The following is a 72,089-nucleotide window of genomic DNA, read 5'->3' as shown; positions in this document are numbered from 1 at the left end:
CCAAAGTTCTTTTCACTGTTTTTACTTCATAAATAATTTGAGTTTCAGAGTCTAGGCTATTTTTTGAATGAAGAACTGGGACATAAAGATATGCAGGCTTGGGCAAAAGTAGGTTTACAGTTGTGAATAAGCAAAACATAGAGTTTATTCCTATATTATTATTTATTAATTATTGTATTATTTTCCATATGAACAACTGTAAATCTACTTTTGCCTCAGCCTCTATGTATATTTGCTGGAGAGCATTTATATTTAGGTTCACAAAATACATACGAAATATATCCTTGTATTTAAAATTGCATTATCTAACCTCAACCTCTACTAAAAATAAAAATAAACATTGTTGTTTTGGAGGGTTTTTGGTGTTTTTTTGAGAAGATAAAACTATCAGGGCATCTCTACAAAACAAACAAACCATATTCTACTATATTCCTGAACATATGGAGATTAGACACCTCATTAATTAAATTTTCAATGAACTGACCTTACTGGATCATTGACAGGAGGGAAAATGAAAGTATCAACAAGAATGGAAGTATACCAGTGCACAAGATAATTTTTTAAGTATAAAATACAATACAATACCTGTAAGATCAGCCAAGGAAAATATGTGCATTGACACATGAAGTGGTTCATAGTTTCCTGATTGCCTCTCCATTCACCTCTCTCCTCTCATACTTCACATTCTAAAATGATTTTTATGCAGTTATTTAAGACATCTAGCAGTCTTTCTGGACATGTGTGAGTTAACTCCTTAAAATAAATATATCTTCTACATATATAGGATATCCCTAAAAAATGTATACACATACTTTGAATAATTATAAAGGCAGTATTTATTAAAATACATTTCATTTTCATAACTAAGCTAACAGCTGTTAAATGGTGTATACATTTTTGGGGGGACACCCTGTATATACATGCATCCTATTGGTTCTGTTTCTCTGAAGAACCCTGACTAATATAATGTATTTAGAATTTGCTTACACATTTGACCATTCACTTCAATAGCAATCAAGAGCCCTGGCTGGGTAGCTCCATTGATTGGAGTGTTGTCCTGATATGCCCAGGTTGCAGGTTTGATCCCCATAGGAAGTGTGCAGAAGACAGCTGATTAAATATTTTGCTCTCACACCAATGTTTCTCTCTCTCTCTCTCTCTCTCTCTCTCTCTCTCTCTCTCTCTCCTCCACTTCGGCTCTCTCTAAAAATCTATTAAAATATTTTTTTAAATATAATAACAAAAGGACCCATAGGAATATTTTCAGTACAAATTAAATATATGGGTCCCCCCCCAAAAAATATGCATAAACAATTCAGCTTTCCTTCACACAGGTAGTCAATCATATTTCATGTATATTAAAGAAATTGGTTATTATGTTAGAGAGAAAAAATATAAAGTGTTAAAATCCATTTCAAATAAATATGAGGTGCTGTTATTTTCTTTGGAAGAAATTAAAATAAGCAGGACATTTTCTTAGCTTCAAGTTAGTTAAAGATTAATAAGAACATTCTAATCCAAACTACAACTTAAATATAGTGTCTAAAAATAATTATAAATACAGATGAGGGGCCTGGGGGAAATACATCAATGCACTCTTCATTCCAATGAAAAGTATGTTTTCACAATTTAGTTTACCTATTCTTTCATTTTGTTAATGAACTCAAATATGTCAATAGAGATAATTAAATTTTCTATCACAGTAATAGCACTGTTGCAGATTCTTTGTATAACAGGGTCAAAAGAGACACTTGATAAGGAAAATAAAGGATTGAAAATGTTCTAAATAGCTTTGCTTATAAGGAAATAAACAAACTATATAAATAAAAAGGTGACAATAGCTTGTGAAGGACATCGCTAGGACAATTCAAAGTACATTATTTGTTTGGGAGAAAAAAACAGTCTTTTAGAATTTTTAAAGTCCATGTTAAGAGACTTGAAAAAAAACACAATAATATCTGCAAAATGTTTGAAGTTCTGGTAATATTATTTTTGGTGTTCCATAAATTCTTCCTACTTTCTACTCTATCATAACTTATTTCATGCTCCAATTAATCCCTCCTGATAGCGGGCCACATGGTAATTATTATTTTTCCATATTATATTTTTAAAAAACCCACATTTTTGACCCTGCTTTTCTCACCATGCATCCTTTATTTGCTTCTCTTTACAGCAAAACTCCTTTTAAAGGAGGTCAGTGAACATTCTCTCCAGTCTTCTCTGATCGTCTCTTGAACCCACCCGACTTGCTCTCATCTCCACCAGTCAACGGAAATCACTTCACCTTTCCTTGACTAAATTAGATCATCACTTCTGAGGCCTCCATTGACATGCACTCAACAGCATTTACTCCAACCTTCTTCAATGCATTTTTCTTCCTTCTCTTGCTGGATACCAAACCCTCCCTCAACTTTCCAGATGCCTTACTGATAGAACCTGTAAGTCTCTTTTATTGGCCCCTCCCCTTTCTTTATTCAACTAAAAAAAAAAAATTATGACACTTGTTAAAAAAACGATAAGGCAGACTTTATTTAAGGGGGAAGTATCACAGGAATAGAGGGCCCAACAATGCAACAATGGAATCTTGCAGTGGGAGAGAGAGATTGAGTTCAACTCTGAGGACGACATGGGCAAGTAGGAATTTATAGCCAAAGAGCAGGGTGAGGTCAGTGCTTGAGGAAAATTAAGAAGAAGCGACAAGGCTTGGCTGCGAGAGGGAATTCTGGCTAAACCAATATAACATGATTTTTGCTGAAGGGCCCTCCCCCTAACCCCATCCCCACCCCAGTAATCAGGCATCACCTGGGGGTTATTGGAAGGTGAGAAAATCAATTACATATTGAGGGTAATCAGAAATCAGATAACAAGGATGGGGAATTCTGGCTAAACCTACTTAGTAGGATTCTTGCTAAAACTGGACACTGTAGAGACAAACATAGAAGCTTACAAGTCAGAGCCTAATTAAAATGTTCAGGGGAGATTAAGTAGAGTTTGGCCAAAGAGGGAATCTTTGTCACTTCTGCATACACTTGATGATCCCACCTATCCCCTGGCTTTACAATAATTCTTCCAATAATTCTCAAGTTTAAATATCCATTTCTCTTCTGAACTCCAGCCCCATGTCTGCAACCCTAATACCTTTAAGGATTGATAGGTATCTCAACATTAACAAGGGGAAAACTAAACCTATGATCTTCCCCCAAACCTGCTTTAAACATTTACAATGTCATTGCTCTCGGCAAATGCTAAGAGACCTCCCTTATTCTTCTCCTCTCACATTCCATATCTCATGTGCCTCAAGAATTACTTTTGCTCATCCTTGAGAACATAACTAAACCCTGACTAATTCCCACCCCATCCAGGTCATCATGTCTCACCTGAATTACTGCAGTAGCCTTCAAAGAGGTCTTCTTGCTTTCCCCTTCAGTCTTCCAGTTGATTCTCAACAGTGGAGTAAAGTGAGGTGTTAGAAATAAAAATAAACAAGATAAATTTATTTTCAACCATAGTGTCAAGAGAAAATTCCCACAGAACAGAACTGAATGAGCTCACTTGAATCTGATGACTTGAGAAATTGCCAAGTCTAGCTCAGAGCCCCACATATCATATGCCATCAGTATTTCTTGGACTCTGGTACAGCCTGGAGATAACTTGAAGAAAACCTAGAACAAAGGTTTTTGTTTGTTTTGTTTTTTAAATGCTCACCCAATAAAAATTGATTTTAGAGAGAGAGGAAGGGAGAGCGAAAGAGGGAAACATTGACTGGTTACCTTCTGTATCTGACCTGACTAGGGATTGACCTAAGTATATGCCCTGACAAGAATCTAACCCACAACTTTTTTGTGTACAGGATGACACTCCAACCAATTGAAACACATGGCCAGGGATAGAACAAAGGTTTTTAAATATATATTTTTTTATGGATTTCAAAGAGGAAGGGAGAAGGAGAAAGAGATAGAAACATCAATGATGAGAGAGAATCATTGATCGGCTGCCTCCTGCATGTTCCATATTGGGGATCGAGCCAGCAACCCGGACATGTGCCCTTGACTGGAATCGAAACCTGGGATCTTTCAGTCCACAGGCTGATGCTCTATTTACTGAGCCAAACTAGCTAGGGCAAAGGTTTTTAAATCAGGGAAGTAAATACAAAATTATCAAGTTACTCTTGCAAAGGAAAAGAAATCTTTCTCTAGGTCTAAACAAAGCTTTACTTTCTTAAAAAACAGGAATTACAATCTCATGTCCACTAAACAGACCCAGTCTTTCTTCTTTACAGTAGAAAGTGAATGATATAACCTAAAAAGGTACTTTGTTTGACAATCCCAAATTAACATATTACCTGTTACTGGGCTTTAAAAGTCCAATCAAGCTGTTGCTTTTCAGCATGTAACCAAGCTTTAAACTAACGTCTAGTATTTTCTCAGTAGGTCTAATGTGAAAGCCCTTAAATACAACAAGCTTCTCCACATTCCTGCTGGCTTTTAATGCTGCATCTCACTAGTAAATTAGTTCCAGTAGCATAATCCTTTTAGCTCTTGGCCCTTTCACTTCTTACAAGTCTTGAACATATAAGGCTTTATTTAAGTAGTGCGGGAAGCCATCCACTGCCAATACGATCCTGAGAGTGCACCAAGGAACTCAGAAGGTGGATGGCCCTTGAGCACTAGCAGGGCTGATGCCAAGCACCATTGTTCTGTTGAGATAGCAGTAGCTTGAAGCAGTTTCCTGACCTAATAGCTTCAAAGTAAATGTTTACTGGACCTTACTGATCTTTACTGATTTTTATTGACCTTAGAGATGGTCTGTCTGCTACCTGTTTGCCTTGCTAGGATGAGGGCAAGATGTGTATCTAAAACTAAATAAAAAGCTGATAAGGTCAGGTTTCAGTGTGCCTCTCCAAGAGAGAGGTCTCCACCTGGCCTCCCATGCCTTCTAAATTCATATTTCTTGTATAGTATTTTCATTTGTGTGTCGGCCCCTCCTTCAGATCCTGAACCCTAGCCATGCAGGTTGCAGCAAAGTAGTTATTCGTATTCATTGAATTTATATTGGCCTAATTTAGAAACCATAGCCCTCAACCTAACACTTGAAGTCATAGTGTTGTCATAGTGCATGTACCCTGTTCTGAGAACCACCGTATGTATAGAACAACATTTATAAATATATTAAAAATTGACTGTGGCTTTATGGTCTAAATTTTCCAGTTATGCTTAATATGAAAATATTAGGACTTGTTGTGAAAAACTGTGGTTCTTCAACTTTAGTGTGCACAGAATTATCTAGTTCACTTGCTCAAAGAGATGGCTAGGCCTCAATCAGAGAGATTTTGATTTAGTAGGCTTGGGGTGGAGTCCATGATTTTGCATTGCTAAAAAGTTTTTAGGCAAAGCTGATGTCGATAATCTGGCAAATACACTTGTAAAAATATTACTTTTAAATCTTTGATTCTGTGTTAGAGGTTTGATAAGATGGACACGTGGTAGCTCTGAGACTCAGTTTCCTTTTCCTTAGGCACTAAAAGCATAATTATGTCAAGACACTATTTTGAGAATTATAATACAATGATTCGGCAAGGATTCTGACACAATTGATAATTAGCAAACATGAACTGCCACTCTTCCCTTTTCTAAAGTTCACAGTTACATAAAAGCCAGCTAAATCTTGTAATACCCTCAGAAACAATATTTTGAACATAGCTGGTTAACTGTTCTCTGTGGGGGAATGGGAAGAGAGAAATCTTTAGTCAATGGTGAGGCGGACACTGGCCTGACGGGGATCATAACTTTTCTGACTGTAGGAATGAGCAACCTATGTCAATGTAATCCTGTTCCTTAACAGCTGACATTAGAGCACGTCCAAAACAAAACACAAGCAAATAAAATAAAACAATGAGATGGTGAGCATGCTACAAAAGTTACTATTATCTACTGCCAAGGCCAGAGAGACTGATAAAAAAATAACTTAAACAGAAAAGGTTTGCTGGGAATATAGTAACTGGTAGAGAGAGACACGTAGTGATAACTTTGGCAAGTGGCTGAAGGACCACCTTAACTGAGAGGTTTAAGTGTGCCCAGCCTTAGAGGGCAGTGCTCCAGTTTTGTGGGTATTGCCTCCAGGATCTTCACCAGGTTTTATAGTAAAACTTAGAGAAAATCCACTCATGTGGTGAGCGTGATGAGGGGAAAAGTTAACAGTTTGAAAAGTGCCCAGGGGAAAAGTAAAAAATTTGAAATATACCCAGAGTGATCTCCATAACAAAAGACTGCTGTCTAAAGGAAATTACTTAAACAGATCTTTATCTGACCTTGGGGAGTATTATTAGATAAGCACAGTTGCCTCTAAGCCAGTGGTTCTCAACATTCCTAATGCCTCGACCCTTTAATACAGTTCCTCATGTTGTGGTGACCCCCAACCATAAAATTATTTTCGTTGCTACTTCATAACTGTAATTTTGCTACTGTTATGAATCGTAATGTAAATATCTGATATGCAGGATGTATTTTCATTGTTACAAATTGAACATAATTAAAGCATAGTGATTAATCACAAAAACAATATGTAATTATATATGTGTTTTCCGATGGTGTTAGGCGACCCCTGTGAAAGGGTCCTTCGACTCCCAAAGGGGTCGTGACCCACAGGTTGAGAACCGCTGCTCTAAGCTTTCTGTCTTATATAGCTGAGGAAAAAAATAAAAAGTCTAAGAAACACTTCTGAAAGACCAGCATGCAGGCCCTAGAAAAAAAACAAGATTTAATGATAATATTAGAGAATGCTTTCTCTGCCCAATGCCTCCTGTACCACACTAAATAAGTTCCAGTATAATAATAGAGCAGATTGTAGCTAAGAGAGCAAACAAAGACTTTATTTAAGGAGTTATTAGGAAAATACAAAACTCAAGGACAGCAGAAATGGAAAAAACACTAGGAAAGCAGAGATAATGAAAGACCCTAACACCTACAGCTACATAATGAGGACACAGAGGGATGCTAGGTAGACAGGGACAGGGACCATGGTGGGTGGGAGGCGGGGGGTGAGGAGGGCAGAAGTAAAACTGGGACCCCAGCAAGGTGAATTTACTAAGGCACCCCAACTGGTGGGCTGGGAAGGAAGAGTGCATGGGGGAGACCTGAGCTGTCAAATGTATGAACATTACTAAGACGGGCAGCTTGCAGATAACCAATCACATGGTAGTAAGTCGTATAAACCAATCCCAAGGTTGTTGCTAAGGCAAAATTCTTTGAAAGGACCAATCAGGAGCTAACAAGCATATACACAAAAACACTTCCTCTTCTCCCCCTCTCCCTTGCATGCTAGGTTCTTGGGTTGATGGCAGGAGATGTGCTCCCTGTCACTCACTTGGCTTAGGGCCATGTGGGCCTCCACACATGGACTATTAGACTTTCATTAGCTTGGATACTGAACTGCTCCCGACTGTAACATGGAAAGGAAACTCCTGACGCTGGCCTGCTCCTGGGACCCCAGCTACACCTTTCCCAGGACAGGCTTCTCTCAAAAAACATTGCCTTTGCTAACCATTTTTGTCTGTGGCTCCATTCTTTGGTTTTGTGAGACAATGAACTCGGACTCCAACCTCACATTTTGGTTTCAATAATATTGAAAGGTTAGCTAGCTAGTTTAATTAGGCAGGTTTAGAAAGTTTTAGGAATGAAAGGGGTCTATAAGAAAGGAATACATAATGAAGACTTAAGGTGCCAGGGTGTTTATCTTACTTGTACAGAGAATAAAGAAATGGAATATTATCTGGCCCATGCAATTAAAGACAGCCATAAACCAAAAGGTACCTCAGGCCTGAGCAACTACAGTGACCATTAGTTAGGCCAAAAGGACCCCTGACCCGAGTAGCTGGGAGGGCCATAAGATAAGACTTTCTCTGCCAGCACAACTGGGAGAGGAATAAGGTAAATCTACAGGGACTCCAACCAACAAGATAAGGGGGAGTGAAGGTGAGGGACACCACATGAGCTTTGAGCTTTGAAAACGAATTCTATGTAGCAGAATGACCAATAAGAAGGGGTTGGGTTCAGACAAAGAACTGCAGCCTATTTAATGCCTCAAGACAAAGAAGCAGTGGTCACCCTTCTCAGGGGCCCCTCTGCCAGTCCAGGAGGGACAGAGTCTCAGGCTTAGAATTTAGAATTAGGTTTTAGAGGCAGTGTCTGCTTACAATAAAGTTTCTGTGCTTTTCACCTACCATCTTTCGTCCATGGCTTCATTTTTCAAAATCATAAAGATAAGACTCTGGGAATTCAGAAAGTTCCAGTTCAATTTTATATTTCAATATATATAAAGTCTTGCAGTGAAGACTTATCTAACTTGGTTTCCATTATCTGATGAATCACATATGGTTTTCAAAAAATATATATAATGCATGATAAAAGATAAGAGAAAAATGTAGTATAAAGAGAAAAAGCAAACATCAGAACCACTCAAGTATGACACAGATTTTGGAAATATCAAACAGATAATTTAAATAACTGTGATTAATGTGATAAAGGCTTTCGTAAAAAAGTAGAAAACATGCAGGTATACATGGGTAATATAAGAGCGAGAAAGAAACTCTAAGGTAGAATCAAAAGAACATGCAAAAAAACCACACTACCCTACTGTTATAGAAATAAATGCCTTTTCTAGAATCACTAGAGGCCCGGTGCACAAAATTTGTGCGGGGGCGGGGGGTGGGGGCGGGGGGCGGGGAAGGTCCCTCAGCCCAGCCTGCACCCTCTTCAATCTGGGACCCCTCAGGGGTTGTCCACCTGCCAGTTTAGGCCTGATCCCACAGGGATTGGCGGGACCAGGCTTAAACCGGCAGTCAGACATCTCTCTCACAATCTGGGACTGCTGGCTTCTAACTGCTCGCCTGGCTGCCTGCCTGATTGCTTCTAACCACTCTGCATGCCAGTCTGATAGCCCCCTAACCACTCCCCTGCCAGCCTGATTGATGCCTAACTGCTCCCCTGCTGGAATGATTGTCCCCACTGCACTCCCCTGCCAGTCCGATCACCTCCAACTGCCCTCCCCTGCGGGGCTGAGGGGACTGGGGAACTGAGGCTGGATGAGGCAGAGCTGAGGGAACTGGGTGCCACCATCTTGTGGCTGTGGGCACTGCCATCTTGTGAGGGCATGATGGTCAATTAGCATATCCCCTCTTTATTAGATAGCATTAGTAGACTGAAGACAACTAAGGGATAGATCAGTGAATTTAAAGATATATCAAAGATAATTACCAAAAGGAAAATACTAATAAAGTAGTGAAATAGAATATTCAATAACCAAGGGACTATTATTAAACACATATATGTATAATAAGAAAACCAAAAGAGGAAATTGAAAAAGAAATATGAGAAGAAATAATGTCTCAAGAATTGCTCCAAATTAATGAGAGACACTAAGCCACAGATACAGGATGTTTGAAGAACACTAAGCAAAGTAAATACCACCCTCTACCATCCCCTCCAAAAAAATCCAGTTAGGCATATCATATTTAAACTTCAGAAAACCATAAAAAAGAGAAATTTATAAATAAACTAAAAAGCTTGGGGGGTGGAGGCAAGCAGATGAAACCTTACTTATAGAGAAACAAGGATAAGTACTAATCAGACTTTTTAACAGAAACCACACATGCAAGGAAAGAGTAAAGTAAAATATTTAAAGTGTTGAAAATAAAAGCCCACCAATCTAGAATTCTGTACCTAACAAAATTATCCTCCAAGAGTGATGGAGAAAGGATTTTTGCCGGGGTCCAGCTCCAGCGGGCCAGGGGTTCCCAAAGGTGTGGACGGAGTCGGCAAAGAATGATTTACACTGAGACAGCCTTTAGGTGATCAGCATAGCTCTCTTTAGTCTCTGTGGATCTTCCTGTACCTGGCTGAGGCCACAGAGAAAGATCCAGAGGCAAGCTGAGCCTTTATTTTATAGTCAGAGGTAAAAAAGGTAGTGGTTACCATAGTTACACTGTTCTTGTTAGTTTCACTTGTTTTGGCAGCACTTCCTACACCTCCCTCAGCCCATTAGCTTCCCAGATAAGATCTAGGGAGCATTATAATGTCAAGCCTAATTATGCTAAGAGGACTGTGCCCTCAAAGCTGAGATTTGTTTGTGACTTTGCCAACAGGTCAGTCCTAGGCTTAACCCTATAGCTGCACCCCACAGATTTTCTCAGCCAAACAAAAACTGAGAAAAATTATTACTTGCAGTCTTTCCTTACCAGAAATGTGTCTCTGAGGGTCTTATGAGAGAGGGAATACAATATAGGTCAGAAACGTTGATGCATATAAAGAGAGAATGTGCATCAGAAAAGTAATAAATGAAAGTAAAATAAAATATTAATTTTTTATTCTTAGATTTCTGGATACATAACTGTTAATTCAAAATAATAATAGAAATATGTGTAATTGAAACAAATGACAGCAATGTTATAAGGGAATGGAAAGAAGAATGTGAATAATCAGTTATAAATTACCTGCACAAGTCATGAAGTAGCATAGTGTTACTTAAAAGTAGACTTAGATTAGTTGTAAAAGTATATTGCAAAATCTAGGGGAGTCACTAATGAAAAAGAAGTAATCTTGATATGCTAAGTGAGAAGAGAAAAATGGGTTCATGTAAAAAGCTTATAAAACCAAAGAAGACACACACACACAAAAAAAAAAGGGAAGAAAAAAATATCAAAGAAGTATAATGAATAGAAAAGAGTTAAAACTATGGCAGATAATAATTCAATTAGATTAATAATCCTATATAATAAAAGGCTAATATGCAAATCAACCAAACTGCAGAACAAATGGTCACTATGATGAACACTGACCACCAGGGGGCATACATTCAATGCAGGAGCTGCCCCCTGGTGGTCAATGCGCTCCTACAGGGGGAGCATGGCTCAGCCAGAAGCCAGGTTCACGGCTGGAGAGCCCAGCTGTTATAGCGGGAGCCTCTCCCATGAGGAGCGGGCTTAAGCCATCAGTCAGACATCCCCCAAGGGCTCTCGAACTGCTAGAGGGTACAGGCTGGGCTGAGGGATGCCCCTCCCCCTCAAGTTCACAAGTTTCATGCACTGGCCCTCTAGTTATTACTTTAAATGAGAATGTTCTAAATATATCAATTAAGTGATTGAGATTGTTACTTGAATATAAAAATGTCTTAATTATACATTGGCTGCAAGAAGCATATTTTCAATATAAAAAAATCACAGAAATATTGACAGTAAAGAGATGGAGATATATGTACCATGGTAACACTACTCAAAAGAAAGTGAGAGTAATTACATGAATCATAGGAAAGCTGATTTCAGAATGAGGAAAATAATCAGAGAGAGAAAAAAGAGCATTATACAATGATAAAGGGGTCAATTCTCCATAAAGACATCTAATCCTTAACTTGTATGTGCTTAGCAGCAGAATATTAAAATATATGGGGGGGGGGGGAAATATGATAGCATTGCAAAACAACAAACAAATCCACTGCTGTACTTGAGCATTTCAAAACTCCTCTAGCAGTAAATGTAGATAAAGCCAGCAGAAAATTAGGAAGGATATAGTTAAATTGAATAGCAACACCAATCAAAGAAATCTAATTGACATTTATAAAATACTTCAATAATAGCAGAATACACATTTTGGCAAACTCACATGGAACATTCAGAAAGACAGTACCAATATTGGACCATTAAACGTATCTTAACAAATTTAACAGAAATTTTAAAAGGTATATCCTCAGACCACGTTGGAATTTAATTAGAAAAATGGCTAGAAAATTCTAAACTATTTAGAGATTAAATACACACTTCAAAATAACACATAGGTCAAAGAAGAATTTGTCAAAATAAGTTAAAATAAACACTTTGCAATAAATAAAAATAGAGTTCAAGAAATCGTAAAGGTTTCTGTGGAAGCAGTGCTTACAAGGAAATCTATAACATTGTTTATGGTTTTCTGAAGTTTACATGATATGCCTAACTATGGATCTATAACCAAAAGATATCATCTTCTATCTCAGAAAATGAGAGAAAAAGCATAATGCAAGCCCAAAGCAAACAGAAGAAAAGAAATATTACATCTGCAATACTTTCAACAATAAAGATAAGTTTTAAACTAAAGAAGTAGAGCAGAAATCAATAAAACCATAAACAGGAAATAGAAAATCACCCAAACCGAAAACTGTTTTCCTGTGTGATACTGGCAATTTACATTGAATTCCTGAGTTTGAGTTTTTATGTCTGTGAAATGGGAACAATAATATCTACATTTAGGTTGTATAGAATAAAAGATCAAATACAAAATACATGTGGCATGTAGTAGGAGCAAATTAGATGCTTGGTATTAACATTTTAAAGGCTGTTTTATACTAGATACTGATATCAATAATAGATATGGATGGAGGTACATTCCCAGAGTACTCAATTCAATCTATACTAATAAAAAGGTAATATGCTAATTAAACTGGATAAACCAGACATCTTCCAGATGTCCTTCCAGAAAAAGCCGCAGCAGCTGTAAGGGCCAAGGAGGGCCCATGGCCAGCAGTGCCAGCAGCAGTGGGGTGATGGGGGTGGCGCCTTTCCCTGATCAGCCCCGTTGCCTTCCTCAGAGGGAGGCCAGACTGGGGCGAGGGTCTGCACCCCATGGGGAAGAGGCCAAAGCCATCAGTAGGACATCCCCTGAGGGCTCCCAGACTGTGAGAGAGGGCAGGCCGGGCTGAGGGACACCCCCCCCACCACCACCCGCCACCCAGTGCATCAGTGGAGCCCAGCAGCCAGGCAGGCAGGCGAGCAATTAGAAACATCAGGCAGGCAGGCAGAGTGGTTAGGGGCAATCCGGCAGGCAAGTGAGTGGTTAGAAGCCAGCAGTCCCAGATTGTGAGAGGGTGCATGCCAGGCTGAGGAACACCCCCCTCCCCTGCACAAATTTCATGCACCAGGCCTCTAGTAAAATATTAAAAAGGGAGAGGTTAAATATTTATCATATTTTATAAGAAACTAGTGGCCAGGTGCATGGAATTCGTGCACATTAAAAGGGAATTAGAGCCCTGGTTGGTTTGGCTCACTGGATGGAGCGTTGGCCTGGGGACTGAAGGGTCCCAGGTTCGATTCCGGTCAGGGGCATGTTCCTTGGTTGCGGGCACATCCCCAGTGGAGGGTGTGCAGGAGGCAGCTGATCGATGCTTCTCTCTCATCGATGTTTCTAACTCTCTAATCCTTTCCCATCCTCTTTGTAAAAAATCAATAAAATATATATTTTTTTAAAAAAAGGGAATTAGAGGAAATATTTTAATATTGCTATTTGCCCTTTCTTTATAATGGAAGTGTCAGAGATGAAAGAAAATAAGTAAAATGTATATTAAAATCTCCCTCTTGTCAGAGTCTGGGGTGTGACATGGGACCTAGAGTCAAGTCCCCACCCACCACCTGCACATGCTTTGAAAATGCAGGAGATTCATACCTGGCTGGCCCCACTCCCATTGGTTGAGACCCAGACCCAGCTGGTCCCACTCCCATCAAGGCCCTCCGGGCAGGGGGTGCAGCTCAGGTTCCCCATCAAACCCTACCGGGATTGGGGCAGCCTCAGGTCTCCTGTCCCGGTGCCAGGGCAAGGGGCACGACCTGAGGTCCTGCATCAAACCCTGCAGGGTGGGGGGTGAAGCCTGAGGTCCCTGCTGTTTGGTCCTGACATTACAGCGTCCTGGCTAATTTGCATATTCCTCTATTATACAGATAGATACATTAAACACTTACCACCGTAAGACATCATATCACTTTAGATCTGAGAATGTTAAAAAGTTTAACTTATAACCTGTCTCTTTGTTGAAAACCTGACAATGGAAAATTTGTACTTAAAAAAATTATTTACTTGGTCGATTTCTCTTCTATAGCTACTTTATGAAAGAATCTCACAGATAAATCACTTTGATTTTATACATAAAAATATGAAAGTGACCAGGTGACAGCTGTGCATATTAATGTCTTTATATTAAGCTTAGTGATACAAATTGGGTTTTTTTGTTTGTTTGTTTGTTTGTTGTTGTTTTTTAATAGAAACAGTGAAGATTCAGCATTTCTTGATTTTTCTCTATAAGCTGTCCCCAGAGATTCAGGGTTTTAAAACAGTAAGAAGCCTTCTGATAATGTGACTGATATGAAGCACTCAGATCCAGAGAGTGAACGGAAATGTTTAATGTCCCTGCATTGCGAGCAGAGGAGAGCCAGACAGATCCAATTATGGAATTTACAATTCAATAACTAACTTCCCCTCCCTAACCCAGTAATCTCATCAGCTCTGACTCTTCTTAAAGAAACAGAGAAATATTTCTCCTCATATTATACCATGTGTTGTTATAAATTAAAGAAACGGTAGCATTAAATATAAGATACTGGCTTATGAGATATATGTAGACTCATTTAAAATTAACTATTTAATGCCAATGTAATTTCTTTCTCTGTGAGACTAATATTCACCATTTTAATGATTTTATTCATGATAATTTTAAAAATCATTGCAGGGAGTAATGCATTACTACTAGAACAGCTTAATAAGGAAGGATTCCAACTATACAGGGAGATGATTTCTGTGGGCTTAGATTTCAGGATTCTTGGGGAAGCATCTTGACTCTCAAATCCTTTCTCCCAAGTACTTGTAAGATCAATGCAGCTCCTTTAGCAGGAGTTAAATCTAATAATAATAATAATAATAATAATAATAATAATAATAATATCCTTAGAAGCTGAAAAACATTAAAATCATTTTCAAATTGAAGTAAAAATTAATATTTAACATTTTCTCCATAGAAAATCAAAGACTATGAACCATAAGAAAGGAGATAACTACATATTATTTTAGAGGAAAAAGAGACTAAAGGGCACAAAAAGCAAATTTGGGAGTTTGGAAAATGATATTTTTTAAAATATGATTTTATTCATTTCAGAGAAGAAGAGAGCAACAGAAACATCAATGATGAGAGAGAATCATTGACTGGCTGCTTCTTGCATGCCCCACACTGGGGATCGAGCCTGCAACCCAGGGTATGTGCCCAGACCTGACCAGGAATTGAACCATGACCACCTGGTTCATAGGTCAATGCTCAACCATTGAGCCATGCCAGCCAGGCCAAATTTTTTTTTTTGTATGTTATTTTATGTTATGTTATGTTCAAGAACCAAAGCCAGTTCTTGAATGTTATTGATTTTATTACTTAAGTACTCATATATTTAGACAGTTTTGTTTTTATTTTCTGAAAAACTAGCAGTAAATTTGTGACTAACGTGAAGTTTTCCAATCTGGCATTTATAGAGACAAGGGAGAAAATGGAGTCACAATGAAAACATAGAAAGTTACCAAAACCATGCAAACTACAGAATATAGCTGTGAACTGCACTTGTTGGAGAGAGGACATATGGTGGGACTGCATAAAGGAGACGAGAGGTTATTTATGCCAACCTAATCAAGCAGATAAACAGCTGGAGCCTATCAGAGCAAACGTTTCTACATAGTCAACAAAGCTTTGGGGTATGGTGACAGTGTCAGTACAAATTTCACCTTTAAAAAAATATAGAAGAGTCCCTGGCCAGGGTGGATCAGTGGGTAGAGCATTGGCCTGTGGACTGAGGGGTCCCTGGTTTGATTCCGGTCAGGAGCACACATGTCCCTGGCCCTGTTCCGGCCCAAGCAGGAGGCAGCCAATGGATGTGTCTCCCTCGCATCGATGTTTCTCTTTCTCTGTCTCTCTCCCTCCCTCCCACTCTCTCTAAAAATCAATGGAAACATATCTTCAGGTGAGGATTAACAAATATATACCTGGTATATCAGTATAGTCTTTCTTGATATAGTGCTAGCCTTGAAGTAGAGACAAATTTTAATTCAGATTCCATACAAATAAAAGTAACTATTTCCCCCGGGGCAATAATGTCTACTTCTCATAGAAGTTTTGTAAGGACAAATATATAAAAATAGTATCCTCTTTTGAAAAGTGACTGATGAAATTCAAAATATCATTCTTTTACGCATTTTTTTTTCTTTTACGCATCATTTTTAGGGATGGTTCCCTTGGTTTAAATTTCATTTTGGTTGACTACTCTCCAGGTGAGACTGATTCAACCTTTTTCTCTAAATAATGGGACCTTAGAACTCTTAAATGACCCCAAATTTCTATAATGGTTCCTAAAAAAAAAGTAGTTAAACTTCATTCAAGTTAGATACATCACTTATTTGGTAACTGATTTTGTTTCTGGTGTCACTGCTTTAGACTTGAACATTGTCTGGAACAAGCAGGCAGATTTTCTAAGAAATCTGAAGTCAGTAACTGATTTCCTGGTATTAGAGTCATAGAAAGGATAACAGAGCCACTTTGCCAAAGGTATGCCTGCGTGACTTTGTTATTTATGAGTCACTGGCACTGCTGGAAAACAAGCAGCTGCGTCAGTATCTTCCTGGATATTAAAGTCACTTTTATTGATGCTTCTGAACTTGATGTATCATCTCATAGGGGCACTGCACACAGAGCTCTTGTAAATATACAATTTATTACCAAGGAGCCTAATTAATGAAAACGCTGCCTGTAAGAAAAGCTACAGTTGTCTCTCTGGAAAACATTCAAATTCCATTTCCAATTAGGTGTTAGGGTGAGGTTTCCCTGGGTTTTGCCGTTTCTCTTTTAAAACCTCAGCCAGATGATTATTGGTCTTTCTTCTACAAAGAGACAGCTGTAAATGTGAACAAGCAGTGTAGACTTGGAATATCATGCATGGATTATTGAACTGCACATCCACTCTCTCTGCCAAATAAAGTTTATTTATTTTATAAGTTGAGAATAATAAGTGAAATGTCATCTTTAAGGAACTGACTCATAATTTGGAGTTAATTTGATCCTTAGTCTATTAGGAAAAGTTCAGCATGCTAAGTAAAAAAAGAAGTACCTTATGCTGTTATTAATCACTCAAAAACTCTTTTCTGCTACAACGTGGACAGTTTGAACTATTACTGGCTCTTACCTCAAATTTGGAAAAAACACACACTATGTTGCAGAAGACCAAAGAAATACCAAGCATGCTTCCTAGAGAAAGGGAGGGGCCCCGTTTACTAACACTAGTGGGCTCAGGGAATAATTTCCAAATCAGAGTGAAGAAACATGCAGAGAGCCTGTCTATATATATCCCCGCTGGGGTCTTTGTCTTGCAGATATGCCCCCTGCCCCTTTGTGGCCCTGCAGGAAGGCCCTCAGGTGTCAGGCCACGTCTGTCCTGAACCAGCATAACAACCCTCCCCCACCCAGGGCAGTGCCTTGTTCACAGTTTTTATGGCCTGACACGCCTTGCAAGACCAGCTTCCTCCTCAATTGAAGGCAGTTTAATTTATCACAAAAGTTACCTATTATTTTTGATAAAGTCGATGTATATTTTCTAGAAAGAAAATGCCCAATTAAGTCCAATATTCTATTTCAAACTATGACATAAATCTTTCTTCCTATAACAGGTCGTTTTCTTTTGAGCTGGTTCAGATTGCAAGATGACTGAAATGCTGTAATTTTTTTTCCCCAAAATGAAATTAACATAATATGTAATTTAATTTTGAGAGACAAAGTGATGCATTATATGAATATAATATAGAGTGAACATGACTTATAGTGTAAACATGGCTTTTTAAGTTAACATTTTCTCCTGTCTTTGCTGAAGAATAAACAAAAGCAACAACAAAAATATAAAGAAACTAACAGAAAAACATGGTCAACATTCATTTTAGTGAAATTGGAAGACAGATATGACCCATACACTCCAAATGCATGTAAATATCTTCATGGTTGAGCTGCACACAGGCTGTGTAGGAGGAAATGGAAGGGCCAAGCAGCAAGCAGAACATGTCAGAAATCCCCAACAAAAACTCAGATCCTGCAGGTGAGCATCTTATCTTGATGTGGAAAACCCAACCACTTGCTCTGACCCTCCTCCGGTGGGATTAAGAGAAACGTAAACAACATGGCTATCTAAAGACACCCAAATACTAATCAGAAAGAATATATACACCCCTATGTTCATAGCAGCACAATTCACCATAGGTAAGATCTGGAAACAGCCCAGGTGCCCATCAGTAGTTGAGTGGATTAAAAAACTGTGGTACATTTACATCATGGAATACTATGCAGCAGTGAAAAAGAATGATCTCTTACCCTTGAGACAGCATGGAGGGACCTGGAGAGTATTATGCTAAGCAAAATAAGCCAGTCAGAGAAAGACAAGCATTGCATGATCTTACTCATATGTGAAATCTAAAGAATAAAATTAACTGATGAACAAATTAGAGACATAGAAACATGGAACAGACTGATGAACCTCAGAGGGAAGGTGGGGGTGAGTGGGAAAAGATCAACCAAAGAACTTGGATGCATATATGCATAACCCATGGGCACAGACAATAGTAGGGTGAAGACTTGGGGCGGGGGGCAGGGAGGGCCAGAAGGGGTCAATGGGGGAAAATGGGACATATGTAATACTTTCAACAACAAAGATAAATTTTTAAAAAAAGAATCATCCACATGAGTCAGAAAAAACAGAGGAGAGCCATCTAGATACTTTCCCAGTCCAACCCAGGGAACTTCTTCAAGCCAGGAAACTTCCATTTATTATGACTTTTAATACAAAGGAATGGAAGTTTGGGGGAGTATTTTTAGTTGGCAAAGTGATTTAAGAGACTGCAGATATTTAGTTGGGAGGGGGCACTGATGCGGATTCCCTGCAATTAATGGTATAAATTCATAAAGAATACAACCTGGTGTCCCACATATTTTCAAATCTCTTGCCAGGCATTCACATAGTAAAATGGTTTCTTATCATTTCTGAGCCTAGAACCTCTATCTGATTGCCATGTTTTCACTACATGCTTATAAAAGAAAGTTCATATTACCTGGTACACTGTGTACTAGAATTATTTTGTGATTCAACAGAAATGTTTAATTTGTTTTTGCAACTTTATCAGGAGCGTCTCACAACTTCAATGTCACATCAACCATGCCAACTCCACGGGAGGTGTCTGGGTTACTGACGCAACACATTTCTGTCAATCCACTGATTATACTTGGTACATAATTATGACAACTTAATTATGACTTCTCATACAGGCCTATCGGTGTATTTACATAGTGAAACACATTTTTTTAAAAGTTCCTTTCTGTTATCTTCCCCTCAGGTTGAAGTTATAACATTGAATTAAATTATTTTTGAAATTATGTAGATATAAAAGTATAGAGCGTACCACAGTAGAATGTAGGAGAGCATTACAATTTCTTTTATAATAAAAAAGAAGCATTGCGTCTAAAAGATTGAGAATCCATTGGTTAGGCTTATATGCATGCATACAAGTCCTTTGGTTGATCTCTCCCCCTTGCCCCAACCCTTCCCTACTTTCCCTCTGAGGTTTGACCGTTTGATCAATGCTTCTCTGTCTCTGGATCTGTTTTTGTTCATCAGTTTATGTTGTTCATTATATACCACAAATAAGTGAGATCATGTGATACCAATGGACACAGACACCAAGGGGATGAGGGCATGAGTGGGGGTGGGGGTGGGGAGGGAAATGGGTGAAAGGACACATATGTAATAACTTAATAAAGAGAGAAAAAATAAAAGGATTGAGAACGACAGAAGTATCAAATTGACAAAAAATAAATAAATGTTTAATAATACACTTACTTTGCAAGGCTCTAGGGAAACAAGCACTTTAATATATTGCAGGTGGGTGTGCAGATTGGTATGATTCTTAGGACAGAACATATCTATAGATATTTGAAAATATCTGTAACAGTTACTAATGGAAATACCATTTCATACCTGAGGATTCACTTGAAAAATGTAATGGCATACATAAAAAGGTTTTTGTCTAAGATTGTTCAGTGTACTATTGTTTGTATTAACAAAAGACTGAAAACTACTATGTAATCAGTGCTTGCTTGCTGTTTATATAAACTAATTTGCATTCATATAATAAAATGCTCTGCATGTGTTAAATGCAATAGGAGGATATTTCTGTTCTGATATGGAGAGGTGTCCAAAGTACTTTACTGAATAAAGTATGCAGAATATATGTGAGAGTATATGTTCTATTATGTAATAGAATTAAAACTAAAAACATATGCTTGCATCTTATTGCATATGCCTGAAAAGTAATCTCTGGAAGAAAAGAGGAAAGTAAAATCAGTGATCACCATGTGAATTGCGGTGGGAAAGTTATTTATGTTAGGAAAATGGGCGGCTGTACATAGGGACCAGAGGGTGACCTCTACTTTGTTTCAATTTTATTTATGCAACCAGTTGGCAATATTAATAGTAAAATGAATTTAAAATGTAATTAAAATTTCTGCCTATACATTACATTTTAAATCTTTGGAATATAATGGGTTTCCTGGACCTTTTCACAGAAAAATTTACATGTAGCTATTAATAAGAGGAAAATCCATTAGCACAGGAATAACAGATTGTGAATAAAGAGCTGAACATTTACCGATCTCTGTGGCTAAATGCATACTGGGCAATGTTGTGTACTTAATCCCTGTCTCATTATTAAAGTGCCAAAAATGGCCACACAAAAACAGTGAAATCATATAGCAAGACTAGAAAGAGAAATCATAGAAAGGTTGTTTATTTATGTTCTTTAAAGAAACATCGCCAGCATAATAAAGAAATAAATCCAAACTTTCACAGTAGGATGAGGTTTAAGGAAGCTGTCTTTAAAAGGCTGACCATTCCTGCTATCATCTAAGCAACAAACAAAAATAGCCCTTCTGCACCTCAGTGACCTTTTTCTTGCCTGGTTTTAGCAAACACAGAGGAAGCTTTCATAGAAGGTCTTTATTCTACTTTTAGCTCATTGCTTATAATGAGTTTTCTGTGTGTTATATCCCACCATAAATAACCAATATTACCGGAGAAATTTTACTTGGATTTACACTTGAAAAACATTAGGACACATAAGTTACTTTTGAACATTATTTTCATATAGAGTTAGCACTAAAATTTCCACATAAGAGGGGATTGAAGAATCCAGTAGGTCTGAGAAAGAGTGGATAGGTAGGAGTTGCTTTTGAAGCAGTGGTTACTTAGTAAACACAGTTTTTATTTAGATTATTTATTTGGGATGATTAAGAAGGGGCAGATAAATTCATGGCACTCACAAACCAAGAGAGTTACTTAAGGAAAGTACTAGAATACATTAATAAAAGCATGTGTTAATAACAAGATACCATTGCAAATAAAGGTAAATATAAAATTTAGCAGCTACCAAGCATCCATTAGGTAGTGTCTTTTATGCACATGTCTGTATAATCTTAATTCTCTTTATACTATATAGCTGAAATAATAACCAGCCTGGAAAATAACATTTGTTTTTTCTATTTTTTATTTTAATATTTTAAGTTATCTTTTATTAAATAAGAGGATACCTGAGTTTTATCAACAAAAATGCAATGAAAACAGCACGCATTTTTAATTTAAAGCCCTATTCTGTCATCTTTTTTTATCAACTACTAGAAGCCCGGTGCACGAAAATTCATGCACTCAGGGGGGGTGGTCCCTCAGCCTGGCCTGTGCCCTCTTGCAGACCAGGAGCCCTCAGGGGATGTTTAACTGAGGGTTTAGCCCTGCTATCAGAGCAGGGGTAGGGTGGAGAGGGGCAGGCCTAAGCCACAGTCTGGCCTCCCTTTGCAGGCGGCGACCCGCGGGCCAATCAGGGGAATGGCACTGGCCAGCGAGTGGCCGGCCCCGCCACCTGATTGCCCCTCTGCCACCGCCAGTCGCCACTGTCCCCCGATCGCCATTCCCTCCCTCCACCTGCTGGCAACCACCTTCTCTGGCCTGGTGCTGCCCACTCGCCAGCCTCACCCCCTGCAGACCAGTCATTCCCTTGTTCAGTTGATTTACATATTAGGCTTGCATGACTCAAGAATAATCTTTAAGTTTATTTTCTTCATCAAACATTTTATTTTTCCTACTGATGTATAAAATATTCCATTTTAAAAATATTTCCAAAACAAAGCAATCTGTTGTGTCTACCTGTATGCCCACTGCATCCATATGCCTGTCTGTCTCCCCTCTGGCTTTGATGAAGCTACTATGTTTCAGGGATCCGTCTTAAAAGGATCTTGTTTTATTATGCTGCTTTGGTATGAGAAAGGAGTGTTATATGAACGTTCTCTTGCCTTCCAGGAAGCAAGGGAGAGAACGAAAGAACAAATGTCTTTAGCGAGTCCATGACTTTCAAACTTGGACCACATTAATTGAATCCTAAATAGAACCCAGTTTTATATTAGTATTCGAAGAAAATATGTTATGAAAGTGTAACTGTCTATAACTCTATACATTGTATTGAAAAAAGAAAGCCTTTATTTCCGACGTCGCAAAGGTGCGTTAAGAAACTAATTATGCCGTGACAAGTTAATTAACTATAACTTTGCAAAGGAAAAACAACAACATAGTACTATAGCTTGAATATAGCAAAATACATTAGTTTGCTCTGACTTCCGTAACAGAGTAACACAGACTAGGTAGCCTAAACAACAGAGATTATTATTTATTTTCTCACTGTGCTGGAGAGCTATTTCTGGAAGCTAGAAATCTGAGATATCAATAGGGTTGTTTTCTTCTGAGGCCTCTCTCCTTAGCTTGCAGATGGTCATCTTCATCTTCACATGGTGTATGTCTGTGCTTTAACTTCCTTTTCTTATAACAATGCAAGTCCTATTGTATGAGGGTCTCTCATGACCTCATTTTACCTTCATTATATATTTAGAGGTCCTATGTTCAATTGTAGTCACATTCTGAGATAGTGGGTAAAAGGATTCAATATATGAATTATGGGAAATATAACTCAACCCATAAAAGAGATTAAAAAAATGTTATGCATTGTGTGAAATTGTATGCTGTCTAGAGGAGACACAGGCAATCTCCTTCCCATCACAGCATTTGGTCGCCTGACAAATTTGCATTCTGTCTTGGACTTTCACCCACCCCACCTAACACTTATTTTCACTCACATCTCTGGAGCATGGACAAAAACCATTTCAGTCTGTCTTGATACCAACTGTCTCCAGAGCCATAATATATTTTTGCATCAGTGTTTTCTTAGGTATAGTTTTAAACTTTATTAGTATTCTTTTGCTTCTGTAACACATTAGCACAAACTTAGTGGTTTAAAACAACACAGTTTTTATATCCTAAGTTTCATCAAAAGTCCACTATGGGTCTCAGTAGGCTAAAGTCAAGTTGTTGGAAGGGCTTTGTCCTTCTAGGAAAGTGGTTCTCAACCTTCTGGCCCTTTAAATACAGTTCCTCATGCTGTGACCCAACCATAAAATTATTTTCGTTGCTACTTCATAACTGTAATGTTGCTACTGTTACGAATCATAATGTAAATATCTGATATGCAGGATGGTCTTAGGCAACCCCTGTGAAAGGGTCCTTAGACCACCAAAGGGGTCGCGACCCACAGGTTGAGAACCGCTGTTCTAGGAAGTCTCCCAGGGAGAGTCAATTTTCTTGCCTTTTCTGGTTATTAGAGGTTTTCTGTATTCCTTGGCTATAGCTCCTTCCACCTGCAATGCCGGCATTGGCCATTCAAGTTTTCCCCACATGGCATTACTCTGACATTGAGTCTTCCACCCTCCGCTTTCACATTTAAGGATCCTTATAATTTCATTGAGCCCAACTGGATAATTCAGGATAATCTTCCTAGTGCAACATCAGCTGATTATCAAACTTAATTCTATCTGCTACCTTTATTCCCCTTTATCATGTAATCTACCAGGTTTCTGGTTTTAGGCCATGGACATCTTTGTGGGAGCAAGAATCATTATTCTGACTACCGCACCTACTAATTGTAGTACTAAAAATCAATCTTCTTTGTTGAATTTTCCATCTATCTATTACTTCAATGTCTAAAACAATACTTAAAGCTACTCTCATCAAAATAAGGAATCAAATTTTATAATTCCACGCAGTCACACTGCTCGTGTTTGGATTCCTTTCTCAAAGTGGACAAAGAAGCAAGATTCGAGTTCAGGCAGTTCATTTGGTAGGTGATTTTAGGAGCTCCTTTCCTGATCAGGGCAGGTGCCGGGGTTGTGGGCTTGATCCCTGGTGGGTGGCGTGTGGGAGGCAGCTGATGGATGTTCCTCTCTTTGATGGAAATAAACTATAGTCTGTGTTCTGAAGCGGTAATGAATATGAATCCTTTTCCTTCTCTGCCATCCTTTCTGTATTGCATGCATTTTTGGCCTATTCTGCATGTTTAGGTGTTTTGCCTGTGTCTGAGCCCTGTTTACCATGCAAGGGCCTGGACTTGCTGTTTACTGCTATCCCCAGGCAGGGGTGATAGCACTGCAGGAAGCACTGCAATAAATGCCTCAAGTTCTGACAAATTGCTTCCTGCCTTCATATGCTGAGCCGCGTAAGCTCAATGTGATAATCACTGCTGAGAGCCATGGCCTAGTAACTCCTTTATTTGCTTGATGTTTGATCAGCATGAGGCCCAAAATTACTAGATGGCAGTTATAGTATTAGGATAAAACAAATTCTGATTGCACCCATGGACATAAACCTTGTCCATACATACTCTATGCCCCTTGGGAACAATAACCTGTAACTCTTCAAAGCTAGGAAACGTTGCAGAGCTAGGAAACCTGAACTTCTTAAATCTGTCACTGAGCATGACAATGAGTGAGGTCGATTCTCCTTGCACTCCTTCTTTTCCTGTTCATTTTTGCTGTTGGAGATACAACATCACATAATTTCAAGTGGTACATCATTAACACTGCCTTCCGGAGGACAATTTGATAACCCTGCCAAGTATTGTCCTCAGGCTGACATTCTAGAGCAGTGGTTCTCAACCTTCTAATGCCGCGACCCTTTAATACAGTTCCTCATATTGTGGTGACCCCCAATTTCATTGTTACAAATTGAACATAATTAAAGCATAGTGATTAATCACAAAAACAATATGTAATTATATATGTGTTTTCCGATGGTCTTAGGCAACCCCTGTGAAAGGGTCATTCGACCCCCAAAGGGGTCGCGACCCACAGGTTGAGAACCGTTGTTCTAGTGGAAATTCCATCAGGCCAAGGATTCCTGGGTGAGAGTAGAGTATAGCTAATGGATTACTTTTTTTAAAAAAAATTATATCCATTGTCAAAACCCTTCACTGTAAATGGGTCCTGTGGTCCAATGTAACGTTTTGTAGATTTTTAGACACTCAGATAGCCCTGGCAGAGGAATTGTAGGCAGAGGAGAGAAAAATTGATCTAGCCTATGTATGAATCTCAGAAAGATGACTAACTGCCTTCTCCAGGATGGGAGGGAATTAATGCCTTCTTCATTACTGTTAATGGATGCGAGGTTTAGGATTCTATGTAATCAACTAGAAAACAAATGAATGGTCTCTTTAAGGAATGACACTATATTGAATGTTCAGTGTGAATATATGGTATTCACAGGGCAGACATTCAGCATTGTCAGTCATTACATTGGCCTTGATGGGAAATACACATACTAATGAAAGCACTCATAGTTTCCAGCCCAGTTGCCACTGGTCCACTGTGGGAACATGGGATCATTGAAGACAAATTCTGGCTCATCTCCTTTGAATAAGCCATCTCTATTTAGTTTTTCTGTGTCTTCCATAGTAGATTCTCTCTGGGAGGCAATGATATAATACACCAGAATCCACTTGCTTTGGGCCCACTTCCCTAGCCAATTCTCAATCTACTTTCCCCGACTTTACTGTAGGGCATGGCTATAGGGGTAAGCCTTGGACTGACCTGTTGGCAAAGCCACAAACAAGTCCCAGCTTAAAGGGCACAGAGGAACTACCACTGAATACAAGGTTTATTTTTTGAAATGATAAAAATATTCAAAATTTGATTATGGTGATGGCTGCACAGCTCTGTAGAATCATCACATTTTGCATTTTAAATGGTTAAGCTTTATGTCTGCGAATTATATCCCAATATGTTTGTTACAAAATAAAAATAAAGTAACCAAGAACACAGGTAACGATAACGTGAAATGCTCAAATATAAGATGCCTCCCTCTTTTAGTAAAGAAGAGGTAAGGGCATATGGTTTCCTTTCTTCCTGCTTATAACGCTAGTAGGGCATTAGGACTGAGACTGATATTTGACTTGCAGGCTAAATGTATTCTACCTATCAGAGTTCCTCAAACTTTTTAAACAGGGGGCCAGTTCACTGTCCCTCAGACATTCCACACATGCGTACTGCGGGCCAGGGATGAGTCGGCTGCTAAGCAGGACAGGCAGTGGCAGCAAAAACACCCGGCGGGCCAGATAAATGTTTTCGGCGGGCCGCACGTGGCCCGCAGGCCATAGTTTGAGGACCCCTGACCTAGATGTTAAGGTAGATTGATTATTTTATGAGAATTAAGCATCACACTGGTTGTTTATATGGAGAAATTGAGTCACAACTACAAGGGCAAGTTTTACAAATATGATTGGTCTATGTTTTTATATTTAGTTCCATATATACTTCAGTTTTCTTGTTCCATTAGCTGAAAAACAGAGAAGAATTCAAATCAAACTATTTTGAACAGGAAAACAAACAAGTTCACAATATTCAGCAAAAGGCAAATGATGAAGTTCTCACTTATTTTGTAAGTTTGGAATCTGGAGAGTCCAACAATGCTGTTTGTGCCAAATGACTAGTTCATCAGTTGTGAGCAGTCCACACTGGCTGTGCAAACACACCTGTAGCCTATACTTAATTCATGGCATCCAGTGTAAAGCGATGTTAAATTCCTATATGAGATGATCTCTTATCTCTGTTCTTAACTGAAATCCTAAATTTACCCTCTTTATCTCTCACATCAGGGAATTCGAGTCTATCAGAAAAATTAACAGATTTCATTATCTAACAGTAAGCCCTGTTTGTGAAACATTTTACTCTTTCTTTGCAATTTGTTGTTTCCTTTGTTTGTTTTACTTTGTTTCATATATGTTTTTTGTGTCTAGCCAATAGCAGGTTATCTCTTTCTGGAGCTTTTCTAGTTCAAGTTCATTGTCATGATTGACAGCTTCCAGTTCCATCCACTTTAATCAGGCTTCAGTTCTTACCTCTCTACTGAGACTGGTCTTAGAAAAGTCACAGAATGCCTCAATATGCCAACTCCATTGGTCACTCTAAGTTTCTTTTTCACAGAAATAACCTCAGAAAAGATAAAGGTCAAACAATCAATTCTCATAAATGACACTTCCTGATAATCTATGTGTGGTCAATTACCACTACTTGGCTAGTGCTAAAGCCCAATATTCGGCCAGAAGAGTAAACTCTCAGAGATATTTTTAAATAATAGCTTTTTTTTAGTCAAAATGGGCTCTTGATCAATATTTATTGGCCTATAAGTTTTTATTGAAAGGCCGATATTTTCTAGTTTATGCCAAATAGCCTAACATATAGACATGGACTTACTATTTTTTGTGTCTGAAATAATTTCAAGAAATAAGGCCAAACTTCCACTAAAAAAAGATATGCATGTATAAATATGCTACATAAAGGACATAAGAAAAATAGAACTTGGATACAAAAGATGTGTCAAATTTTGATAATTCTGGAAAAATCCAGAACAAAAGATATAGAATATTCTGATTTTTTTTTCAAATAAAAAAACATTCCAACTGTAAGAAATGTCTAAAAACAGACATTCCAGCAAGGGACTTCTTAGAGAACAGAAGAGAAGGACAACATTGCCAGCTTAATATCTATATTTTAAAAATATGCAGTATATGTAACTCTGTGTGTGTGTGTGTGTGTGTGTGTGTGTTGTTTCTACTCTACCAGGGATTCACTATAAGGGCACATGGATACAAGGTCATGGTGTTTTAGTAATTTTCCAAGAGAAGCCAAGAATATTAGAAATCAATGCATAGAGAACAGCTTTATTAAAATTGCCATGAGTATACAACATGCTGCAATGTTATTTTGCAGAAAAAAGTTATTTAGCTTTATATTGTTTTTGAAATAAGTTCATGTTATCAGTAAAATATTTATCCATATATACACACTTTTGAGAAACATACCTGCAGACTTATATTTCTAACACATATTAGAACGTCTCAAGTTTTCAATTGCCGTGGGACTCATGGAAAATCAACATTTAATACTCAACACCATTGATATGACCTTGTGTTCCTGATAAATGGAAGCATTAGGACTCTACCCAACAGGGTTGCATTTCCCACCTGTATTTTGACCAGTTTCCTTAATGACCTTGCCAGCTGATATAAATTGCTTTTTGGAGGGAGCCCAGAGGAGTGTTAGAAAGCTTAAAGATTTTGCTTCATGTTACAGTAGATGGCTTTTAATAGTGAAGAAAAAAAAAAGTGGCACTTCCTGACACATAAAAATGCCTCCTTTGGTTTTGACAGTAGATAACAAGCACTTTTGTTTTATAGGAACAGGGCAGATGTATTACTTTAACAGAGATTTACTAAATTAAAAAAAACCACACACACTAATTCAAATTATATGCCATTCTTTCCTGTGATATCGTGACCTCTGTTTGGGCTGTCCTCATTGTGATTGCTTAGACTAGTTCAGTATGGTGTCTGCTATTTCCTTACTTCAGTAATTCATTCCAAGTCAAGAAGTGTTCAGCCTCATAATTAAACATGTAAAATACTGCTTCTTTAAACAATATAAATAAGGTTCAAGGAAAATAAATGAGATCACTGCTTTCCTCTTAGATTTGTAAAAACGCACAATTTTGAGGTCTTCCCAAGAGATTCCATAATGTGGTTGAGTGGTCTCTCACCTTGAATTGAAACTATATGATCAATTAAGTGATATAGAGAAAATGTGCTAACATCCTTAACATGGACAAAATGAAGCTGATTTGGCATTGATAACTATATTTTATATTAACAACTTCTTTTACTTTATATTTATAATATTTAATACAACTAAGTTCCTCTCAAGGTCAGTTTAATGTATGAATGGCTAAATGCATAAATAAATATGCACAGTGAAGTCACCAAAAAAAAAAAAAAATCAGGTGATGTGATTTAAATGCACACACACGAGCACACGCACATGCACACACATATACACACAGGCAATATGTTTATCCTATGTGGCTTCATAAATTATTCAGACTTTTCAAAGGCTGTTTGCTTAACAGATTTACATCATCTCATCCGCATTCCACATAAAGCATACACTCTCTGTCATTCCTTTTATTTTTTAAATTATTTCTGGTGACAGAGGGAGACTAGACTTTGGGGGTTGAACACACAATGCAATATACAGATGATGTATTTATAGAAATATACCAGTACACTTGAAACATATTAAGTAATGTCACTCCAGTACAAAAAAAAAACAAAGGAAGAAGAAACCATGAAAAAGTTTTTCCTATATATTTAAAGATTTCTGTAATTTTTGGCAGTCTCAGAAAGCAATCACCATTTTCACATATAGATATATTCATAATTCCTTCCCCACCCCACCACACCTAACCCCAAGAAAACAAAAGCAGATGTGAAAGTGAAAGCAATGGAGTGTATTACATTCCTATGCGTAGCTAAAATTTTTATGGAAAACAAATTGGACAGCAAACAAAAAGATGCAGAAACTGTGCTAATGTTTTAAAGTACAGCAATCAAATGTGTGAGGCTCGCTTGGGAAACAGCTAGTGTAATTTAAATTAAATGTAATAAAACGATTCAGCCCTAACTGGTTTGGCTCAGTGGATAGAGTGTCGGCCTGTGGACTGAAGAGTCCCAGGTTTGATTTCGGTCAAGGGCATGTACCTTGGTTGTGGGAACATCCCCAGTGGGGGGTGTACAGGAGGCAGCTGATCAATGTTTCTAACTCTCTATCCCTCTCCCTTTCTCTCTGTAAAAAAAAATCAATAAAATATATTTTAAAAAATAAATAAATAAATAAAACATTCAGACAACAAAGTGCTCTCTGTCATTGTTCAGGGAAATTCACCTTTTGCTAGCCCAGCACAATGTCATCTGAAAAACGCATCCCTTGTATTTCCTGGTACACTTTTTTTCCTTGTAGATTCTACCAGGATATTTTACATTCAAGCAAGCATAGAAAATAGAATTATGTAGAAAAAAAAATTTACCCTTTGATCACTACAGGTTGAGAAATCAGGATAAAGCTGTGGTTACTCAAACCCCAATTGGTCAATACATCAATTTCACTTACTGGACCTAAACAGAGTGAGACTTTCACAGTAAAAATCCAATTTTACCTATCAATCATTGTGGCATAGGCTGTGCCCAAAATTATGGCTCCAGTAGCCACTTTCAATGTAGTTCAAACATTTGGTTGCTGTGATATACTATAGCTCGAAAATTATAAATTGCTTTTGGTTGGTTTGATGCATGAGCAGGTAGGCAATATCATAAAACTGTCTATTTCATGTGGTTAATAGTTTTGGCTTCTATAAACATTAATTCACATATCTTTGGGAAGTTTTGCTAACAGAAAAAAGCAACTAGTAAAAGTACTGATTGTGTCATAACTTTTTTCCATCACCTTTGTTAGAAGAACATAAATATAGGTTGACATTTTTTTCCTTTGTACATAAACCTACGAAGGATATCGAAAAACTCACAGATGATAGTGATACTGTTGTAACTTAACCTAGTTATTAATCACTGGGAAGGAACAAAAGGAAGACCGAATAGGATAGGCATGCCATTTGTGCGGCTTTGCCGGGAAGCTGCAATTTAACACTCCCCCGTCTATCCCCTGCAGATCGCTGGGGGAAGGGAATGGTTAGGGGAAGAATAGACACATGCCCAGTACAGACTGAGTAACATAGGGAAGGTGCCTGCTGTCGATCATACCTGGAAACAGGTCATTGGGTAGGCGTGGCTCATGCAGCCAATGGGAGATTTGAGATATTTCATCTCCTAACAAAGGCGTTCCTCTCTCTTGCTTGCTCTTGGTTGACTTCTGGCCTGTTGGGTCTCATGCTCCTGCATTCACCCACATGCTCACTGCCATCTGGACCCCACTCAATGGACTAATAGACTGCGACTAGCCTAATGCTAACCCGGACCCAATTCCAACATGGAATGGAAACTTTGGAAGCTGGCTTTGCTTTTTAGCTCTACTGAATCCCAGCTGCACATCTTCTAGGGACTTTGGAAACCCAAGGATGTAATTCCATGAAAATAAAAATCACTCATCTTTCATGGGGGCCTCTGGAAATGCTTATTCCAGCAGTACCCCAAGAACCAGGCTCCCACTAACAACAGAGAAACACCACCCATGCATTTATTTCTCCGATGGCAATAGGTTTAAAATTATAATCAAAATGGGTTAGTTAATTGGAGCATCATCTTAATAGAAAACTCCTACCCAATCATTTGGAATTCATCTACCATCTTTGTTGTGAATTTAAGTAGTAAATCAAAGTGCCTTATATGCTTGAAAAATAGCAGTGTCTACCTCTACAACTCTGATCTTTTTCATGTTTACATTTCCATCGTTTGTGATAATTCTAACAAGTTTTATTATATTTCTGGCTTTTTGGTATTCAGGAGATGTATTCTCTCTCAATATTTAGAGAGACATTGTGTACATCAGAAATAATTCACATTTTCAGTCAAATACATATTATTTGATATCAGGCTTCAGTGTCTGTCAGACATTATTGTTTTGTTTTATAAATACTAAGATTCAGAAAAATGGGAGCTCAGGAATGGGATATATTCCCCTCCAAAGAGATGTATAGATTAATCTCTCACTCAGAATTGGCCTCCACATTTTAGCATTAAATGTCCTCTTTACTCTCCTTCACATCAGGATTTAGTGTTCTTTTCTGAAGCAACCTTGTTTTCAGCTAGTCCCACAGTAGTTGTTGCAAACTGAAAGAAAGGAAATAGGATTTGAAATGCAGCTGCTTTCTTACTCATGCAAAACACAGAAGAGATTCACTGATAAAGAAAAAATTTGAAGAGGAGATAATACACTTCACAATAAAGGAGGTATAGAAGAAAAGTGGGCCCATCATATTTTATATATATTTTTCCTTTTGGTATGAGAAAGCAAACATTTTCAATATATTTTAAATTTTTATGAAAATGACTCCATTTACTAGTAAACATTTTCACCTATATAAAGCATACACAGCCAATTCTAACTCAAGTATTATACTATATCCTTAAAGTATATTCATCAGAAACAATTTACGGAGTTTCTAATATTTTTAAACAATTGTTATATGTGATGATATTAGGTGAATAAAACCAGACCTGGAGCTAGACTTCAAGTAGAGGAGACATATGATAACCTAATACTTATAAACATAAAGGTATAATATGAAACCTTAACTATTATAACATAAAGCAATATAGGAGCATGAACATATGCAAGCAGATATAATATACTGAACAAATGCTATTTGAGATGGGATCTAGGGGGTAAGTAGCAATTAAACAATTAAAGGCACATAGCTAGTCTAAATATTAATAACATGTATCAATATTGTTTCCTTAACTTTCTCAAAATATGTGGACCTTTTGGTATATCTTTACTTTTGCCATTTTCGTTACAGGCAGAGAATAAAGCAGTGTTTTATTTCTCAATTCTCCAATAAGAAAACAATACCATAAATGTCATGAGAAATATAAACTGACATAAAACTCAGTGTCAAAAAGATTATAAAGAATAGTGGAACTAAGGCAAATTCCAAAATACTGTGATTCAAAATCACATCTATAAAAATTTGCTAATGTAAACAGTTTACCAATGAGAAATTTTATGAGTTGCCCTTTTTAATTTATTATATACACTAGAGGCCCGATACATGAAAATCGTGCAAGGGGCTTGGCCCTCACAGAAGCCCAGGCCACCTCGCAGCCCTGCCCCCTACCCACTGGTCTTCTGGAAGGTCGTCCCGGAAGGTGGTTCTGCCGTCAGGTCTAATTAGCATATTAGCTCTTTATTATATAGGATTGCAGCCACAGTAGTTTTGTTAAAAACACAAATTAGTTCATTTGGGTTTGCTGCTTAACATAAATCAATGTTTTCTCTTTGCCCTTAAGAGAAATACCAAACATTAACATCATTTTCTTATATTATCTGACTAGACCCTGGTGCACAAAAATTTGTGCATTCGGGGGGTCCCTCAGCCCAGCCTATGCCCTCTTGCAGTCTGGGACCCCTCGGAGGATGTCCACCTGCTGGCTTAGGCCAGCTCCCTGGGGGATCAGGTCCAAGCTGGCAGTCAGACATCCCTCTGGCAGCCCAGCAGCCCTCGGGGGATGTCCACTTGCCAGTGGGAAGCAGGCCTAAGCTGCAGACGGACATCCTTAGTGCTGCTGAGGAGGCAGGAGAGGCTCCCACCACCACTGCTGTACTGGCAGCCATCAGCCTGGCTTGTGGCTGAGAAGAGCTCCCCATGTGGGAGCGCACTGACCACCAGGGGGCAACTCCTGCATTGAATGTCTGCCCCCTGGTGGTCAGTGTGTGTCTAGTGACCAGTCATTCCCAGTAGTTCTGCTGTTCGGGTCAGTTTGCATATTACCCTATTATTATATAGGATAGAGCAGTGATGGCGAACCATTTGAGCTTGGTGTGTCAGCATTTTGAAAAACCCTAACTTAACTCTGGTGCCGTGTCACATATAGAAATTTTTTGATATTTTCAACCATAATAAAACAAAGACTTATATTTTTGATATTTATTTTATATATTTAAATGCCATTTAACAAAGAAAAATCAACCAAAAAAATGAGTTCATGTGTCACCTCTGACACGCATGTCATAGGTTCGCCATCACTGGGATAGAGGCCTGGTGCATGGGTGGGGGCTAGCTGGTTTGCCCTGAAGGATGTCCCAGATCAGGGTGAGGGTCCCGCTGGGGTGCCTGGCCAGCCTGGGTGAGGTGTTGATGGCTGTTTGCAGCTGGTCACACCCCCTTCAGGGTGGGGTCCCTATTGGGGTGCCTGTCCAGCATGGGTGAAGGACTGATGGCTGTTTGCAGGCTGGTCAACCCCCCCCCCCTCAGTGGAGACTCTCACCCCATGGAGGTTTGGCCAGCCTGGGTGAGGGGCTGAGGGCCATTTTCAGGCTGGCCAAGCCCCCCGACAATGGAAGCTCCCAGCCTCTCCTTTTTCTCTTTTTCTTTTTTATTCTGGGATTTATTTACCTTCGGTAATTGAAACTTTGTAGACTTGAGAGGAGCTCAGAGCCGGCCAGGGCGGGCGGGAGGGAAGCTTGGCTTCCTCCATCACCCGGAGCAACCCAAGCCTCCTGCTCGTTCCAGATCCATGGCCACGGCCGGCTGAAAGCAGGTATCTGAGGTTTATTTTACCTTCTATAATTGAAACGTTGTTGCTTTGAGTGGAGCTCAGAGCCACAGCGGCCGGCGGGAAGCTTGGCTTCCTCCATCATTGGGGCAACCAAGCCTCCTGCTTGCTCCAGCTTCGTGGCTGCTGGTTGCCATCTTGGTTGGGTTAATTTGCATATAGTATCTTTGATTGGCTGGTGGACGTGGCTTAAGGTGTAGCAAAGTTATGGTCAATTTGCATGTTTGTCTTTTATTAGTGTAGATTCTCCTATCTCTTTCCATGCTCAGTTTATGCTTCCTCCTTACTTGTCATTTAATATCTATTCAATGCCAGGCATCTTTCATTTCCTGAAATGGATGTTCTTATTTCATGCATTGTTTAAATTACTTTGCCATTTCTTGTTCTAGGCATGGTCTTCCTACTTCCGGCTGATGCCTCCTAATTTTTTTCTAATAATCTTCCCTCTCCTCCGCCGCATTTTTAAGACTAGTTGAATTTTATGGCCTGTAGATTCCAAGAGCAGCTTGCATTTTCTCTGGCTAACACTTGCCTTCATTCATTTAAGATCCGTTTTCCTAATTAGACTGTAATCTCCATGAGGGCAGCCATGGGGCTCATTTTATCTTTAGCATCTTGTAGTGTCTCCCACATAGTGAGTGCTGTACTTACATATATTTGTAAAATATATGAATAAATGCCTCTAAATTGGAACAGGGGTGAAACTAGTTCTCTTTTATTTTCTTTTTTCTTGTATTTTAAGTCCATAAAGTAAACCATTACTTATTACCCATTTGTAACTATACACGTGATTTTAGTTTTGTTAATGTTAATATTAAATATCCAATTGAAAATATTATTGTCCACAAACCATATCAAATTTATCTTGTGTTAGTTTTATTTAAATGGCTATATAGCTTTAAAATATTCTGAAACAATTTTATTAAGTACATGTACCTTTATTCTTACTCTAACTGGCACACTCATTACATAAAGTTTAGCAATGGTAAATTATCATTACCAAAGCAACAGAGTGAATGGATGAGTGAATGAGAGAGAGAGAGAAAGAGAGAGAGAGAGAGAAGAGAGAGAGAGAGAAAGAGAGAGAGAGAGAGAGAGAGAAAGAGAGAGAGAGAGAGAAAATATAAAGGGTCAGAAAGGCTGGATTCTAGCATCATCTTTAAGAAAACATAATTGGAAATTCACAAAACTTTACTGCCCTTGGATTTTTACCCCTATAAAATGGAATGTTTATAGTTTTATTCTAACATATATCTAATCAATTGATGAAATAATGTTTATAAAATTTCTCTGTAAATTTTAAATTGTATTTTACCATTCATTATTTTTAAAGTTGCAAAAATGTTCTGCATGTTTATCTTATATTAAACTCATATGTGGCTTGTAACCATAATTATAAATAATAAAAAGGTAAATATTTGTGCCTTGCCAGCTTGGCTCAGGGGTTGTGCTTTAATCTATGAATAAGGAAGTCATGGTTCAATTCTCGGTTAGGGCACATGCCTGGGTTGTGGGCTCGATCCCCAGTGCGGGGCATGCAGGAGGCAGCCGATCAATGATTCTCTCTCATCATAGATTTTCTATCTCTCCCTCTCCCTTCCTCTCTGAAGTAAATAAAAATATGGTTTTAAAAATAAAAAAATAAAAAGTATTTGTTATAAGAAAATGAGTACATTATTCTAAACTTTGAAGTGAGATGTTTAGATTTTAGTATTTTATTTTATTTTTCTACTAGAGGCCCAATGCACAAAATTCATGCAAGGTAGGCCTTCGTAGCCCCAGCTGCCTTGGTCCTTGCAGCCCCAGCCACCTCAGCTGCTGCCTGGCAGCCCTACCTCTGACCACTGGTGATTCCAGAAGGTCATTCTGCCATCTGATCTAATTAGCATATTACCTCTTTATTATATAGGATTTTTAGGTCTTAGTCTCCACTCACTAAATTCTTACACAGTCTCATATATTTCCCCTTAAACCAAGCATTTAATTGCCATTTTTATTCTCTGCTTTGTAACAGCTGTCATTGGATAATGGAAGAACAAATCAAACTTTTTTTTCTTCACATCCATGCAGCAAAGGAACTTTATTATTTTTACTCCAGTGACACTGAGAAGCTTGAATCAATATTGAAAAAACATCAGGTCCTTTTGAAAAACGTTGATATGATAGAACTGAAAGCTTAACCATTTCACATCTTTTATAGCCATGGAATCTCAAAATTTATTTTCCTCACTAACAAATGCATCTGAATCTCCTGGAAAATCCTTCTGTTGCATTTGAAGTGCAGTCACCATAATTGACTGCCATGGAACAATACTTGGATTCATCTCCATATCTGAGAATAGAATCAAGCCTAAACAAAAGGAAGTTTATAATCAGGTTTTGAAGATTAATGTTTCCTTAGAAGGAGAAGCAGATCTTGAGAACAATCTGAATTTGTTCCTGCATTTGATAGAAAAGTTGAGTTTCTAGCTGAACTACTAGAAAACTTGTTTATAGATAAATGGATACTTTAACAGTGGGAATAATTCACAAGCAAACCTTGTTCATCACTGTTATTGATTACTAGAAAATTCTCCAATCCACATGCATACAAAACCTCTTCCTATTGAAATACTTTTTAAATTATTTTTGATGTTTTAATTTTAAGTGGTAAGATAAATAATAACCTATTTCTAGGGTGGCTCACACAGTTTATAATATAACTTCATGCATATTCTCCTAATAAAATTTATCCAAATCTATGATCCCTGAAGATGTCTAATTTTTTGTTTTTGGTTTGTTTTTTTGGTCTTCATTTGCCCTTTATCACTGAGAAAATGTATCTGACTCAATGGCTTTAATATCTGAAGCTGCTGGCTTATGTGTAAGAAAGAGTATGTATTTTGAAAATTCAATAGTATTTAGTGATTTCCAAAACTTTAAATATTTACTTGATGCCATTAACTTTAGAATAAAAAATGGTTTTTTAAAAGTTGCTGGTAAACAATAATAGATAATATTTCTATCTATACCTTTTAAATATGCAGTAGCATATAGATTTTGAAACTATATTCTTAGTGATACCGAATTTTTGGACTGGAACCTGGATTCTTTGTCCACTGGAATCACAGAATGAATCCACGGACAGAAAGTGGTATAGCAAAGGTGGAGATTGATTGAAGAACAAGTACAGACTCCCACGTGGGGGGAGGGAAGAATCCCCCAGAATGGACTCCAGAGTAGGGAGGGGAGAAAGGTCCCACTAAGTTCCTTTTCCCTATGGTTCATAAAGGGGATATGGTTCACTTCCGGTCAAGGGCATGTACCTGGGTTGCGGGCACATCCCCAGTGGGGGATGTGCAAGAGGCAGCTGATTGATGTTTCTAACTCTCTCTATCTCTCTCCCTTCCTCTCTGTGAAAAATCAATAAAATATATTTTTAAAAAAATCCCTAAGTCTGCTTATGTTCCCCCTAAATTCCTGCTTCATTATTTAAACTAATTTCAATTTTTTCAGCTTAGATTTAAATTGTTTCTTGATTTTATGTATAACTCATAGTGGGAGCCTTATTAATCATAGTGACAACTGTAAAAATTAGTAATATTAGCTCTTAAAGAAAAAGTAGCTTTATATGTACATATATATGTGTATGTATGAATAAATTTCCTATCTATATCATTCTATTCATGTATCATGTTACTTATATGTACATAAATATATGTAAATATGCATGTTTATGTATAGATATAGAGAGATGCATATGAATATTATATCTATGCCTATTTGTGTATAGGTAAATTGCACATTCTTTCAAATTGAACTCACTGTAATATGTTTGAATTTATCTTATTAGTTTTAAATTTTTTTTAAAATAACTATATCCTGAAAACAAACACAAATTTGATTTTTTCACATGACATAGAAAAACCCTTAAACTTTAGGTTATTTTGGCCTAGGTATAGAGAGTTTTTATGTAAAAGGAAGTTTGTGGAAATAAAATAGAACAGAAGTTAAATTTCTTGCTCCAAAGAAAAGAGTCAAGCATGATACAAAATACTAAATTGATGTAACCTCCATGCTCCATCTAACAGAATAGAACTTTCCAAAGGGGACAGATAGAAATGGATGTTTCAAAATTACTACAGGATATAAACTTTGCTTTCAATGTACAACAAGCCTAACCTATTAGTAGAAAATGTCCATGAAAAATTGACATTTTGAAGCAAATTTACGTTGCTTTGTCACTGTTATGCATCTTGTTTCAGACAGAGTTGATGATTTGAAATCATGATTGACTTATGAGTAGAAATGAGGTTGAAAGTATCAGACTTTGTTGCCAAGGAGTCCATTTAGGACAACCAATAATTACACTGAGAATTAGATTGTGTGAAATTGGAGCAGTGTAAAAGAGTTCATGACATTCATAATTATATTGAAAATAAAATGAATATCGAAAAAATTTGCTTTCATATGTAATTCCTCCTCTGGTTATTATATTTTCTTCATATTTATTTTCAGAGCTGGCTAATATTATTACATTGGCATCTCTTTTAAAGTGAAATAAAGAAAAAACACTTCAGTGAACTTTCTTCATATTTGGGGTGTAAAGAAATAAAGTAAAATGAGGAAGTAATTTCTCGTTATTATCAGTACAATTCCATAAACACTATTTCTGTCAGTTATCCATCTTTCTGTGTAATAATTGATCGGAGGAGAGTTGGCAAATTCATTCATTTTATTGTGTTAAAGGCTTTAAAAGTCCTTGATAAATAAGTTATTTTGTTTCATTGGTTAAACATAGACAAATACATACATGCATATAAGTGTTTATATTAAATTTACAGTTTAAGTAGTTTTAACTATAAACTATTTAAAACTTATTCATAGTAGCTACTATAGAATTAAATCATTCATTCATTAGACTAGAGAGACTATTCATTAAAGAGTGTATAAGAATATTGAAATTTGCTTTTAAACTTTGTTACATACCATTCAAATCAGAATATTTATTTCAGTTTATTATAATTCTGAGACATAATTTGAGTATACATTTTTTAAATTGTAAATTTTATAAATAAAATGAATTATTAATCTTAAAATATATTTAAAAGATTGGTTATATACTTTTCCAATTCAACAACATTTTCAACCATATCTGAATTTTTCATTTAATGTCTCCTCAAACATTTATTTAGTGATGTGAACTAAAGATGTTTTGAATCACCCTCAAATTTTATTGCTTATGACCAGTGTTTTAATCTTTCTAAAGCATTGTTTTCAAATGCCATTTCCCATTTCAATAATCTGCAATCACTTTCTGTTTCCTATAAGACAAAGTCCAAAATAAAATTAACTTAAAACAGATTTACTTTGTGGATGTGCTTTGAACATTTATACATTGATTTTTTTTTTTTAAGACAGAAAAGAATAACCTGGGAGGTATTAATACATTTTTTCACAGTATATTGGAAAGTCCAATACTGAGAAAAGCAGAGACACCTAAAAAAGTGAATATGACTATGAAAACAGTAGGCTTTGATATATTTGGAGCTACATTTTCATATTTAGTAAATTCACAGATCCAAGCTAGTAAATTAATGGCATCCATTCTTTCAGCGTATAAACTATCTACACTAATAAAAGACAAACATGCAAATTGACCATAACTTCGCTATGCCTTAAGCCACACCCACCAGCCAATCAGAGCGACTATATGCAAATTAACCCAACCAAGATGGCGGCCAGCAGCCAGGGAGCTGGAGCAAGCAGGAGGCTTGGTTGCCCCAATGATGGAGGAAGCCAAGCTTCCCGCCGGCCGTGGCGGGCTCTGAGCTCCACTCAAATCAACAAAGTTTCAATTATAAAAGGTAAATAAACCCCAGATACCTGCTTTCAGCTGGCCATGGCCACAGAGCTGGAGCGAGCAGGAGGCTGCCCCCCCACCCACCCTGGCTGGCTCTGAGCTCCTCTCAAGGCTACAAAGTTTCAATTATAGAAGATAAATAAATGCCAGAATAATTAAAAAAAAGAAAAGAAAAAAAGGAGAGGCTGGGAGCTTCCATCACCAGGGGGGCTTGGCCAGCCTGAAAACGGCTCTCAGCCTCTCACCCAGACTGGCCAGGCACCCCAGTGGGGACCCCCCACCCTAAAGGGAGTGTGGCCAGCCTGAAAACAGCCATTAGGCCCTCACCCAAGCTGGCCAAACCTCCATGGGGTGAGGGTCGCCACTGAGGGGGGGGTGCTTGACCAGCCTGCAAACAGCCTTCAGCCCCTCACCCAGGCTGGCCAGGTATCACAGTAGGGACCCCCAACCCTGAAGGGGGTGTGACCAGCTGCAAACAGCCATTAGCCCCTCACCCAGGCTGGCCAGGCACCCCAGTGGGCACCCCCACCCTGAAGGGGGTGTGACCAGCCTGCAAACACCCATCATCCCCTCACGCAGGCTGGCCAGGCACCCCAGCAGGACCCCCACCTTGATCCAGTACACCCTTCAGTGCAAGCCAGCCTGCCCCCACCCGTGGACCAGGCCTCTATCCTATATAATAAAAGGGTAATATGCAAACTAACCCTAACAGCAGAACTACTGGGAATGACTGGTCACTATGACACACACTGACCACCAGGGGGAAGACTTTCAATGCAGGAGCTGCCCTCTGGTGGTCATTGTGCTCCCACAGGGGGAGCTCTGCTCAGCTGCAAGCCAGGCTGATGGCTTCCAGTACAGCGGTGGTGGTGGGAGCCTCTCCTGCCTCCTCAGCAGCACTAAGGATGTCTGACTGATGGCTTAGGCCTGCTCCCCGCTGGCAAGTGGACATCCCCCAAGGGCTCCCGGGCTACCAGAGGGATGTCTGATTGCCAGCTTAGGCCCAATTCCCCAGGAGCGGGCCTAAGCCAGCAGGTGGTCATCCCCCGAGGGGTCCCAGACTGCGAGAGGGCACAGGCCGGGCTGAGGGATCCCCCCGCCCCCAAGTGCACAAATTTTTGTGCACCGGGCCTCTAGTCTACACTAATAAAAGAGAAAAATGGTAATTGGCGTACGATGATACCCTTTTCATTGGCTAATCAGGGCTATATGCAAATTAACTGTCAACTATGATTGGCAGTTAACTGCCAACTATGATTGGCAGTTAACTGCCAACTATGATTGGCAGTTAACTGCCAACTATGATTGGCAGTTAACTGCCAACTATGATTGGCAGTTAACTGCCAACTAAGATTGGCAGTTAACTGCCAACTAAGATTGGCAGTTAACTGCCAACAAGATGGCGGTTAATTTGCATATGTAGGCACAATGCAGGGAGGCGAAAGGGAAAGCAGGAAGAAGCCCCCAGCCAATGACAGTGATCGGAAACCCAGGGGGGAGCTAAGAGCTGGGGGGCAGAGGCGTCAGGCCTGGGCAAGGGGCCGATCAGGTGATCAGAGGGTGATGGGGGTCTACGCCTCTGGCTGAGGCATCAGGCCTGGCAAGGGGCAGAGCCAGCAATCGGAGGGGTCTGGGGGTCCCCTGCCCAGGCCTGATGCCTGGGCCAGAGGCATCAGGCCTGGGCTGGGGGCAGAACCAGTGATGCGGGGAAATGAGGGTCCCCTGCCCAGGCCTGACACTTCTGTCAGAGGCGTCAGGCCTGGGCAAGGGGCCGATCCTGCGATTGGAGGGTGATGGGGGTCAATGCCTGAGGGCTCTCAGTATGTGAGAGGGGGCAGGCTGGGCTGAGGGACACTCCCCCTACACACATACCCAGTGCACGAATTTCGTGCCCCGGGCCCCTAGTTCTATATAATAAAAGGCTAATATGCAAATAGACCAAGCGGAAAAACAACCAGAACAACCGAACAACCCATCTCTATGACGTGCGTTGACCACCAGGGGGCCACACAAGCTCCCAGCAACTCAAGCTCCCACCTTTTTTCTTTTTTTTTTCAGCACCTCCTTGAGCAGAGGCCAAGGCGGGCTGGAAGCAGGTATTTGGGATTTATTTATCTTCTATAATTGAAGCTTTGTAGCTTTGAGTGGAGCCCAGGTCCTGGCTACCCAGGCTCCCAGCCCCTCCTTAAGTGGAGGCCACTGCCTGCTGGAAGCAGGTATCTGGGATTTATTTATCTTCTATAATTGAAACTTTGTAGCATTGAGCAGAGCCCAGAGCTGGCCAGGGCAGGCGGGAAGCTTGGCTTCCTCCATTGCTGGTGGCAACCCAAGCCTCCTGCTCACTCCAGGTCCATGGCCGCCGCACATCTTAGTTAGGTTAATTTGCATACTCGCTCCTGATTGATTGGTGGGCATGGCTTGTGGGTATAGTGCAGTGGCAGAGTGATGGTTAATTTGCATCTTTCTCTTTTATTAGTGTAGATACATATAGAAAATTTGTATATATTTCTTGTATATGGAATTCTTTTAAGGCTTTATATATTTTAATGTAAACTCAACATCTTTGCTCCAAACGGCTTTAATACTGAAACAGGAATTTTTGGGAGTGATAAAGAATAGGTTTTAGGAAATTTTGGAAATTAAGGGGACCATGGAGGAAGCACGGGGCTGCAGAGCAGCAGAAGGTATATTTCCATAGAATAGGGGAGCTGGAAAGCTGAAACAGGTACATTTCCATAGAATGAGGGAGCTGAGAAGAGCAAAAGTCTATATTTACAAAATAAAGAGAAGGAAGCCCCTCATCCAGAGGAGAAGAAATCCCAAAGGGAATAGGAAAACAATGAGGAAAGAGAGGGGAAGAATCTCATATGTCCCATGTGAAGTTCAACCTTTGAGCCCAGGAGTTACTATAGTAACCAGTCCAAGGGAATAGTGACCAATCAGAAGGATATCGAGGCACAGAATCTGCAGCCTTTATAAGCCACAGGGAAAAAGATCTCAGTGGGACCCTTTCCCCTTCCCCACATGGGAGTCCATTCTGTGAGATTCCTCCCTCTCTCTTTGTGAGAGTCTACTTGTTCTTTAATAAATGTCCACCTTTGCTATACCATCTTCTGTCCATGGATTCATTCTTCGAGTCTGGTGGACAAAGAATCCGTGTTGCAGTCCAAAAATTCCATGTCAATACATATTTTCCATTTACAATATTTTAACTAAAAGCCCAATAAATTTAAATCAGTTCTTGTTTTCAATAAATTGTGAGAGATGTATACTCAAATAGAATTAAGGTATATAAGATATATTTATTTCAACAAACAAAAAACTCGTTATTTCAAAGAAAATGAGCTTATTACAGGGACTTAATGTTATAGGACCAATGGAAGGGCTGTCGAAGTGGGGGTTAAAGAGGCCTCTGCTCGTCTTGGGAGAAAACTGTTCTGATGACCCCTGAAGACCAGCTGCCTGTCAACAAAGTAGATGATTCTCCGGACGACAGGAGAAGCTTCTGGCAAATACCTATGATCATGCAGATGCCCTGGTGCCTGCTCTTAGCTCAGGCAAGTAAACCTCACACCTGTGGCTCATTAGCTTGGCAAAACTTCATCTATATTTCCAACACTATATTAAGGAAATTGAACAAGATTTTTCTCTAAATACCTACCCTATAACTCTAAGAATGTATGACTGAAAAATTTTAAACATTATTGACACGAAAGACCAAAATTTACAGAGTGCCTCACAATGCCCTTTACTGGTAGTATATTGTTGTGGTATCATTTTCCAAAAATCTTCATTTAAACTCAAGAAAAAAGCCCCTATTTTTTCCTAACACTTGTCAACAGCTCCTCTTAGCTCACTGATGTGACTGTGTTCTGACAAGTGGTATCCATTCATATGTTGTAAGACATGTCACCATCAGAAGGTAAAAGAAAAAAGGAAAATTTAAGATCCATGGTGCCAGCATGACAAAAACGAACAAGGAATTATAATCAGGCAATATTTCCAATTATTGAAAAAACATTTCCATGTTTTACTGCTTCATTAGCATTTGTGTGATATTTTGTATTGAATTTAATCTATCACTGTTCAGCCAAAAAATTATTTTATGACTATAATAGTAACAAAAATTATGTGCTCAAATATAGATAAGTCTGATAAAGTTTGAAATCTTTTACTGAAAAAGCTACACTACATTGCAAACACCTGGTTCAGCTACTTCTGAGGGAAAACCAGAAAGCAAATAAAATGGAGGCTATAAAAATGCCAAGCAATTCATGTGATTAATGATAATGGTGATATAGGTAAGACCTTTGGTGATAAATACACAACTGGTTTTAGAAAATACAACAAAGAGTAATTAGATTAAGCTGAGTTATAAACAATGAGCATGTAAAAACATAACAAAAAATAACAGATTTTGATATTAGGCTTGTATTGCTAGAAGCATAAATTGTTGCATAAATGGAGGGACTGGTATGATTTAAGTACTTTTGAACCAGAAAACTAATTTAGTTATTTTATGAGATAAAGACACTCATTGTAAATCATCCCTACATTTGTATGAGGACAAAATAAATTGCCTTGATAAAATCAAACTGATTTAAAGCATACTTCTATAATATCACTAGATGAATTTAAAGTGTCCTATTATCTTGGATCAAGGCTAAACCAAAAATTTCTCTCACATATAAATAGACACACACACACACACACACACACACACACACACACCCATAAACATACATGTACTCACAAAATTTCAAAAACTTTTTGTAAAAAATTTTACAGATTATTATATATAATATATAATACATTCTTTATTATAATGTGAAGGAAAAATACAACTTTATAAAATATTTACTTGTTATGAAATGATTCAAAGGCCTAATTGTTAAACCACCCCAACTGAAGCAAGATGATTCCTCACAGTTTCATAAATATATTGTTTTTACTTTAGGCAGTTATAACTTAACACCAATATTTGGTTTCATTTTAATAGAATGTCTCACAAGAGCAGCAAGAACAGCTTGTTTAATAAACATCTTAAAATGTCCAAATTTTGTACCCATATTTTAATGAAGATTAAAATATTAAAATTGTGTTTTATAATTTAATGTAGTCTGTAGTTTCTAAAGTGAGACCATGTCCTATTTGAACTCTCAAAACTCTGTAAGATATACTGAGCAGTAATTACATAGTAGACAAATAAAGTTCAGAGATACAGCTTATTTGCCAAAGGCCACCCAGCTAACAAATGGCATAAGCAGCAATAACATCCTGTTTTGAAGGCTCTAATCCAGCGGTTCTCAACCTGTGGGTCGCGACCCCTTTGGGGGTCGAACGACCCTTTCACAGGGGTCGCCTAAGACCATCGGAAAACACATACATAATTACATATTGTTTTGTGATTAATCACTGTGCTTTAATTATGTTCAATTTGTAACAATGAAATTGGGGGTCACCACAACATGAGGAACTGTATTAAAGGTTGAGAACCACTGCTCTAATCTAACACAAATTGACTTCCTATTTCAGGATCCTTGAAATGTTCAAGTTACTAATAAAGTGAAATTAAATAGAGGAAAGAAGTAGTCTGTATATATCAAAAGAATAGTTGATATTTTATTTATTTATTTATTTATTTATTTATTTATTTAGTGCCAATCACCTAAAAGTTTTATTTCATTTAATCCTAAAGCAACTCTATGATGTAGGGTAGTTATTATCCCCAATTTGCAGATGAAGAGATAAAACATTAAAATAACCTGACCACTTTACAAAGGTGGTAAGTGGCAGACATAGATTCAAAACTTTGTATTCTGGCTGCGTTATAGTCCACACCCCATAGCAATGACTCCAAGGTATTTCATTTTACTCGATTGAATCTATTATTTTTAACATAGCACACTCAGTGCATATGAACCATCCCAAGAATTGAAGTCACTTTATGTTATTATAACATGCATTTGTGTCATTTTCTGGCATCCCAACTCTTTAATTAAGGTTAGGACTTTAAAATTTTGGTCAAAATGTCAGGTTTAATTTTATAGTGTTTAATTAAAGCACATAACATATTTCTCTGTAATCTCACTTAATCAGAGGGTTTGTTTGTGCTCATAATTATTCCTCCCCCTATTCTCTGCTCGGTGTCTTGGATCTTGAACTTGGCAGCTTTACTTTCCCAGTCTCCCCTGTCACCTTGCTTTTTTCTGGGTTCTGCCTATGGCAGGCACTGGCCAGGGCCTGGAGAGCTGGGGAAACAGAGCAGCCAGCTATTTCTTACCCTCTTGCTCTGTCTCAGGAGGCATTTCTAGCAGAGGCCCTAACTCCCTTAAATCTGCAGCAGCCAAACTCACCCAACTCCTGTTCCCTCCCTCGCCATGTCCTTGCTGTCCATGGTGCTGGAAGCTTTCTGAAGATGCTAATTTGGGGGTGGCTTTGCCTTCCCTTGCATGGCATCTCAGCACTTTCCTTATGGTTTAACCAATAACTTGCATTATATTTTCGTCACGTTTCACACTGATATTCTGTTTTTTCTCTGCTGTAACTACTTGAAATGTTTTCTATCAGATTTTTCATTAACTAAATAGATATTAACTGAATCAATTTGGTCAACAGAGTACAGTCATTGATGGTATAGATAGTATTAAACATAAAAACGAAGATATAAGGGGCATAGTTTTATGATACAACAAATGAATGGCAAATAAAAAATGTTACTGACCAATAAATAAACTATGCAATTATTATTTCAGTGAGCATAATTTCAACAGTAGAAATACAGTATGAGTTGCATTTCACAATGGCACTGTTTATAGCAATTTCCTTTGATGAATGTGCATTTTACTAGCACCTTCAAAAATACCTTCATATATAATTATTGCAGTTATGTAAAGAAGATACATTTCATGATATAGGTGATTATGAATCAAAAAGCCCATATTCTATAATATCTCTCAGTAATATTTAATGAATAAAAGTCTTCTAAAGACTGCACTTTTAAGTTATTTTATATAGCTTTTTGTGGCAAAGGCTGGTAAGCTAAAAAATGCACACATTTGTGAGCATGGAAAAATGTATGAATGCTCTCAGACTGAATGTGTTATTACCAAACTTGGTTCACCAGGGATTCATTGCATTCTAGATCTATTATATTTGGATGGATGCATCTCTTCATTTATATCCAATAGGGAAATAAAAGCTCACTGCTTCTACACAATGAGGTAATGAAGAGCATAAATAGTTCATATAACTTCTAGTTATGCACCACCTACCTAATAACAGTCCACATAATATATGAAAAAGTGATATTACTGTGTTTGAAATAAATGTTTATATAGAAGCAATTATTTTCTGCTTTGGTGTATTACATGAGGTTTTAATGCCTTCATATCTCAAATTTGCTTATTTTAATATTCAGTAATAATACCATACTTTGTAGCTTACGCACACTTTTTTTTTCTGAATCATTATTATTCCTCTTTGTCTAAAGTTGTCTTCATTTGGTTGCTGTTTATCTCAATGTTGTGTTCTGTTCTTATTTAGAATTATTATATCATTTCAAACCTTTTTATTTTTAACATTAATTTTAGAAAATTGGAAACAATGCTCATCACGTTATGCCCTAAACAAGTTTGTATTTAGATTTTCCTTTTAAAGTAATGATAACAGTAATTCTACCAAGAATATTGGGGTAAATCTTAAATTTATTTCTGATTCTTCTTATTTCTATCCTAAAAGTAGTCAGTTGCAAAGCATACTCTGTCCTGTAGAGTCTCCTGCACCCATGTTTTCCTCTCCATTTGCTTTTCCATCTTTTTGGACTCTTAACTCCACTCTCAATCATAACTCTATGCTGATATCATAAGATGGTCATTTTCATAACAATACAAAAGTTAATGCCACCATTGTCTCCTAATTGTTTACACCTTTTTTCATCTATCACTCCTCTTTTTAAAGTAATCTTTCTGAAATAGCATGATTCCATCCCAACTTTCTTGAGACACTCAATGGTTTCAGTTTTCTTGGAGGATAAGTTATAATCTCCTTAACAGGACCTTGAAAATTTTCCATTAACTGGCCTTTGCCTAATTTGTAATTTTAATTACTACTCATTATATCTTTCCTACAAAACATTTGCTTCGGCAGAACTGTTTCCATTTGTGTTTCCTTGAATATCACAGGTGTATCTTCACTTCAACAGTTTGTGCACATGGTCTCCTTTAAAGGGAGGAAGAAGAAAAGGGGAGGGAGCCAGGAAGAGGAGAGAAGAGAAAGGAATAAAGGGAGAAAGGGCTTTAACATTTAGGAGCACTTTTTATTTATCAAGCCCTCAGATTCGGATTAAGATGAGCTGGGCATTGTCACAGGGAAATAACCTATAATTTAGATGCTTTCTAAATATCACTGGATGTTAAATATCTGTGAAACTACAATTTGTTGCATTAAACTGTATTTTGCCAAAACCTTTCCCAGGAAGTGTATAGTAGACAGATGAAAGGGATAATGTCATGAGCTCTTGGATTGGAGATGAAAGGTGATATTCAATGCACATATAATAAAGTAACAGTACATGTGTGTTAAACCATATTAATAGGAGAGAAAGTTGACATCAAATCTTGTTTGAAGTGGGAGCTATGTAAACTTTCACAATCTTGCTAGTTGTGAAAACTATAAGATGCCAGCAGTCTTCCTTCTATACAACCTTCACTGTACTCTCTAAATAAACAATTGAGCAAATATTTAAGGAACATTAATTCTCAGAGGCAACAAATTATTCTATAACAAAGGTTATTATATTAAGTGCTTTAAAATACATTATTTTATATAATGTTTATAAAAACACTAGGAATTCAGTGTTAATATTCCAATTTACACATGGACATTCATAAGTTTTAAAAATGTTTAAGGTTATATTTCTAAGATCACTAAGTTCAGAGTCTCAAGACACATCAAAATTTGTCCCAGTCTTTACTGAATAACTATTCAACACTTATTGAATATTGCTTATTGATTAGGTGCAACAATAGCTGAAACATAATATTGGTTATTTCTTTACAAGTCTGATTTTTTAAAATATATTTTTATTGATTTTTTTACAGAGAGGAAGGGAGAGTTACAGAGAGTTAGAAACATCAATGAGAGAGAAACATTGATCAGCTGCCTCCTGCACACCCCCTACTGGGAATGTGCCCACAACCAAGGTACATGACCTTGATCTTAATCGAACCTGGGACCCTTCAGTCCACAGGCCGATGCTCTATCCACTGAGCCAAACCAGTTAGGGCTACAGGTCTGATTTTTTAAGTAGAACTGTTACTTTTCGACCATGCTTCCTCCCTTACCACTTCTCTGTCTTATTCCTTTCGCACAATCCCATATATGTACACTATGGTAACTAACAACATATAATTTTCATTATATATGCAATAAAGTATATTTTGCTTTAAACGTAAGTAGAACAATATATCTATACTTGATAATATAATAGACCAGTATTCTATTTTTTAGTAATTGGAGATGGATAAGAAAATTACTTAGACCCACCAAATCATAACAGCGTATGGACACTGAAATAACTAAGGTAAGTGCCAGAACTTCACCTTCAAAAAAGATCACTGGAAAGACTTTAAACATAGTGAAACTCACATTTCTGAAATGTGAGAGATAATTGGCAATTTATGTCAAGTATCCACATTCCTCCTTTGAAGGAAATTCTGTTTACAGAGACACTTCTAATCAGGAGAGGGCCATTCCAGTTACAAGGCAGATGCAGTAAAGGAACAAATGCCCCCTTGGTGGAATGAAGAAGTTATTGCATTTCTTCATTACTACACCAGAGCAACCAAGGCCAGGCGGTAAGAGAGTGAAATTGATCATGGCCATAGTCCCCATGTGGAATTAGGGGTTGAAAAGCTGTGTGCTTTGCCACAATTACTAAGACCTCTCTTACTTATATTTTCACTTATGTTTCAGACTTAAGTTTTTTCTATTCCTTTTAACATGTAGGCCTTTCTAGATATATCTCAAGAAAGAATCCTACCTAGAAACTAAATTATCATGGCAGGATTTAGATATTAGTGGGAAAATGATAATATAGAGACTCGTGTATGTATGGATAGAGATGTCTCTGAAAATGTTTTGAAGAAAGGTAAAATTAGCCAAGTTTAACTTGGTTCAATATAATGCTTGGCTTTCATAAATCCAGCATCTGTGGATTTTGTTTGCTACCTATTCTTTTTTAGAAATATATATATGTTACTGATTTCAGAAAAGAAGGGAGAGGGAAAGACAGAAACATTAATGATGAGGAAGAATCATTGACTAGCTTCCTCCTACACACCCCACACTGGGGATCGAGCCCCCAGCCTGGGCATATACCCTGACCAAGAATCAAACTGTGACCTCTTGGTTCATAGGTTGATGCTCAACCATTGAGCCACACTGGCTGGGCTGCCATCTATACTTAAGGAGTGAGTATTTTGAATAAAACTGACTTAAGACAGACCAGTATTAGGCAGCAAAAGAGGGTAATAAATGGGACTTTGTATTACTAAGTGTGGAGGAAGGGAATTTTCTTTTATGTGAATGGGTAACATAGCCAACACCCTGGGGTATCAGATTATAAGATGTAACACTATTGGGTTATTTATTGTAGCCTTCTGGGTACCACAAAGATATAAAAAAAATAACAGCAGAAGATGGCTGTCAAGGCTACAACAGTGATGAGGAGACTAGGAAAGGAAGAAAGTAAGAATAAGAGGATTCTAATGAGATACTTAGAGGACCATACCAAAACACACGAATAATTAAAAACATCCCCTTCCAACTTTTCCAAAATAACTTTGGCAATCCGGTACAATCTCTGCTAATAAGGCCCTGAATTTCTCTCAGGCTAATTACTATTCATTAAAGATCTTATATACTTTTAAACTTTCATCATGATAAATATTTATACCTTTATTTAAAATTTTGGACAGGATTTTAAGCAACATAATGATCAAGATAGTGAACTATAAATAGTCTTTGAAATAACTCAAAGATTATATTCAGTTATTTCTGAACATATCCAAACATAGTGCAAATTAATAAAACATATACCAAATTTGACCTTAAACTGTTGGCAGACACAACATGAGATTGATAACTAACCTTTGTAAACCAGTTAAATTTATGATATATGAATAATAGTACTGAAAATGTTAAATAATGTGATGGAAAATCCTTAAGTGCATAGTAAATCATGTTCTTTGGGAGAAAATAAAACAAATTTGTGTATATGTTTAACATTGTTAATACCAACAACAGCATACCACTTGTGTCTTTAGAACAAAAATTGTGTGAAAATCTTGACTATGACAATGAAATTAATCACTGTAGAGATGAAAGCAATTAAAATAAATGTTATGGATCAGATGTATAATTTATGAAATATTCGAATATACAGTTTCTACTCACCCCAAGTCATTTTCCCATCAATAGAAAATATAAGCATGCATTGTCATAGTAAATGCATTTCAGTCATATCTTTACACACAGTTTTTATTTTGACATTGTAAAGTTATATATATAAAGGTAGAAAGAAAGCATTTTATTTAACACTCTACTAACTGGATTTATATCTACTAAATATTTAGACATGCGGTATGTAGGCTTCTATTTCTACCTTTGTTCCTAAATAGGCCTGTACTTTTTTTTCTTAAAGTGTCTTGCAATGTCCTTTATAATCTTTAATCAATATAGGGTACATTTTTCTAAGAATTAGTCTATATCACCTAACTTTCACTGTCATATATTTGAACATCATACTTTCTTACTTTTTAACTTTGTTTTCCTATAATTATCTTCCTAGTTTCATCTCTGATATTACTGATGACTTTTTATTTTCTTCCTCATGAATTTTGCAATAGTTTTCTTTAGGTCTCTGTGTTGCTTTTGTTTTGTTTTGTGGAGAGAGGGTGGGAGGCAAACAAGTATTTAATTGTTATCCTGCTTTAAATCTCCATTTTCCATTTCAGTGATTTCAGCTCTTAGCTATAATATTTGACTCCTTCTGTTTTCCTTCTACATATGTTGGTGTTCTAATTTTAAAGTTATGTGTTCAGTTTATTAATATTGATTGCATTTTATTTAAAATGAACTATTTATGAAAAATGCCTCACCAATTTTGATGTGTTGCATTATATATACATTTATATTTAGCAACTAGCACATATCTGGAAACATATGGGTAGTTAAATGGACATCTGTGAATGTATGAACAAGACCCAGTGAAATGTAATTAAAATGGATTTAGATTGTGATAATTTTGTAAATATTATAGGGGAAATTGAAGGAAAACCATTGATGGATAAGGTAATACAGACATATATTTCTACTGCATTCTTCTGAAACCAGACATTACATAAATATATAAAAGCTAATGCTGATTGACAGTTTATATAAAAAGGGTTCAATTATTTTGTTATACAACCAAACATCCAGATGAATATCCCAGAAGTACTCAAAATAAGCATTTCTAGTTGTCAAAAATAATCAAAACATATTCAAATAAATTAATTCCTTAGTTTCTGAATGTAAAGTAACATAAAATCACCTTGTATAAGAGATTAAATCAGCTTTTCTGACAACTTACCGAAGCAAATGTCCAATATGTTACTTACCAGCTAAAGCTAAAAATACCAGAAGTTAATGAAAATGAATCCAAAAACAAGTTTATCAAATAGAAAGTTTCACATCGGAATTGAACCATTAAGCATTTGTTACTCTAAGACGAGAGATGCAATAGTACATAATTCATCCTTGAGTCGCTTAGTAAATAATTTTGGCAGATTGTTTACTCTTTTATTTTTTTCTGACACTTATCAACATTTACTAAGACTGCTCAGGTGAAAATATTTAATTTGAGCAACAGGGCTTTAAAAAATATTTGGCCTGCATGTACATTATAGTTTATAGTAATTGCTCGTATCAGGAAATTGAAAATTCAAAATTTAATGATATTTACATGGTGTTTACTTGATGCTTGGTTTGCTATACAAAACAACTGTTACTTAGAGTAAATATTTTATTATTTTCTATAAAGGGTCTAGAATTTCTTCAGGTTTTTTGCACCTGGAAAATTAGTAATCACAAATTTAAAATGTTCTAGTAATAAGTGTGTGTCTGTGTCTGTGTGTGTGTGTGTGTGTGTGTGTGTGTGTGTGTGTCTTTTCACCAAGAATAAAAATGGGATGTTATTTAAGGGCAGATTATGATGAACTTTTCACTAGGCAGCAAGTATATGACACTAAGGAAGTAGTTGAGGGAAATAAGTAAATTTCAGAATTATCCATTCGAAAGGATGTCATGAAGTAATTTATATTATTGATGATAAATTTATAAAGAGAAAAATAGATATGTGTGTATTGGTTATCTATAGTGTGTTATAAATTACCACAAACTTAACAGCTTATGACAGCATACATTTATTATCTCACAGTTTGTATATGAAAGGAGTCACGTATGACATAAATATGTACTTTCCTTCAGGATCTCACAAAAGGCTGCAAAGACTGGCTGGGCCTGTGGTCTTACATCTGATCTCTACTGGGGAAGGATCTGCTTCCAAGTTGATGTGGTTGTCAGAATAATTTGGTTCTCCATTAATTGTTGGCCCGAGGACTTCTGTGTTTTTTGTTTGTTTGTTTTGCTTTTAATCCTCACCTGGGGATATGTTTTTTAAGATTTTTAGAGAAAGTGAAAGGGAAACAGAGAGAGAGAGGGAGAGAGAGAAACATAGATGTGAGAGGGAACCATCAGTTTGTTGCCTCCCATACATACCACAACCTAGGTATGTGTCCTGACTGGAAATCAAACTTGCAACCTTTTGGTGTAGGGGACGATGCTCCAACTCATTGAGCCACTCGGCCAGGGCTGAGGATCTCTGTTTGTGCTAGTTGTTGGCTGGAGGCTGCCCTCAGTTCTTTGATATGTGGGCTTTTTATGTGGCAACTCATGATTTATCAGTGTATTTCATCAATGCCAATGAGGTAGAAATTGGTGAGTCTGTAGGAAAGACAGAAATTAAAGTTATTTTTAAAATGATCAATTTTTGAATGTAGTTATTCTGTTCTTGACTTAATCATATATATTGGTTGAGAAAATTTGACTTTGGGTTCATTGGACAATAATCCATTAATATCAGAGGTTAATGGAGAGGACTGGGCAATACTAGGATGATGAACTTTCAGTTTGATTGGATTTTGGGTTACCTGTGATAGAAAGATGTTGAGTTGTTCTCTACATGAGAAGCTTGACATAGATGTTTGGTAAAATGGGAGATGTGGAAGAGATTTCTTTTTTATTTATTTATTTATTTATTTATTTATTTTTTTAAATATATTTTATTGATTTTTTACAGAGAGAAAGGGAGAGAGACAGAGAGTCAGAAACATCGATGAGAGAGAAACATCAATCAGCTGCTTCCTGCACATCTCCCACTGGGGATGTGCCTGCAACCCAGGCACATGCCCTTGACCGGAATCAAACCCGGGACCCTTCAGTCCGCAGGCCGATGCTCCATCCACTGAGCCAAACCGGTTTCAGCGGAAGAGATTTCTTTGTGTTCACAAAATATCTTCTTGGACACATAGCTTCCCTGTGCCTTTCAGCTACTTTGTAGTTGGACGTGGCCATGTGACTGAGTTGCCACCAGTAGGATGTGTAGAGAGAGGTGTGTGCCAACTCCAGGCCTCGACCATAAAAAGTTCCATGATCATTCCCCATGTCCTTTTCCATTCTACATGATTAATTCAGAAAAGCATGGCAACCTTAGAAGCTATCTATAGAAATGAGAAAATCATAAGATCAGTGGAGCCTAGTTTTTTATATCAGAGTTTAGAGGAAAGCTATACATGAATCAGAAACATCTAGTTTACCTAAATAAGAAATAAATCTCAATATATGAAGCCAGTGAAATTGGAGATTTCTCTCATACAGCAACATTTTGCCAAAACTAATACAATCCTATCTAATAAAACAGAAACATGGTAATTGGCGTACGACCGCTACCCTTCCCATTGGCTAATCAGCGAGATATGCAAATTAACTGCCAGACAAGATGGCGGCCGGCAACCAGGCAGCTTGAAACTAACATGAGGCTTGCTTGCTTCAGTGACGGAGGACTCCAACGTTCCCCGCCTGCCTTGCTGGCCTCTGAGCTTGCAGTTTAAGAAACATTGTAACAAATATAGAAGCTAAACAAAACCCCAGAAACCTGCTTTCAGCGAGCCCGGGATCTCAGAGCTGGAGTTATACATTGTTTCGATTATAGAACCGAAACAAACCAGTACCTTCTTTCAGCAGCAGAGGCCTCAGAGCTGGAGCCAGAGCTAAAGCTGGCCCAGAATAAAAAGAAAAAGAAAAAAAGGAGCAGTTGGGAGCTTCAGTCAGCCTGAAAACAGCCCTCAGCCCCTCACCCAGACTGGCCAGGCACCCCAGTGGGGACCCCCACGCTGAAGGGTGTGTGACCAGCTGCAAACAGCCATCATCCCCTCACCCAGGCTGGCCAGGCACCCCAGTGGGGACCCCCCACCCTGATCCAGGACACCCTTCAGGGCAAATCATCCAGCCCCACCCATGCACCAGGCCTCTATCCTATATAGTAAAAGGGTAATATGCCTCCCAGCACCAGGATCAGCGGAGCCGTGAGGCCTCCCAGCACCGGGATCAGCGTGACAGGGGGCAGCGCCCAAACCCCCTGATCGGCCTGCGGCTCTGTGTGTGACAGGGGGCGGGGCCACAACCTCCCTATCCAACCTGCTCTGTTTGTGACAGGGGAAGGCGCCGCAACCCCCTGATCGGCCCTGCTCTGTGTGTGACAGGGTGCGGTGCCCCAACCCCCTCCTCCCCCCACGGGCCCTGCTCTGTGTGTGACAGGGTAGAGCCATAACCTCCCCATCGACCCTGCCCTGAGTGTGACAGTGGCGGCGCCCCAACCCCCTGATCGGCCCTGCTCTGTGGGTGATAGAGGGTGGCGCCCCAACCCCCTGATCTGCCCTGCCCTGAGTGTGACAGGGGGTGGTGCCCCAACTCCCCTATCAGCCCTACTCTGTGAGTGACACCGGGGAGCTCCTCAACCCCTTGATCGGCCCTGCTCTGTGCATGACAGGGGGGAGCTCCCCAAACCCCTTATCGGCCCTGCTCTGTGCGTGACAGGGTACGGAGCCCCAACCCCCCTGATGGCCCCTGCTCTGTGCGTGACAGGAGGTGGCGCCGCAACCTCCCCATAGACCCTGCCTTGAGTGTGAAAGGGGGCGGTGCCCCAACCCCCCAATCGGCCCTACCCTGAGCATGACTGAGGGTGGCATCCAACCTCCCAATCTGCCCTGCTCTGTGCATGACAGGGGAAGGCGCCCCAACTCCCCAGTCGGCCCTGCTCTGTGTCCGACCAGGGGCTGCACCTAGGGATTGGGCCTGCCCTCTGCCACACGGGAGCAGGCCTAAGCCAGCCAGTCGTTATCTCCCAAGGGGTCCTAGACTGCGAGAGTGCACAGGCCGGGCTGAGGAACCCCCACTCCCCCCGAGTGCACAAATTTTTGTGCACCGGGCCTCTAGTCCTTATTATAATACTCCAGCATATCCATTTCCTTGAAACAGAGACAATATTTCTGATGGTAAACTATGTTTCTTTTTTCCATGATTGGATTACAAACAATCTAATTAGCAGATGAAAAAAAAATTTGAACAGACATTTTGTCAAGAAATATATGTGAATGGAAAAGATGATGATGGATGAATATTTGACTTGGGGTGGTGAATGCACAATACAGTGCTACAGATGATGTGTTGTGGAATTGTGCACTTGAGATATTTTTATTTTGTCAACCAGTGTCAATCCAATCTATACTAATCAAAGGGTAATATACTAATTAGACTAGGAGACCTTCTGGACATCCTTCTGGACAAAGCCATGGTGGCAGGACCAAGGCAGAGGCGGTTAGGGGCGATCAGGCCAGGAGGGGAGGGCAGTTGAGGGCGATCAGGCCAGCAGTGGGGGGCAGTTGGGGATGATCAGGTCATCAAGGGGAGGCAGTTAGGGGCAAGAAGGCCAGTGGGGGTGGGCAGTTGGAGGCGAGCAGGCCAGTAGGCAGAGTGGTTGGGATGATCAGGTAGGCAGGCAGGTAATTGGTTAGGAGCCAGCAGTGCCAGATTGTGAGAGGGATGTCCGAGATTGGAGAGAGTGCAGGCCAGGCTGAGGGACACCCCACCCCCCTGCATGAATTTCGTGTACCAGGCCACTAGTAAATTAAATAAAAAGGAATATATTGTATTAGTTTTAGGTGTGTAGCCTAGTGGTTAGATATTTATTTAATTTAAGACATGATCCTTCTAATAATTTTAGCACCCACCTGGCACCATACTTAGTTATACAACATTCTTGGCTATGTTACCTATACTGCACTTTACTTCCCATGACTAATTTTTAACTGCCAATTAATACTTCTCAATGCCTTCACCTTTTTTCAGCCAGTCTCCCAACTCTCCTCCCATCTGGCAACTGTCAGCTTTCTCTTGAATACCTATGAGTCTGTTTTCTGTTTTGTTTGTCCATTTATTATTTGGTTGTCTTCCTTAATGCTACTGTTTTAATGTAATAGACTTATTTGACCATTTATTCATTTTCTCTCCCTATTCTTACTTAACTCTACCATTCTATTTTGCTGTTGCATTCACTTACACTTCAGGGCCCCAAAGAATAACCAACTTATATGCAACTTCAGTATCTTGTCAGGTGTGATATTGCCTGACATGGTCCAAGTACTCTCTTCATGACATTTTCTGCTTCTCTCCCACAAAACTAAATACCCAAGCTATAAAATCATAATCTTGGACAGTGACCAGAGAAATCTATGGCCTCCCAAGGCAAGAGAATATAATCCCCAATCCAATCATGATGACGCGCACCTGGACCTGTGTCCTGCAAATTCAGGGTACTTCTAGACCCCAGTAAACTACAGGAATCCCACTCATGGAGTCTGTGCCTGCTTCCTGAGCCGGAGCATCAGGCACATGGCTCAGCCTCTGCTTACTGCTGTGTGATTATATTCCATTTCAGGGCACATGAGTTGTTCCTGAGGACAACTATGATTATTTTTGATAGTTTGGAGAGGAGAAATGTCGTAAAGAGCAAATTTACAAAATCATCTTGACTGAAACAGGGGTTGCTTTTGCTGCCTGTGTGCTTGAAGCATTCTTTCTGTCTCTTGGAAATTCTACATCTTAAACGGTCAGTAATGATCTGTCTCAGTCTTGCTGGTTCATCTGTCATGGAATCTGGCTCGTTTTTCAGATTTGCTTCTTCTTTCATTCCTTGGAAATGGTCTGTGTAGCAACTTTGGATGGTTTTCTATTTATTTGTTGCATCCTGTACTTCAAAAGCACTGGCAGTCTTCTGTTACTTAGTCTGTGTACCCACTGCCTATGATAATGATCTCTGTGCTTATTTCTTTAATAGCTTCAGTGTCTTTTTCTCTTCTGTATTCACTGATGACTGAAATTCATTTCCTATTTTAACAATGTAACTTCATGAATAGAAACCCTGAAATCTCAGGTGTTAATACACCATTTCTTTTTCTTGTCAGATTGGTTTGGGGTCTCCTTGACCTGTGACCTGGGAATCCAGGATATGTCCTCCTGTTGCGTAATAGTGCCACGCATGTGACCTCTAGAATCCTCACCACATGGGCATCCACATCACTTCCACTCACAACATATTGGCAAGAACTGATCACATGGCCTTCACCTAACTTCAGGTTGGCTAGGAAGTGAAAGAGGAGAATACAGAGCAATTGGGGAGCATGTCATACATTTGGAACAGAGAAAAATAAGATGAATAAAAACACTTTTGCTTTTGGTGAAAATGTAAAGGGTTCTCTCAAAGCTGTATTCTTTGCTAACTAATAGAGGGTCCCACTGGTGAAGTTGTGGTAACTTAAGGAATTAAAATAAATTAGGTTTTTAATAAGTCAGTTATAAGCAATGAGATCTGTTAGAAGAGCCTAATACATTACAACATAAAAAATGGAAAGGTGATAAAATCTGCTAAAAACACAAATATTATGCATGTTTTAATATTGACTATCTATAAAACCTGCTAGATATTTATAAAAAATCTTTATTAGATATCAATCTTGAAGTTTTTCAAAAATTATGTTTAAAAAACAAATACTTTTTGAAAATAGGTACAGAGCATGATTAACCTAAACTCTTATCTGTTTATCTAGTAATAAACATTGTAGAGGGTGACTGATCATAAGCGGAGAGGTAGAAAACAAGGTGGTGTGTTTTTTTAATGGTAAATTGAGAAATCTAGAAACATATGTGAAAGTCAGGAACATGTTCACTAATATTGACAAAAAAAGGTGCTTTATTGACTTGAAAGAGGGAAATATATCTGGTTTAATAATATTTTCAATACTGTTACATCTGTAAAAGTAATAGAAGATAAACAATTTAAAAATATTTAGGAAAAGCAGTGAGTTTGTAACAAGGGAAAAAATGAATGGGGTTGAGTATAATTAGTTGAATAAAGAAATTCTTATGTGGACAATGGTAAAATAAACTTCATAGAAAGATAGCAAATATATCACTCTGATTGCAAAAGAAAATGATACCACTACAAACCTATTAGAATTGCCAAAAATTGAATTGGATTTTAAACTTATTAATTAAGTTAAATGCAAGCTGAGTATTATGAAAGGGCATTTGCAATTTCTTGCTAGTTGAGTCCCATATGTGTAAGCAGATCACATTTCTATATACAAGAAATATAAACTAAATACATATACAAATATAAATATATACATCCACATATGTGCTTTTATAGCAATGTAATGGATTAAATGAAGAAAAGTATGGTATTCTCCTGGCTAAATAAATATATTTACATTGTGCTTTTAATAAGAGGATTTATGGGTAAACTCTTGCCCTTTGAAGATCTCAGAACATATATGATGGCCATAAATTATCATGAATTTGTGAAAATGCAGTTTTTGGCCAAAGATCTTATTCTCTGAAAAACATTACGTTCTCAGTGTTTTTTGGTTATTTTTTAATCCTCATCTGAGAATTTTTTCCCCAATGCTTTTCAGAGAGAGTGGAAGGGAGGAAGGGGGAGAGAAAGAGAGAGAGAAATATCTATGTGTGAGAGATATCAATTGGTTGCCTTCTGCAATCACTCCAAGCAGGGAGCGAACCCCTAACTCAGGTACATGCCCTTGACCAGAAATCAAACTGGTGACTCTTCAGTGCTTTAATCACTTAGAAACACTGGCCAGAGCTGTTTTTGTGGGGAGTTTTGAAATCACTTTTCCTATACATGTGAGGATATACCAGAATCAGTCTGAAAGATCCTTTTGTTATGCCCAGATTTCAGGATCCCCATGAGACCACACCAGGGAGCCAGCCGTGTCCAATGCAAAGGCATAAGAGTCTTTATTCAAACCCAGGCTTGGCTCCCCTACCCTCCTTACTGACGCAGCAGCAAGTGGCAGAGAGAGCTAGCCCTGTGGGAAGAGGGGTTTTATAGGGGGTTGGAGTAAGTGGAGGAGAAAGGACTGTGGGCCCTGCCGATTGGCCAGGCCCAAGTCGGTGTCTTGTTACACAGGATGTGGTCATATCTATGGCGCACACTTCCCTAGATTGACATTGGTTTGTTTAGAGAAATCCTGGGTGTGGCTAGCAGAGGCTTGGGCTTCCAGGAAGAAGCCTTGCTGAGCACATGGCTGCCCAAAAATGGAGGATCCAAGGTAAGATGGAGGGCATAGCCCTTACCCTGGGGCAAGATGGAGGGTGTAGTCCTCGCCCTTTCACTTTCATGTTATTTATTTAATAACTACTCTGGAGAATCCAAATTTGGAGAATAACATTTTCACTTGTAATCCCTATTTATTGACTATCATATGTTCTAGAAAATATTCCACAAAATTATTATTTAAGCAATCTTAACCTTTTAAAATTAAGTTCTTTTGGTAAAAAATATATTTTGTAATTTAACTAAAATTTTTATTTCTCGACTCCTAATGAAATGGAATTTTTGGACTGGAACCCAGATTCTTTGTCCGCCGGAATCAAAGAATGCATCCACGGACAGAACGTGGTATAGCAAAGGTGGAGATTTATTGAAGAACAAGTACAGACTCCCACATGGGGAGAGGGAAAGAGTCCCACAGAATGGACTCCCAAGTAGGGAGGGGGAAAGGGTCCCACTGAATTCTTTTTCCCTATGGCTTATAAAGGCTGCAGATCCTGGTGCCTTGATATCCCCTCTGATTGGTCACTATTCCCTTAGACCGGTCTCTATAGTAACTCCTGGGCTCAAAGGTTGAGCCTCATATGGGACATGGAACATGTGAGGTTCTCCACCCCCCCTCCTTCCTTATTGTTTTCCTATTCCCTTTGGGCTTTCTTCTTCTTCTGGATGAAGAGCTTCCTTCCCTTTATTTTGTAAATATAGACCTTTTGCTGTTCCAAGCTTCTTCATTCTATGGAAATGTACCTGTTGCAGCTTTTCAGCTTCCCTATTCTATGGAAATATAACTTTTGCTGTTTTGCAGCCCTGTGCTTCCTCCATGTTCCCCTTAATTTCCAAAATTTCTAAAATTTCCTAAACCTATTCTATTTTACCCCTAAAATTTCTGTTTCACCAATTATAGCTCATCCTTCTACCCATTCTTTTAGAAGAGAGCGTGTTGTTTCAACAGTGTCTTAAATGGTTTTCCTAACAGTAATGCTAACCAAAGTGTCCAATATTTTTCAGTTGACAATCAAAATATTGATGTTATAGCTGTCTCAACTAATGTGACATTCCTGCAGGAGCTTCACTTGATTTATAGAAGATACTTCAACTTCCATTAAATCTTCTTTTTAATGATCTTGAGTCCTACCTTTTTTGTAAGAGCATCAACATTTTAAAAGAAAGCTAGATAAAAATGTCTGAGGGATCAAACCATGATTGCTTCAGAGTTACGGGAAGATATTTTTTTCTTTGATTGAATGCACTGCCTTTTGGAACAATGATTAACTTGCTACTTGGGGTTCTTTTTCCAGGATGTTAATGTTTGGAATACTTTCATTCATTATAAAGTTCTGAGTTTATGCTTAAAACAGATGAAATAAGACATTATACATATTTTAAAACAACTTTCATAGATTTCTAATCCTTTTCTTTCACCTTCTCCTCTTCCTCCTCCTCCTTTTTGTTTTTCTCCTATCAGCTAGTTTTCCCATCAAGCTTCATAAGCAAGAATACCATAGCTGTATTTACTGGAAAGCATGTATTTGATTATGTCAGGTAGAAGATTCTAAATAAAACATAACTTTTACATTTGGTGATACATCCCACAGGAGTGTAATAACCATGATAAAAATTCTCATGAAAAAAATTATTTTCAAAGTTAGTTCTTTAATATCAAACATCCTTGTGGCTTTTCATTTACTGAGTGTGTGTGTGTGTGTGTGTGTGTGTGTGTGTGTTGGAAAGGGGTTTTGAGACTGTCTCATCCTGTCCATCTACTTGCTCCTTGAACTCACAGAATTTTTTTGGATTCCTGAATAAATTGCAGTATGACTAAGGCTGGATTAAATTAAATAACAATTAAAATATTTGTTCTCAGAGAACTGATATTTCTATAAAAATGTATCATATTAATTATGTTTTATTACTAAATTTAAAGTGTTAGCATTGCAAATGGCTAGTTATTAATATTAATAATAAGAAAGGAGCAAAGGGGACGCCAGGCATTATAGGCATGGTAGTCTGGGCAGTTCAGAAAGATGCAACCTCACACTCCCCAGGGAGCCACAGGCCCATTCCCTGCAGATCACTGGGGAACGGGATCCAACAAAAGGGAATTTGGGGCATGCACAGTGAAGTCCAGTGATGTGGGGAAGATGCTTGCCTGTCAGTCTAACCTGGGAACAAAGCTAATTGGCCAGGGGGTGGAGCCACTGGAAACAGGCAAAATCTTGGAAGGGTAAAGTCCACCAGACAAAGGAGCTCTTCCTCTCTTATTCCTCTGGCTTTGCTTCTGCTTCTTTGCACTCACCTGTGTTCCCTCCATGGCCATTTGGCCCTAGCTGCATGGCCCACAGCGTGTGGGTCCCACAGGCAATGGACTGCAGCTGGGAACACAAGCTAACCTACACTGATGCTGGAATGGACTGTGCAAGTGTGGAGTGGAAACTCTGGGCAATGGCTTTGGTCTTAGCCCTGCTGAAGATGAGATGGAACCTTTTTCTTGGAGGAAGGGAGGGGGATGGGACCTTGGAAACCCAGGGGTTAAATTCCACAGAAACAAAGCTTTCTCTGATATCTCATCCTCCCATGGAGGCCTCAGGAAATTCTTGTTCCATAGCACCCCAAGAATCCCACTTCCACCAGAAACAGGTGGGGACATGGAAAATACCCCACCCTTACCCTAAACGGCATGATCCCACCTAACTCCCCAGCAAGGTTGACAGCCATTGGACAAGATGAAGTGGAGAGCATTAAGGTAAAAATGTCTTTAGAGATCTAAATTTAAGACAGATTTTAAAACATAAGTTAGTTAAGATTTTTGCTATAAATACCAAATTGCTACATGTCAAAAATGCTATAAGGCAATATCAAATTGAACAAAAGAAGATTTCATTATTAAGTGAATGCGTAAAGTCTGAATATTAAACATGTATTTATATTAGATAATACTTTATAATTTATGTGTGTCATTATTATAGAGCAAATTATCATAGTGTTTTATCTCTAATTATTTGAAAGCTTTCTATGAACACATTTTATGATTGACATTTCCACTCAGATGGCATTACTAAGACCTAATATAATTAACTTAAAGATATAAACAAATAAGTGTAAGGTCTATTATATGCTATAGCCACTACTTTCTGGAAAAAAAACAAAACAAAACACCGTAATCTCATATTTAGCAAAATCTGAAACAGTAAACATAATGTACTTATTTACATAACATCCACATTAAAAAATCAAGTTTAATGCTAAGAACAAATATTCAAACAACATCATTCCCCCCCACCCCCCTCTAGTTGGCTTTATTTGAATTATATTGGCTCTTTTCTTATTTTTCCTTTCTTCTTTGTCTAATGAATGATGTTATTTTGAAATAAAGACCCGGTGTTTAAAATAAAAGTTAATTAAAAACAAAAACAAGGAATACACATCTTAATATAAGCACCACTGTATTATGCTCCTGTTATGTTAATGTATGTGGGTGTTATAATTTCCATTTCTTCCTCTATTTGGCTTCTCCTTAGCTAGGCATAACTAGGTGATTAGAAGCCATTTCAGGTGAAGAAAACAATTAATTGCCTTCCTGCAATACTTTTATACTTTAGAAAGCAAGAACAACTAATCATCTTGCTAAGGGGGAAAATTGACTATCCCTTGTCTTATAGAATATTAAGTCTCTCCTCAGTTGTAAAATAATTAAGTTGTACATGGGCTCTGCTAAAAGTTTCTTCTTTGTATTTAATTATTATAAACATCCTTTGATATCATTCCATGTTCTTCTTATGCTTTTAGCAAAACACTTCTTCCTCAAAACCACTCAAGTGACTTTGTTTATCAAATGGCAATGAAGACTTGCTTGCATTTCTAGATCATTCCTGAATGTCTTTTCATTTGCAGTAGCAGGGAATTGAAAATGATGAAAACCTATGGAAAAAGTAAAAACCTTTATATGGTAATAAGTGTATTGTGGCATATCAACATAATTATACATTTTTAAATTCTGTTTAATGGAAGAGGACACTATTGCATGTGATTGATTACAATGTATAAAGAAAAGTCACTTCTATTTGACTTCAGATTGCAGCAGGATTTTGGCACTCTTCTGCCCTTCCAGCTGTTTCCCTTTAGTGAAAAGGAAGATGAGTGTCAGTCCCTTGAACATATGAAGGATGATTTGTTGGTTGGAGGCGGCCACTAGAGGCAGTGTGGGTGGCAGAGTGAAATCAGCTTTTGGTTGAATATCAATCAGACATGTAACAGAAAGGTAAATAGACAGAAATGCTTTCATTTTAACTAAAACCAAGTATGAAAATTTAGATTTATCAAATATCAAACAGGAAAAATAATCTTTTCTTTTACACATGATTTTATTACTATAGTTTTATAATATCGACTTCGTCTCCTTTCTTATATCAAACTGTATCATGCTAAAAAAGATGTACTTTGCATTCACATATTAAATTCCCCAAATGGATTCTTCTTTACTAACATAATTAGAATTATTTTATTTTTCATATATATAAAGGTTATTAGTCAAACTTTGTAAGTGCATTGATAAAGCAAAACCGAAAATGTCCACAGTAATACTGGAAGGAAACTTTGATAAAATGTTTATTTAATTTATGCTTGTTAAAATTTAAAGATTAATGTGATGAAATAGAAAAACAGAAAAAAAATCTCATTTACTGAGGAAAACAACTTTTTGATGTAATTATTTTCAGTGATATGTGTGCATGTGTGTTCATGATATGATTTCTAGTTTAATACTAGAGGACTGTGCACAGATTTGTGCATCATTGGGGCCTCTCGGCTTAGCCTATGCCCTCTCACAATCTGGGACTCCTCAGGGGATGTTAGACTGCGGTTTCAGCCCCATCCCTGCATGCCTTGATCAAGCCAAAACCAGCAGTCTGACATCCCCTGAGAGATATAGTAGTGTGCGAAGCTGCAGGCGCCCTGGGAGGAGCCCAACCCCTGACCAGGCGCTGCACTGCTCCCACTCATCCCTCTCCGCAGGGCCTGCCTCCACTGGTGGTCAGTAGCACTGCTGTGGAGACAGGAGAGGCTCGTGCTGCTGCAGCTGTGCTCACTGGCCATGAGCCTGGTGTCTGGCTCACTTCAGTCAGCTGAGCGGTGATTCCACTATGGGAGTGCACTGACCACCAGGGGCAGCTCCTGCATTGAGCATCTGCCCCCTGGTGGTCAATGTGCATCATAGTGACTGATCAAATGGTCGAACGGTAGAGCAGTCAGCAGTCAAACGGTCGAGCAGTCGACCAATCACTTAGGGTTTTATATATATAGATTTTATTTTAAGCATTTTTCCCTTTCATTTACTGTTAATCAGTATGGTTGGCAGAATTCTAAGATTGCCCCAGAGACTCCCACCTTGTGGTATATACTGCCTGTATAATCCCTGGAATATTCTAATATCATCCTATATAATAAAATCCTAATATGCAAATCGACTGGATGGCAGAACGACTGGAGGAATGACCGGTCACTATGACGTGCACTGACCACCAGGGGGCAGATGCTCTGTGCAGGAGCTGGCCCCTGTTGGTCAGTGTCCTCCTACAGGGGGAGTGCCACTCAGCCAGGAGCTGGGCTCACGGCTGATGAGCGCAGTAGCAGTGCGAGAGCCTCTCCTGCCTCCACTGCAGGTGGGCAGTAAGGAGTTAGGGGTTCCAAACTCTGAGAGTCCTGGACTGCGAGAGGGATATCTGACTGCTAGCCTAGGCCTGATCTCTGGGGGATAGGGCCTAAGCCGGCAGGTGGACATCCCCAAGGGGTCCCAGACTGATGTGAGAGGGCGCAGGCCTGCCTGAGGAACCTCCCCTCCAGTGCACAATTTTCATGCACCGGGTCTCTAGTGAGTTAATAATACCAGTGACTAGGTTATATGGTACAGTGACTTTAAGAAAGGGACCTATCAGGTTAGCCTTTAAAAGGGACTCCTCCTGAAGAAAAGACTTAAAGCATGACAAAGACACTACATGAAGGAGATTATTACAACCAAATTAATGCGAATTTGCATAGAGTTTTTGACACACCCATTCGTATAGTTGAATTAGCCAGAAGTGAAGAACTGTTATTTTGATATTGTGCCTATAGGCTAATGCATTAAATCAGAAATGGACATTCTATAATTTAATGGTCCACAGAGATTTCATGTCACCATTTTTAGGTGACTTAAGTATGCTTGTGGCTTTTTAAAAGAGAGGGTTCATAAAATAAGAATAAGAACTGTGAGGACTACTTCATGTCTTTTTATTAGCTACATTAAAAAAACCTTTTGCAATGGCTACTTTGCTAGTAGACTAAAACGATACAATCATTGGACACCTTTATAATTTTACTTATAAAAACGTATTTACTTATATTTTAATCAAGCATTATTTAATTAATTAGAGCAGGATATATTTGTAGAATAAATGAATGCATAGTCTTATAAGCATTAACCATTTTATACTGGAACAATTTTAGATGACACTCTAAGTGCCTACGTCAGACCAAAAGAAACAGATTTGCATAGTTAGCCATTTTAAGCTATTATCGTCTTTTAGTGTTGGCCTGTCTCGAAGCTTTTAAAAGAGCTCTAATTAATGTTTTCTGTTATTCTTTTAAATATCTATTGTGATTTAAACAGTATGTGGAACAAGTTTCTCTGAGCAGTCTTTATAGAAAATAGCTTGGTAGGCACTTGTTCAAGTAAGCAATCATTTTAAAGAGTGGCTTGTCAACAGTTTTTTGGGAAATTACTTTTTAAAACTTAGAAAACAGAATACCAGTAGTGTGGATAAGGTTGCAAGGCACATTATATTGGAAAAACTGTTAGGCATACTTTGGAAAGTTTTAAACTCCACAAATAAAGTAATTTATTGGCTGACATGTCTTTATAAGCAAACCATCTTGCATTTTTTAAAATCTGTGAAAAACAAAGGCGACACAAATTTAGTTAATAGCAACTACAATTTTCTCAGCATAGATGAGAGTCAATGTAGCTTGTTGCTTGTGGATATCTACAAAGGAATTCTAGACCCTAAAATCGTGTATGTAACTAGAAAGAAAAATCATTTTAAATCCTAACTCTACATTTTTCTTTATAATTAAAATGTAGGTTGCTTCAGTATACCTTTTATTTTTTTTTATTTTTTAGTTTATCTCTATTGTTGAAAGTATTTCAGATGTCCTCTTCTTTAATTGACAAACACCATTGAAACAAAATGTTGTATTCATCCATATTTGCAAAAATACCTGGTGGTGATATTTTACTAAAATTCAGTAATCCTATTAGAATTCAATTCCAGAAAATATTGTGCCATTCTGTCATTATCCTTTAATATAAAATGCCATTAATAGTTATCTCAGGCTGAACAATGCACTCAATCTCTAGCCTATTATTTTCCTAAGAAACCCTGCCCTTATAACATATATTTACGTCATAGTATGAATGGAAAATTAAGTAATGTTTGTAAAGTATAGTAATTTAAAAGTTTTAAGAAGTCTGTAAATAAAACCTAATTTCTGCTGCCACAGGGAAGTGGCTTTCCATGAAGTATCAAAGAAAAACATATTCCGTGTCTAAGATAGATAAAGTGACAAACATCGTTAATGATTCATGGAGCTTATTTTATGAGAAACAGGAAAGATACATTTGTTTTATAAAACATATCAACAAACATTTAAAAGTAATTGATAGTCATCCCAACATGTCAAGGTTGCGGGTTTGATTTCTAGTCAGAGCAAATGCAGGACTCAACCAATAAATGTATAAATAAGTGGAACAACAAATCAATGTCTCTCTCTTTCTCTTCCTCTTTCTTACTCAAATCAATAGATTAAAAACATTTTTTAAATAGTTGAAATATTTTCTACAGGCTTCTGATCAGGCTTATAAGGAGTTTGGAAGTCTATTTATTCCTAACAACAAATAAAAAGCTAAACAAACTGCCACCCCCACACCCCGGTGTGGCTCAGTGGTTGAACATCAACCTATGAACCAGGAGGCAATAGTTTGATTCTTGGTCAGGGCACATCCCTGGGTTGCGGATTGATTCCAAGTAGGGGTGTACAGGAGGCAGCCCATCAATGTTTCTCTCTCATCATTGATGTTTCTATCTCTCTCTCCCTCTCCCTTCCTCTCTGAAATCAATAAAAACATTTTTTAAGAGAAATTAAACAAACTAAAAAATTACTGTAACATCTCTTCTTGGATCTGTTAGAGAACTGAGGTCACAGGGAAAACTACTGTATAGACTTTATGCATTGAAGTTAATAAAATATTTATTGCTTTTGTTCTTCAAGACTAATTATAGATAAACTTTTATTTTAAAATACTAGCGGCCCGGTGTACAAAATTCATGCATGTTGGGGGGAGGGGTGTCTCTCAGCCCAGCCTGCATCCTTTCCAATCTGGGACTCCTCAGAGGATGTCTGACTCCCACAGGGATCGAGCCTAAACCGGCAGTCGGACATCCCTCTCATAATTCGGGACTGCTGGCTCCCAACCGCTCACCTGCCTGCCTGCCTGATTGCCCCTAACCATTCCCCTGCCAGCCTGATCACCCCCTAACCACTCCCCTGCCAGTCTCATTGATGCCTAACTGCTCCCCTGCCAGCCCGATCACCCCCAACTGCCCTCCCCTGCCGGCCCAGTCCCCCCCCCCCAACTGCCCTCCCTTCCCTGCAGGCCCAGTTCCCCCCAATTGCCCTCCCCTGCTGGCCTGGTCACCCCCAACTGCCCTCCCCTGCAGGCCCAGTTGCCCCCAACCACCCTCCCCTGCCGGCCTGGTCACCCCTAACTGCCCTCCCCTGCTAGTATGGTCACCCCAACTTCCCTCCTTTGCTGGCCTGGTCGCCCCTAACTGCACTCCCCTGCCAGCCATCTGGTGGTGGCCATCTTGTGACCACGTGGGGGCTGCCATCTTGTGTGAGGGCATGATGGTCAATTTGCATATCACCTCTTTATTATATAGGATATTTCTAGAACTACTGTTGACCTATATCGGGAAAAGGAAAGGGTCAGTCCAATTTAGGAAACCACGAAAGGACAATACTTGCCACATAGCATCAGTTCAGAGTGCACCTCGGTACCCACGAGTGTGCTGACTGGCTGGAGTTCAACACTGTGCATCGTGCAATATATTACATCTAATGTGACATCACACATTTCCAGTTAAGTTTGTCAAATTTATAAAATCCAATGCTCAGAAAAAAATTTTTTTATAAAAACAGTTTGAGCTAGACCCAAACAAAGAGATTTTTGAGACCTGAGGCACAAGCACACAAATTTGGGGATTTGAAGAGAATGTTGGGAGAATCTTTTATTTTCCTGGGTGACAGAATTGGGATGCCTTACTATCTCATGGACAGGAAGTCCCCAGTCTGCAGAGTCATGGGAATTTAATCATTGCAGTATAAAATTAATGTCCTATTTTATTTCTTTCCCAATCTTTTTATAACTTTGAAGATATGAAACAAGATTAGTCTAATAGTATGGTTTATTTCTAAAATTACAAAACTGAAAATCATTCACAAGGAAAGAACATATAGGTACTATAGGGTTCTCCATAGAAACTAAGCCAATAAAAGATATTTTATAAAACCTAAGTCATATGATTCTGGAGGCCAATAAATCCCATGACTGACAGTCTGCAGGCTGTAGAACCAGGAAAGCTCATGGTATAATTCAGGTTAAGTGTAAAATACTAAGAACCAGAAGAGGCAATAGTTTAAGTGCCAGTCCAAGTGTAAAGGTTCATCAGCCAGGAGTGCAGGTATCTGAGGATAGAAGACCATTGTCTCAGCTCAGGCAGAGAGAACATCCATCCTTTCTCTGCTTTTTTTTTTTTTTTTTTTTTTTGACAGACAACTGTTTAGTTTTTATTCCATAATCATAAACTTAACTCTGTAATCCAGCTAGACTGGGAAAGGGGAGGGAAATTATGGAACCCAATTAACTGGCAAGAGCACAAAGATTATGGAACATTCCAAGCAAATCGGGATGAAGGGGTGCTCTCCTGAGCTACAGAAGGAACGGTCTGGTGGTTAAGATAAAACACAAGTCAAATTTATTAGAGTTGCCCACAGTCAGCAATGGTGATCTTCTTGCTGGTCTTGCCATTCCTGGACCCAGAGCGCTCCATGGCTGTCACAATATCCATGCCTTCCTTCACCTGGCAGGAGACCACATGCTTGCCATCCAACCACTCAGTCTTGGCAGCGCAGATGAAAAACTGGGAGCCGTTTGTGTTCGGTCCAGCATTTGCCATGGACAAGATGCCAGGACCTGTATGTTTCAGGACAAAGTTCTCATCCTCAAATTTCTCCCCATAGATGGACTTGCCGCCTGTGCCATTACGGCGTGTGAAGTCACCACCCTGGCACATAAATCCTGGAATAATTCTGTGAAAGCAGGAACCTTGATAACCAAATCCCTTCTCCCCGGTGGTCAGAGCACGGAAGTTTTCTGCCGTCTTTGGAACCTTGTCTGCAAACAGCTCGAAGGAGACGCGGCCCAGGGGCTCGCCTTCGGCGGCGATGTCGAAGTACACGGTGGGGTTCACCATGGCTAGTCTCGGGCCGGCGTCTGCAAAGCCTCTCTGCTTTTGATTCTATTCAGGGTCTCAATGAATGGGGTGATGCCCACTGCATTGGTGAGGGCTCTCTTCTTTACTCTGCCCCCTGATTCAGATGCTAATCTCTTCTAGAAACAACCCACAAACACTTCCAGGAATAATGGTTCACTCGCTATCTGGATATCCTTTAACTGAGTCAATTTGTCACATAAGATTAACCCTTACAGAAACCTCTAAGGATTCCCTTCTCTAGGAAGTAAATAACCTTTCCGTTTATCCCTACATAGAGTTGTCAGATTTAGCAAAAACAATAGCAAAACAGTGCTCAGTTACATTTGAATTTCACAAATAAATTTCTTTTATTATAAGTATGTCCCATGAAATATTTGAGACATGCTTATTCCAAAAAATGTTTTGTTGTTTGCCTGAAATTCAAACTGAACTGGGTGTGCTGTTCTTATCTGGGAACCCACCTTCTCTGACATTTTTGTATGCATTATTGCTAACATGTTTTATCTGTTCTCTAGCCCACAAGAGCAAAAAAA

General features: G+C 38.4%; 1 protein-coding gene across 1 annotated transcript; it reads right to left on the bottom strand.

Annotated features, from left to right (window-relative positions):
- Positions 1 to 71,014: 71,014 nt before the first annotated feature.
- On the bottom strand, positions 71,015 to 71,545 carry LOC132230013 (peptidyl-prolyl cis-trans isomerase A-like). Its single transcript, XM_059686800.1, has one exon. It carries the CDS (start codon positions 71,533 to 71,535, stop codon positions 71,041 to 71,043), a length of 495 nt encoding a protein of 164 aa, XP_059542783.1. The 5' UTR covers positions 71,536 to 71,545; the 3' UTR covers positions 71,015 to 71,040.
- Positions 71,546 to 72,089: the final 544 nt, after the last annotated feature.

The sequence above is a fragment of the Myotis daubentonii genome, chromosome 3 (assembly GCF_963259705.1).
Source record: "Myotis daubentonii chromosome 3, mMyoDau2.1, whole genome shotgun sequence".
Taxonomy (NCBI): domain Eukaryota; kingdom Metazoa; phylum Chordata; class Mammalia; order Chiroptera; family Vespertilionidae; genus Myotis; species Myotis daubentonii.
The sequence above is the reverse complement of the archived record's forward strand: the minus strand, read 5'-3'. Positions and strand labels throughout refer to the sequence as shown.

Coding starts and splice junctions, on each gene's coding strand:
- LOC132230013 (XM_059686800.1), bottom strand. CDS start 71,535: ATGGTGAACCCCACCGTGTACTTCGACATCGCCGCCGAAGGCGAGCCC.